The sequence below is a fragment of the Lycium barbarum genome, chromosome 3 (assembly GCF_019175385.1).
Source record: "Lycium barbarum isolate Lr01 chromosome 3, ASM1917538v2, whole genome shotgun sequence".
NCBI lineage: Eukaryota > Viridiplantae > Streptophyta > Magnoliopsida > Solanales > Solanaceae > Lycium > Lycium barbarum.
The window spans coordinates 100,374,211-100,446,299 of NC_083339.1; the positions used below are offsets into that span (position 1 = coordinate 100,374,211).

The window sequence follows — 72,089 nt, forward strand, 5'->3', positions numbered from 1 at the left end:
TCGAGCTGTATATGCATTGATAGACCCAGGTTCTACTTTATCATATATTTCTCCCCTCGTCGCTAGTAAAATTGGGATAACACCTGAACCTATAGAGCCGTTCGAGGTAGCTACACCGGTCGGGGATTTTATTATAGCAAGGCAGGTATCTAAGGATTGTTCTGTGATTATATGTGGTCGTTGCACCAAGGCCGATTTGGTAGAATTAGATATGATGGAATTCGATGTTATTATGGGCATGGATTGGTTAGCCTCTTGTTATGCTAATGTCGATTGTCAGAAAAAGGTAGTTCGCTTCCAGTTTCCAGGGGAACCAGTTATAGAGTGGGCAGGAAATACAACATCGCCGAGGGGTAAGTGTCATACCCCATTTTAACTTGGTTAAATTAGGAGTACAACATATTGGTGATTCCTATTTATTTGTTTATTTTAAGGAGTCGCCACCTAATTATTTATGGTGAATTAGGACACCTAAAGTTTATTAAAGTTATTTTCTAAAGTTAACTCTGTTTAAGGTCTGCGAAACTTAAGATTCTAGGTAAGGGTTCAATTAGTCTAAAGGAAAGGTATTAGGCATCCTTTAAGACCCATTAACAATGGTTAACCGACCGGACTTATGATTAGTTAGGCTAAGTGTAAATACAGTATTATAGAAAAGAGCATAGCTTTGTAAATATACTAAAGTGGTAAATAGCCATGTAAGGATGCTATTTGAAATAGGACTTGTAGAAAATAATAATTTGTATAAAAGAGTACTTCTAATGTTATTTTGTTAAGGCTTTAATACTTGTAGAGGAGATTCAATAAACATGAACTTTAGATAAAAAAGTATTGTATGAATATTGCGATGTAGAAAAATCTAGACTTGTTTTTGTAAATAGGACGCAAAAGGAAATGAGTTTTCTTTCTCTTTTATTAACTTTATTTAACTAAAATATGCATAATTCTTGAAAATGTATTCATAAAATATATTTGGATTTATATTTACATATATCTGAAAAAATATATTACATTACAATATGAGTTCTAGAAAATTGTTTGTAACGTGAACTGTAGAGCAAGAACGGACATGGAACATACATTTTAATTTTTTCTTGAAATGTTATAAAGAAGTGTTCTTGAAAATCAATAACAAGAAAACAAATGAATCTTATGGAATGGATTGATTTTCCTTAAATTAACTACTCATTATTAAACTAAACCCCACTAATTTGCTAAAGTTCATCTAAGTTAGGAAAATAAAAAAAGATAAGATGTTAGTCATACAAAGCAAATAAAAATACACAACAATAAAAATAAGGAAGAGAGTAAAAGAGTGAATGGGTTCGGCCCATTTATTAAGGCCCAGCTGAACTGTTCACGTTTATTGGGCTTAGGCCCAATAAATTCCTCTATATTGCTGCTGTGGGCTGTCTTGTCTATTGGGCTTTGGCCCAGATTTTGTTTTCTTGTTTGGCTGCGGATTGGACTGACAGGAGGGGAAGATTCCGTTGGGCTTTAGCCCAACATCAAATGCGGAAGATGTCGAGTCCCGAATTAGGACTCCATTTTTTCTCCGAGGTGTACATGTAAAAAGATCAAGAGGATTAGAGTCGTACATAATTGCTAAATAAGGCAAAACATATATAACGTTAAACTTCCAAATACACATGTTGATAATAGGCATAAAGAAAGCCGCAGCAAATCTTGAAGATTAGTCGAACACCAAATTTTATGTTAAAGTTAAAATCTGTAAGATCCCAATAGCGTTTCGCTTTGTAAAAGACTCAACGTGTTGCCAGCAAAACTTGAATTCGATTATTAAAGATAGGCAGTCAACAAACCAAACATAAAGATAAATGTCGTGCTAGACATTTCAGGTACTAAAAGTTCACACTATTCGTATATGTGCTTCACCAGTGTTACACCGATCAACGTTTTAACTAACTTTTTTTTTTATTAATATTCCAAGTAGCAAAATATTTCTTTTGTATGCTTTTGGTGAAATGATATTTCATTGGCATGATAGCTAGCTATGAGAATAATGGTTTAGTTCTCTGAACATTTTGTGGTGCTAAGATTCGGAACTGAAAGAGCATACTTTGCAACCTTTTTGGACTCAGAAAAGAAAACTTTGAAAGAAAGAATATTACTGTACATATTTCTGTATATATATGACTATTTGGGGTACGACGGGGCCCTGTCCCGTCATATGTTTCTGTTATGGTTTGTAGAGGCCTGTAGACATATATGTGGGTCATGGGCCGTGTTTGTTCGATTATGTCCGTGACTTTTGCCATAAGCGGTTCCGTTTGCTATTATGGCCGAAACGGCCCATATGTTTGTATATGCATGTGTATTCGGGCGATGTGTATTCCGCCAGCCTGCCGGCTTTTGTATGATGTTTCTGTTGCAGGTGGCCGCTTAAGATGACGTCTGTTCTCAGTATCTGTGCAAAATAACGTATGTTAAATCTGAATAAGTCTTTGATATGTCGATTTGTTAAGCGAATGGGTTTGGGTGTCCAATTAGGACACTAGTCACGGCCCACGGGGCTGGGTCGTGACTGCTTTTCCATTCTTCAGGCGGGTCATGACCTTCTTCCTCTTTCCTATTTTTCAGGTGGGTCCTTACTTGCTTTCCCATTCTTCAGGCGGGTCCTGACTTTCTTCCTCTTTCTTATTTTTCAAGTCGGTCCTGACTTTCTTCCATTCTTCAGGCGGGTCCTGACTTGCTTCCCATTCTTCAGGCGGGTCCTGACTTGCTTCCCATTCTTTAGGCTGGTCCTGACTTGTTTCCCATTCTTCAGGCGGGTCCTGACTTGCTTCCCATTCTTCAGGCGGGTCCTGCAAATCATCAAAGACAAACAACACTAATAATTTTTTTTTGCCCCAGTTTTCACTAGCGGTGTCAATGGTTTTCTGAAAGCCGACTTAACCGACCGAGCCATACCATACCGAACAAATTTTTAGGTTTCTTTTAATAAAACCGACAGTTTTTATATAAATTTAAAACCGTACCGAATAATTTGGTTGGTTTTTAATTTTATAAAAATAAACCGGAAAAAACTCGTACCGCACCGAAAATGTTATATGTGTAAAATATATTTTATATTAAATTTATATTTAATAAAATATCAAAATTTTGGCCTTGGGTTGGGGATGATGAAAACGACTATAAGCCGGCAACATAATTAACACCTAAAGTTCCAACACTTAACCTTTTTTTTACTACTTCTTGCGAAATTAAAGTAGTTCTAGCATCTCGAGTACTAACTAGCTTGTAAGATACAAGGTATTCCAATGATCTTGGATAGAATCCTACAAAGTATTAGATATCTTTCCTATCGTATGATTTTAAATATCTCTTAGTGGATACTTAATCTTAGTAGATATAGCTCTTGAGTCTCATCTTGATTGATTTTCCCCCTCGTGTGATCTAATCTGTACTTCTGGTCTTTGTTCAACATTGTTTTACACTACCGTAAAATAGTGGAAACAATTTTTATTCTTGTCGTCTTTCATGTATTCTTATCGTATCTAAACTTTCATTAGTGAATATAAAATAATGTTCTTTTTTAAATAAAAAAACCCAAAAATTACTCGAACCGTACCGATACCGAGATGATGGGACGGTTTCAAAAAGTCTAATTTTGGTTCTACAAAATGAAATAACCGAAAAATTGGTATGATATAAATTTTATAAAATAACCGTCCGAACCGTACCATTGACACCCCTAGTTTTTACCATAAATTTTTTTGTGAGTGTTAGCAAAATCGTAAACTATATGTAAAATAATTCAATGATGAAAGTAAAACCAAATGCTCTAACTAGGAAGTGCGTCTCCTAGGAGAAAAATTTAAGGAGTCAAACTAGGAAGTGCATCTCCTAGGGGTGAAGCTGAAAAAACTCTGACTAGGAAATGTGTCTCCTAGAAGTAGATGTTTGCATTAGGAAGTGCATCTCCTAAAAGCGAAACCTGAAACCCAAACTAGGAAGTGCGTCTCCTATGGGTGAACCTAACAAAACTTTAACTAGGAAGTGCGTCTCCTAGGAGTAAAGGTAGATCCCATTATCCAGGAGGGTCCTAATGAACTATTCCCATTTTTTAGAAGGGTCCTGATAAACTCTTAAAGACAAATAACATGAACAAAATTTTTTGCCCCAGTTTGCACAAGGAATTTTTTTGAGTGTTAGAAAAATCATAGACTATTTGGAGGTAGTCAACTAAAGCTAAAAACATGATTGTATTTGGAGGTAGTCAACCTAACAACATGAAAACATTGTTGACACCTAGTTTTTGACCTCCCGTAATTTATTTTAATCACTCAAGTCCTTGAAAAATAAATAAAATGAGCTATGCACCTTGAAGGGTTTAAATAAGTTTTATAAATTGTTCAGATCAATATTTTGCTCCTTTAAATTAATGAAAGGATTTTATGACATCACAAATTATTTAGAAATTAATTGGTACTTTTTATGACATTTATGACGTATTTGTTAGATTAAATCAAAAGAAAAATGGCATTTTTGTTGAAAAATAATAATCATTTATTTGATTGTTTAAATTGTCAAAAATCAAAATTAGCAAATACTTTATTCCCTTCAATCTAAGGGGTTTGAGTAATTGAAATAATTAGCCATTTCACCCTCAATCTTTAGTTTGTATAATTGTGTAATTTTTCAAAATTATTTTTAATTATCTATAAATGTTTTAATTAATCAATTAGGTGGTCATTATTGCAAATTGATTTTTAAATTATTTAATTATTTTGTTATGGCCACAATTGATTTAACCAATTCATGCTTTAAGGAAATTGGGGTCATTTTTGTAAAATTAGCCTCTTAATGGCCTTAATTGAAATGACCAAATTCATTGGCTCAATTTAATTAAGGTCATTAATGCAATTTCATTTTAAAGTCTGCTAATGTTACACCTCGAAAAAATTTTCCGTTCATGCACAATGAATAGACTGACGAAGGGTACGACGTATGTGATGATTTGATAAGTAAGAAATAACATTTGATGATTCTAAATGAGATTTCAAAGACATTCGAAATAAGAGAAGAAAGTTTGCCAAGAAAGACAAGGTATACGTTATGTATTGAGAAGGATTTATGAATAACGAATTAATGATGTTTTGGAGAAGAGTTATAACGTCCCTTAGATTGTTAATGAGGTGATAAACAAGTGCTAAGAAGGTTTCCTAAGGATTGGAGATCAAATGAAGTGACAAGAAAAAGATCAGTGAAAAGATGAGTTATACGGTCGATTATACGGTCCGTATAATGTTATACGGTCCGTATAATAGTCCGCAGAATGGTCACAGTGAAGTCCCTCATTGGTGAGATTATACGGTCATTTATACGGACCGTATAAAGTTATACGGCCCGTATAATGTGCCGTATAATGGTCACAGAGGCAAGTTGTTGAAGAGGTGATTTTACAGTCACTTATACGGACCGTATAAAATTATACGGCCCGCATAAAGTACCGTATAATGGACACAAAATTGATATGTTGTTGGGACGATTTCACGGTCACTTATACGGACCGTATAAGTTTATATGGACCGTATAAGTGTCCGTAGAATGCACGACGGGTCAGATTTTTTTTACAACTATAAATACAAGACCCCACGTTATTATTTTCATTTTTCTCACTTCTCCACTTCTCTCCAAGTCTCTAGAACATTCTACACCCTTCATCCACAAGAATTCTAAGGAAATCAAAGATCAATATCATAAATCCAAGTGAATCAAGTGTAAGAAACCTATTAAAGTTCATCCAAGGCAAGGAATCCAAGTGAAGGTGAAACTAGGGTTTTGCTCAAGTGAGGTGTTTCCACCCAAGGTTTATTCCTACATCATCTAAGGTAAGATTTATGGTATTTCCATGTTGTTTAAGGTATTTGAAAGTTGAAACACTTGGATTGTAGAAGGAAATAGAAGATGGGTTATAAATATGAGAATGGTGACATTTTTGAATAGTTGCTTAATATGAACTATGATTCTTCGTATATTACGGGTGTAGATATGTTACAAATGATATTAAGAACATAGGGGAAACATTATATGAGGATGAAGGTAATGTTGTATTATGACCATGGTTATAGATGCCATTGAAATGGAAGTAGGAGAATTGAATAATGTATGGTTGATGAAGATTATTGAGTATGATATTATGGGTATTGTTATTGACGTTTGGGAGTTGATATGTACTATGAGAAAAATTGAATAAATAAAGGAAACGCTGCCCAATTTTCTCTAGCTTTAGTAAGCACGTTCATATAATCGATTAGCTAATATGAATGCGAATTCTCTTGAAGGTAGAAATGTGAGCATTAAAGGAGAACGATCAAGCGATGGAAATGGTTAAACGAAAGGGGTATGAAAGGCTAGTCCCTTCTTTCTAAGTCATGACTCCTATAGCATGAATCCTTCTATCTTTCCATGATTTTCCTACATATCGGAAATTATGAGTCTACGATTATAAAGAGCTTCATACAAGATAAAGAAAAGAGACGTTACGAGCATGACAATACCGATGATGAATCTAAGTCTAGAAGTTCTAAAGCTCATGATACGATATTCCTACGAAGCTAATGATCCTTATATGGTTCCTATGATATTATTTCCCTATCTCTCCATGACTTTCTTACATTCCGGGAACTATGAGACAATATTGATAAAGGGCTTCTTATGAGATAAAGATGAGAAATATGTCATGAATACGAAAATAATGATGGTAAGTTTAAGCCTAGAGATCCTAAAGCAAGATATGATGTCTATGAAGATAAAGATCCTACTTACGATCTCTTGATGTTGTTCATGGTGTACACTCACCTTAAAATGTTAGTTCCTTCAAGGTGAGATATGATGAATATGATTACTCCATAATGTAATCGGGGGTTCTCGAACTTATGTCACCCCGATATTGTTATAGATTGTCTATAAGCTCTAATGGATGTCCTATGACCAATGTTCCGAAAAATTACGAGTCTATATTCATAGAGGATTTCATATGAGATAAAGGTAAGAGATATGCCATAGATGCGATGATGGTAATGATGAGCCTAAGTATAGAGATTATAAAGTCTATCATACGATATTTATACAAAGTTCATGCTACGAATATGATATGATTTTCATAGATTGTCTTTAAATTCAAATGCATGCTCTATGAAAAGTTATGATAAGCTTATGAGATGTATGTGATGGCAATGATGATGATGAGTTATACCGAGCCTTGTTATGGCCGGGTACGGAAGACATGTATGTGATATTGTCGAGCCACTACGTGGCCGAATACGGATAATGCTTTATGTGTATGAGCAGATACGGTATTACGATATATATATGATACGATGATGTATGCGCTATGACGATACATGTACTATGACTATATATGATATAGGCATGAAAGGTATCCACCCTTGAAAGTTATGCAGGTTATATCTTCATCTTATGTCTTATGATTTCTCCATTATGTTCATTTCATTCATGCCTTACATACTCAGCACAATATTCGTACTGAAGTCTGTTTTCTTTGGACGCTGTGTTCATGCCCACAGGTAGACGGGGAGGCGACCCAGATTTATAGAAGCCGATAAGCAGACTTTTGAGAGCACTCCATTATTCCGGAGGTGCCATTGATTTACGGTTTGTGTACATATATGTTTGGGCACGACGGGGTCCTGTTCTGTCCATATGTCTAATGTTCTAGTACAGGCTCGTAGATACGTATGTGTGGGTAGCATGGTCTCACGATGTTACTATTGTATGTATATTATTTTTATAGCCGAAGGGCTTATGTGTATAAAAGTATTTATGTTTCCAAATGAAAAAAATGGTTTTCCTATGTTTTGAGCATTAGCCTAATGAATGTACGCTTAACGAGTATGATGAGTAATAGAATGAGCGGTGCTCGGTGGTTAGCCCCGAGTACCCGTCATGATCCCTAGTCAGGTCGTGACAGCTAATTTTGTCAAATATGGCCATAATTGAAATAATCAGTTGGATTAGAATCAATTAAGGCCATATTAGTAATTAAGCCCATTAACACAATTGGCTGTTGTAAAATTATTTTAATAGGTTAATTATGTCCTAATTTGTTTATAATTAAAATATTATTACCAATAATCAAAATCAATTTTTTTAATCTAATTATTAAATTACCTATTTTTACTCTATATATACACATGTATACACTAGATATACATATATGTGTATACATTACAAACAAAGGGGCCAGCCTTATAAAAAAAAAGAATTGGACCGAGTCCAGCCCATAACAGGCCAAGACCCGGCCCAACCCCCTCAATACAGATAAAGGGGCAATACCCTCAACAACACGGATATGCTCCACTACCTCATGGAATGAAGCCCCAGTGGATACAAGCTGAAGAGTTGAGAACTGAAGCCCAGTGTTCAACCCCTTCACGAATCGTCGTATCCTCTCCCTCTTAGTGGGCAGCAACTGAAGAGCATATCGGAATAGGGAGTGGAAACGGGACTCATACACAGCAACAGACGAGTTTCACTGATCAATAATAGTGAACTCATCCTTTCTTTAGTCCCTCAGAGTACGCAAAACGTACTTATCCAAAAACACAGAATAAAACTGAACCCAAGTCAACGGAGGAGACCCAGCTGGCCTACACTCCACATATGCCCTCCACCATAGATTGGCATCATCCAAGAAATGGAAGGTCACAAATTCTACCCCGTACTTATCCACGACCCCCATCTTATGGTGCCACTCGTGACGGTCGATGAAGAACTCATAAGCGTCCTCTGACTCAGTACCATAGACACAAGAGGCTTCATTTTAGTGAACCTCCAAAACAGATCATGCTCTTTGCCAGTCATCACCGGCCCTGCAACTGGCCTCGAAAAGGCCTTAAAACCCGAAACTTCCTCAAAACGAGGTGCCACTGCTGAACCCCCGGAGCTTGTGTTCTGTCTGGACCTGGGGATCGTCCTACGCCCCTACCTGCTGGACCGGCAGGTATAGCTCCGGCCTGTGCTAACCCATGCAACCAATTTAGCACCTGTGCCATAGCATCTGGTATACCCTGACCAGCTGCAGCTCCTGGCGGAACTGGCACTGCTACTGGCTGGGCTGGTGCGACTGTATCTCCCGCTACCTCGTTAGGAACCACTGGAGGCATAGGGTCAACCACAGGGACGCCGCCCCCAGCTGGGGCCGCCCCTCTGCTAGCTCCTCTGCCTATACCTCTACCTCTAGCTGCTACCGCTTGTGTTCTCGCCATTTGCGAGAGAATGAAGGATAGTCAGATACCAATTTGAATCAGCAGATACCAATTGGAATCAAGTAGCACGAAAGAAAGAAAGGAAAGGGAGTTTTTCCTAGTGTCCGGTAGCCTCTTGAAGATAAGTACAGACGTCTCCATACCGATCCGAAAAACTCTACTAGACATGTCCTTGTACGACGAGATCGACGAACCTAAAGCTCTGATACCAACTCTGTCACGACTCAACCTGCCATGACTGGCACCTAACTAAATTCTAATGGGCGAACCAAGACACAAGTCATCTATTTAACCTAGTCCGATTTTATATTAACCAAGTTAATCAGTTATTACTCATTCAAGCATCAAATAAGCAAAATAAGTCATGCCATAAAATACTAAAATAAGTGCAGAAGTGCTAACTATTACAAAATCCCCAAAATCCAAAAGTCATCGTACAAGACTCTAATCTAAAACATGTCTAAGGAATGAAATCTGACTAATAAATATCCATAATGTCCAGAATAAGAAAACAAATCATAAGAAGAAGATCTTCGGGCGGCCTAGCATGGGAAAAAGCTCACCCTAAATCTGTCAGCAAACGTCCTCCACGCTAAATGTGAGGGCGGGTAGCAGTCTCTGTATCACAATATGCACTCAAAAGAATGCAGCAAGGTAGTATCAGTACAAACACTACGTACCGGTAGATATCATAGGCCGACTAAGATTAGTATCATGCACATTTCATAAAATCAATAGAATAAGCAAGTCAGCCAACAGACATGAATATCAATAAACCACACAAGTCAACCAAGGATAATCACAATCAAATCACCAAGATATCAAGGGTCATAATCCACAGAAGCCACAACAGAATTAAGTTACCACAATAACCACGCTCACTGTACACACATGCTAACTGATGTCATTGCTCAGTAGTCATGACCTGCAGGGGACCCATGGTTTCCATGTACCACTCGTTCTTGATTCACTCCTCGGACCTGAGCATAAACCTCCGCTCCAGAATGAACCTCGGACGCGGGACATATCAACGTACCTCTTATTTTCGGAACTAACCTCGGACCTCGAGCCCATAATCTAGGTCACATGTGTGCCTTTCCATACCTCTTTACAGAACAACGTTTCTTACCTGCTTATTATCAATACTCAAATCATCATTTCATGTCACATTATCGTCGAGAAGATCATATTAGCTACTCATCACAATACATCCACTGTAGAGTTAACACGCAGGAATAGTGGCACGAAGCCTACACAATCACTCAATCACATTCACATAGGAGTTTAGCCACACAATATCATGCATGAAAACTAGACATCCTTTCTCCTAAAGAATTCACAAAACATACAATCAACTAACCAAAGTCTAACTCAAGTAGACCATAACCTACCTCAATGTAGAGCTGGAACAACGCAAGTCACTCCGCTACAACTTTTCCTTTCCTTACAGCCTCAGAATGCTCAAAGTCTAGAAATAGAGGGCTCAATGAGTCACAATTACTCAAATCACAAGTACCAATTCAAGAATACCCCTCCCTTTACCCCATTCCAAGGGGTGGATGATTTTATAGATGTTAAGAAACCTATATAGGGACTTAGTAATCATTAATCATAAAATTATAACAATATTTTATCAACATTTCCTACTACAAGCAGTTTTCATGGTCAAGACACCATTTTTATAGAACCCTATGTCTCAATTCACTTAGTTTATGGCTCTAAATGTTCAATTCATGATTAAGAGAAACTAACCCAAGATTTTAGATGATACTAAGTGATAATAACCATAACCCATCAAGGTTAGAAGGTTTATTAATTTCTAGAATTTCTATTTCAATTTCACCATTAAAGACCCACAAAGGGGATGGCAATCATGAAGGGGAACAAAATGATCGAAAGGAATAGATGAAACTTATCTCTCAAGAGTTTCTTGCCCTAGCTTGGAATTTTGACCCTAGGTGCTTGTTGGCAACTGTGTTGGGGTTTTATGAATAAAGAATGGGAGACTAAGTGTTTAAAACTCGGGTAACTATTTTTTATCGACCGCTACAATGGTCATTTCATCGCTCCCGCCATAGTGGTCAAGTGACCGTTATAGCGGACCAATAGGATCGGCTTCACCGCTATGACTGTTATATCCCGTGTTTTTGCACATTTGAAAATTTTGAAATAACCTTGTCTTGTAGGAAATAAGGCTATGTTTTTATTTTATTTAACATATGTGTGATATTCATGAAAATTATCGAAGCGAAAGTGCGGAATAAGGCCAAGGGAAAAATTGGAATTGTGGAAATTGATTCCGTAAATTATAAAATAAGATCCTCAATGAATTGGGCTCAAAAAAATGAAGAAAAATTGAGGCCCAAATCTAAGAGAGTGGCCAGCCATGGAAGGGTAAAATAGGCCCAAGCCCATGTTATTATAATCATGTGCAAAATATACTTAAAAAGGGACCCTTAGTCATCTTCAAATAGAAGATTCAAGAAACAAAAAATAAAACCATTGAGAGCTCACAAAGAGACCCTCGGTCGAAGCTAAGAAAAAGAAAAAAAAATTCCTAGCCCTTTGATCTTGATCCAAAAAAATCTCTTCCTCCTTGAATTCTTGTTAAGTTTAAGACGCTCTTCGACGTGGTACAATTAGTTTAGTGGGAGGACTACGTTTGCGACAAGTTGGAAATTAAAGAAAAAGGTAAGAATTTTATTCTCTTATGCTATGGAATATGTATGTATGTTAAAATGATTAGAATCGCATAAAAATCATGAAGTTGGTATGAGTGTGTGCATGGCCGTGTGGTGTGTGTAAGGCCGTGTGGTGTGGGGGTGAAGGGGAGATGAATTAGATTTTTATTTGATTTGCTAATTGTGTCGTTGCGACATTTATGACGGAAATAAAGGTTTAACGCGTTGAGTTGGCATTGAAATTGGTTATAAGACATTATGGGAATTTATGTGATGTTTATATAGTTTATATGTAATTACGAAAGTAAGATTCTAGAATGTGAATTATTGTTATTGTTATTGAATTTGGAAGAAGACAATGCGATTTAGTAGTTTTGTCGCATTTGTAGAAGTTTCGGATGGAATATGGAATTGGCGGGAATACTTGAATCCATGAATATTGTTTGGATTGCTATTGAAATATGTTTGAAAAATCTGGAATTAGTTAATGGATATGGAAAATGTTGATATTAGTTCGATAGTGTGAAGTTGGGATGGAAGTTATTGAACTATGTAGAAAAGAAGACTATTTATGTTCTAATGTATTTTGTGATGATTGTTGACGTTGTTGGTATTGTTGGGTTGTTGTTGTTGATATTTTGGGCCGAGATAATTCTCGGGGACGTTGAATTTATAGGGGAAATGCTGCCGAAATTTCAGTAGACGATATGAATTTAAGATTTAAATTCTAAAAGCTTGAACTCATATTTGGCAACTATGACCAATTGTAGCTTTTGAACGAAACGGGGATTGAGTTTGGGCGAGCGTAAGACGCAAGTAAGGTATGTAAAGCTATCCCTTTCTTTCTTTTGGCATGTCCTAGATATACTAGGTTGAGATTTGAGCCTCGGAGGTTATTCTGCTCATAGAAATTCGAGTCTGAGTTTGGGTACTATTCATTCAATATAATTGAACTATAAACCTTATGTCTTGTTGGAAAACTGTTCAAACATCCATAACTTGTGCAGACGTGATAGAATCGTTTTGAAACCTTCGTGGATGACTCGATAGAGTCTAATGTTTGTAATTTATGTTCGCCACCTCGACTTGACCCGAGGTGGGTCCACTAGTCCCGAGACTTCCTTCGTTTGTCTTACTTGAGCTAATTTTGGTATGATATAAAAAGAGGACCTTTATCTATGAATCTAAGGCTCCGTTGAATTACTCCATAAGTTATGTGAAAGCTCCTTAATGTGAATGATGCTAAATTTTCAGAAAACGGCTTATAAGGTATTTTTCGAAAGTTTTATAAATTAAAGGGTCATATCTTTTGTATACTAATTCCGACGGACTCGATGCTTACTTTAAGCTTTCTGATCTATATATATACATATATATATATATATGTATATTTATTTATTAGTCGAGTCTTGGAAGTTAATTGTGTATATGCATATGATTTTCCGCACTACTCTGCTCGTGCCTATTACTATGATATCGTTCGCCGGTTCCCGGGCCAATTTTGTGATCGTGCGCATTATGACATATTCGGCAGCATGATGTGTTACGGTTCCCGAGACCTGGCCATAGGGCCGGGTACCGTTTATGGAGTTATGCTGTGATATGGCTTATGATATGCTTTGATGATGTGATATGTGTGATGATATGTTATGTTCGGGGTTGTACGGAGATTTGAAACTTCCCGGAGTATGCTGTGTTATGGCGCCAGCGTCGGAGTGGCGACAACGTTCCTGAGCCTTATGCATGATTTCTTTTATTTGCATTATGTACATATGATATCCGTACCGGTTTGATATACTGATTCGGTATTCTCTTTCTGTACCTTTACTACAGTTATGGTTTGGATTTCTGTACTCTATGCTTTACATACTCAGTACATCTTTCGTACTGACCCCCTTTCTTCGGGGGCTGCGTTTCATGCTCGCAGGTGCTGAGGTTCGTGACCCGCCAGTGTAGGCCATACTTTCTGCTATTACAGAGCGCTCCTCTTGATCCGGAGCCTACATCTTGGTACATATCGTTTGTCATGTATCTGTTTCTGTATATATTTGGACTATTTGGGGTACGGCGGGGCCCTGTCCCGCCATATGTTTCCGTTTTGGTTTGTACAGGCATGTAGTCATATATGTGGGTCGAGGGTCCTACGTGTGTTTGTTCTGTTTATGATTTGTGTCTTAATGCGATCCTACCTGTTATGGCGACCATGGTGGCCCATATGTTTGTATATATGCATATGTTCGGCGATGTGTATTCCGCCGCCTCTTTTGGCTTGATATGATATCTTTGCACGCGCGACCGCTTAAGATAATATTTGACTTCAAATCTGTTTAAAATAATTGACACGAGATCTGAGTTAAATTAGAATATGACGAGTTAGCATGTGAGTTTGTTTGGGGTGCCCAAATAGGGCACCAGTCGCGGCCCCCGGAGCTGGGTCGTGACAAAAGTGGTATCAGAGCGGTTTGTCCTCGGAATGTCTACAGGTCGTGTCTTGTAGAGTCTTGTTTATCGGTGTGTTGTGCACCACATCTATAAACAGGAGGCTACAGGACATTTAGGGTGTTACCTTTCTTTGAATCTTTAGATCGTGCGATAGAGCTGTGCCGTTAGGATGACTCTTTTCTGATCAGTTGTTGTGTTTTTCAGTGATGCCTCCGAAGAAGGCAACGGCTGCCCAGAAGGGCAAGGCGGTGATGGGAGAGACTAGTCAGATGCCGAGAGTTACACGGGCTTGTGCTCAGGATTTGCCCGAGGTTGTGCCGCAGTCAGAGGGTTCAGCTACACCACCACCGGCGGAGCCGGGAGCAGGTCCATCATTAGCTCCAGACGCTCCAGCGCCCGAGCCTCCAGCTCCTCAGCCAGGGGCGGAGGATAGGATTTTGAGGGAGGCCGTACAGTTGTTGACGACTTTGGTGGCGGGACAGGCTCGCAGACGTGGGCTGAGAGGTGATGATGATGATGATAGGCGTGATAGCCTGAGGGTTCGTATTTTTCTAACATTTAGTCCCCCAGGGTTTTTCGGGTCTAAGCCCGAGAAGGACCCCCACGACTTCATTCGGGGGATGAGGCGCTCATTGGGACTGGTCAGGGCTTCAGAGACCGAGTCCGTTAAGTTAGCCTCGCACAGATTACGAGATGTTGCAGCTAATTGGTATGAGTCATGGCAGCTGTCCAGAGGTGAGGGTGCTCCCCCAGCTACATGGGACGAGTTTGTGGCCGCTTTTCTCCGCCACTTTTTGCCCCCGGAGTTGCGGAGGGCGAGGGTTGATAGGTTTTTGTAGTTGCGGCAGAGGGGTCGGAGTGTTCGTGAGTATAATTTGGAGTTTGATTCTTTGGCTCGATATGCACCTGCTATAGTGGCTGATATGGCTGACCGGATGCACCGGTACGTGATAGGGATGGACCGTTACTTAGTTGACAGCTGCATGACGATGGCATCGCAGACTGATATGGACATCGCCCGGTTACAGGCCTACGCGCTGGGTATGGAGGACCGGCACAGAGAGGACCGGTCGGGCAGAGATCGTGACAGGAGGCCGCCCAAGAGGGCCAGATCCGCGGGATATTCTGGAGATTTTCGAGGCGGGCAGCCTCAGTCACAGCAGTTAGGCAGATATCCTCCTCCGTCAGGCCGGGGTACACAGTCTGCCGGTAGACGATTTGACAGTGCAGGACCATCTGGGGCCGGTCAGAGTTCCAGAGCATCAGGTTCGCAGATGACCAGGGGTTCCAGCCAGTCCAGACCACCCAGGCTCCGTTGTTCTTATTGTGGGAGATCGCACCCAGGGGAGTGCTACCAAGCCACAGGAGCTTGTTTTTCCTGTGGCCATCAGGGCCATGTTATGCGAGATTGTCCGATGGCGAGTGGTTCTGGTAGTACAGTTCAGCCGACAGGATCAGCCGCTGGTTCATCTTCTACTCCCTCAGCTATGCGTGCTGCAGGGCGGGGTTTGCCGGCACCGGCGGGCCGCGGTCAAGGCCGTGGCGGTGTTTTAGATTCTAGCGGTCCTTCGAACCGCATATATGCATTGGATAGCCGCCAGGATCAGGAGGCTTCGCCAAATGTTGTTACAGGTACATTACTGGTTTTCTCCCGATCTGTATATGCATTGATTGATCCTGGTTCTACTTTGTCGTATATCTCCCTGCTTGTTGCTGGAAAAATTGGAATAATACCCGAACCTATAGAGCCATTCGAAGTAGCTACACCGGTTGGGGATTATATTGTAGCGAGGCAGGTATATAAAGATTGTTCTGTGATTGTATATGATCGTTGCACTAAAGCTGATTTGGTAGAGTTAGATATGCTGGAATTTGATGTTATTATGGGCATGGACTGGTTAGCTTCCTGTTATGCTAATGTTGACTGCCAGAAAAAGGTACTTCGCTTCCAGTTTCCAGGGGAACCAGTCATAGAGTGGTCAGGGAGTACAGCGTCGCCGAGGGGTAAGTTTATTTCATACCTCAAGGCTAAGAAAATGATTCAGAAAGGTTATATCTATCATTTGGTCCGGGTGCACGATACTAAGGCCGAGACACCTACTCTTCAGTCAGTTCCGGTTGTTAATGAATTCTCAGATGTATTCCCAGATGAGCTTCTAGGCCTCCCGCCTGAGCGGGAGATAGACTTCACTATAGATTTGTTGGCAGATACGCAGCCCATATCTATTCCTCCGTACAGAATGGCACCTGCAGAATTGAAGGAATTAAAGGAGCAGCTGAAAGATCTATTGGATAAAGGCTTCATCAGACCCAGTACATCGCCCTGGGGAGCGCCGGTATTATTTGTTAGAAAGAAAGATGGGTCACTGCGAATGTGTATTGATTATCGACAGCTGAATAAGGTGAGACTATAAAGAATAAATATCCCCTCCCCCGGATTGATGATTTACTTGATCAGTTGCAGGGTGCCAAATATTTCTCGAAGATAGATTTGCGTTCAGGCTACCACCAGGTACGAGAGGCTGATATTCCGAAGACTGCTTTCAGGACCCGGTACGGGGATTATGAATTCAGAGTGATGTCTTTTGGGCTGACTAATGCTCCAGCGGTATTCATGGATTTGATGAATCGGGTATTCCAACCGTTTCTTGATATGTTCATGATTGTGTTTATTGATGATATCTTGGTTTATTCACGATCAGCAGAGGAGCATTCAGATCATTTGAGGACAGTACTTGGCACACTGCGGCAACAGAAATTATATGCTAAATTTTCCAAATGTGAATTCTGGTTAACCTCTGTGGCTTTCTTGGGGCATATTGTCGGAGCAGATGGCATTCGGGTCGATACACAGAAGATTGAAGCTGTACAGAATTGGCCTAGGCCTACCACACCGACAGAGGCACGCAGTTTTCTAGGTTTGGCCGGGTATTATAGAATATTCGTGGAAAATTTTGCTTCTATTGCGGCACCATTAACGAAGCTCACTCAGAAAGCAGCAAAATTTCAGTGGACTGATGCCTGTGAGCGCAGCTTTCTGATGTTGAAGGAACAATTAATTACAGCTCCAGTTTTGGCTCTTCCAGAAGGGTCAGACGGGTACGTCGTTTATTGTGATGCCTCTGGTATTGGGATAGGTTGTGTGTTAATGCAGCACGGTCGAGTCATAGCCTATGCTTCCCGGCAGCTCAGACCGCATGAAAGAAATTATCCCACTCATGATCTGGAATTGGCCGCGGTGATTCATGCTTTGAAGATATGGCGGCATTATTTATATGGGGTCCACGTTGATATTTATACGGACCATAAGAGCCTCCAGTATATTTTTAAACAAAAAGAATTGAATTTGTGGTAGAGAAGATGGCTTGAATTATTGAAGGATTACGACGTCGGCATTTTGTATCATCCTGGGAAAGCTAATGTGGTAGCTGATGCACTGAGCCGCAAGTCCATGGGCAGTTTGACTGATGTGCAGCCTGATAAGAAAGAGTTGGTTCGTGAAATTCATCAGTTAGCCAGCCTTGGAGTTCGTTTGACAGATTCTGGAGATGCTGGGGTTTTTGTTCGAAAGGTTGCTGAGTCATCCATTATAGAAGAGGTAAAGCAGCGTCAGTTCGAAGATCCTGTTTTGGCACAGTACAGGAATGTGGCCCTCAATAAAGAAAAGACTCCATTCGAAATTTCGCCTGACGGGTTATTATTATATAGAGGCCGATTATGCGTACCAGACGTTGCAGGGCTACGGCGGCAAATTATGGGTGAAGCACATAATGCTCGGTATTCTGTTCATCCTGGTTCCACTAAAATGTACCATGATCTCAAATGTTTATACTGGTGGGACGGTATGAAAAGAGATGTCGCAGAGTTCGTTGGCCAGTGCCCAAATTGTCAGCAGGTCAAGATCGAGCATCAGAAGCCCGGTGGGTTATTACAGGAAATGGAAATTCCAGCTTGGAAATGGGAAATGATTAACATGGATTTCATTGTGGGTTTGCCGCGCACTCCATGCAGGTATGATTCTATTTGGGTTATTGTTGACAGATTGACGAAATCAGCCCATTTCCTTCCGGTCAGGACTACTTATTCGGCTAAGGACTATGCCAGATTGTATCTTAAAGAGACAGTAAGACTTCACGGGGTCCCTGTATCTATTATCACTGACAGAGGTGCCCAGTTCACAACGAATTTCTAGAGATCATTCCAGGAAGGATTGGGGACTCAGGTGAGTCTTAGTACAACATTTCATCCTCAGTCCGACGGACAGGCCGAGCGCACTATTCAGACATTGGAAGATATGTTGTGGGCCTGTACTATTGATTTCAGAGGTAGCTGGGACGATCATTTGCCGCTTATTGAATTTGCTTATAATAATAGCTACCATTCCAGCATCCAGATGGCACCGTACGAAGCCCTATATGGTAGAAAATGCAGGTCTCCGATTGGTTGGTTCGATGTGGGCGAAACTAAATTAATTGGGCAAGATGTGATTCAGGAAGCAGTTGATAAGGTGAAACTTATTCGAGAATGGTTATTGGCTGCCCAGAGTCGACAGAAGTCATATGCCGATAAACGACGTCGACCGTTAGAATTCCAGATTGGCGACTGGGTATTTCTGAAAGTGTCGCCCATGAAGGGCGTGATGAGATTCGGCAGAAAGGGAAAGCTCAGTCCGCGATATATTGGGCCTTACCAGATTGTCCGGAAGATTGGGAATGTCGCTTATGAGCTAGACTTGCCATCCGAATTGGAAGCAGTGCACCCAGTATTCCATGTATCCATGCTCCAAAAATGTATTGGTGATCCTGACAGAATATTTCCAGTAAATGATATTCAGGTAATGGAGGACTTGTCTTATGAAGAGCAACCTGTAGCTGTTCTGGATCGTCAAGTGAGGAGACTGCGCACCAAAGATGTGCCTTCTGTTAAAGTCCTGTGGCAGAACAACAACCGGGAAGAAATGACCTGGGAGGCGGAGGATGAGATGAAAAAGAAGTACCCTCACTTGTTCCCTGCACTTACAGGGAATTTGAAACTCTAAATCTATTATATTGATTGACAAATGATCTATGTGTGCTATTCATAAAGAGAAACTCCCCCGCCATGCTTATAAGACCTATGAGGCTAATTTAACATTCGGGGACGAATGTTCTAAAGGGGGGGAGAATGTTATATCCCGTGTTTTTGCGCATTTAAAAAATTTGGAATAACCTTGTCTTGTAGGAAATAAGGCTATGTTTTTATTTTATTTAACATATGTGTGATATTCATGAAAATTATCGAAGCGAAAGTGCGGAATAAGGCCAAGGGCAAAATTGAAATTTTGGAAATTGGTTCCGTAAATTATAAAATAAGATCCTCAATGAATTGGGCTCAAAAAAATGAAGAAAAATTGAGGCCCAAATCTAAGAGAGTGGCCGGCCATGGAAGGGTAAAATAGGCCCAAGCCCATGTTATTATAATCATGTGCTAAATATACTTAAAAAGGGACCCTTAGTCATCTTCTAATAGAAGATTCAAGAAACAAAAAATAAACCCATTGAGAGCTCACAAAGAGACCCTTGGCCGAAACTAAGAAAAAGAAAAAAAAAATTCCTAGCCCTTTGATCTTGATCCAAAAAAATCTCTTCCTCCTTGAATTCTTGTTAAGTTTAAGACGCTCTTCGACGTGGTACAATTAGTTTAGTGGGAGGACTACGTTTGCGGCAAGTTGGAAATTAAAGAAAAATGTATGAATTTTATTCTCTTATGCTATGGAATATGTATGTATGTTAAAATGATTAGAATCGCATAAAAATCATGAAGTTGGTATGAGTGTGTGCATGGCCGTGTGGTGTGTGTAAGGCTGTGTGGTGTGGGGGTGAAGGGGAGATGAATTAGATTTTTATTTGGTTTGCTAATTGTGTCGTTGCGACATTTATGACGGAAATAAAGGTTTAACGCGTTGAGTTGGCATTGAAATTGGTTATAAGACGTTATGGGAATTTATGTGATTTTTATATAGTTTATATGTAATTACGAAAGTAAGATTCTAGAATGTGAATTATTGTTATTGTTATTGAATTTGGAAGAAGACAATGTGATTTAGTAGTTTTGTCGCATTTGTAGAAGTTTCGGATGGAATATGGAATTGGCGGGAATACTTGAATCCATGAATATTGTTTGGAATGCTATTGAAATATGTTTGAATAATCTGGAATTAGTTAATGGATATGGAAAATGTTGATATTAGTTCGATAGTGTGAAGTTGGGATGGAAGTTATTGAACTATGTAGAAAAGAAGACTATTTATGTTCTAATGTATTTTGTGATGATTGTTGACGTTGTTGGTATTGTTGGGTTGTTGTTGTTGATATTTTGGGCCGAGATAATTCTCGGGGACGTTGAATTTATAGGGGAAATGCTGCCGAAATTTCGGTAGACGATATGAATTTAAGATTTAAATTCTAAAAGCTTGAACTCATATTTGGCAACTATGACCAATTGTAGATTTTGAACGAAACGGGGATTGAGTTTGGGCGAGCGTAAGACGCAAGTAAGGTATGTAAAGCTATCTCTTTCTTTCTTTTAGCATGTCCTAGATATACTAGGTTGAGATTTGAGCCTCGGAGGTTATTCTGCTCATAGAAATTCGAGTCTGAGTTTGGGTACTATTCATTCAATATAATTGAACTATAAACCTTATGTCTTGTTGGAAAACTGTTCAAACATCCATAACTTGTGCAGACGTGATAGAATCGTTTTGAAACCTTCGTGGATGACTCGATAGAGTCTAATGTTTGTAATTTATGTCCGCCACCTCGACTTGACCCGAGGTGGGCCCACTAGTCCCGAGACTTCCTTCGTTTGTCTTACTTGAGCTATTTTTGGTATGATATAAAAAGAGGACTTTTATCTATGAATCTAAGGCTCCGTTGAATTACTCCATAAGTTATGTGAAAGCTCCTTAATGTGAATGATGCTAAATTTTCAGAAAATGGCTTATAAGGTATTTTTCGAAAGTTTTATAAATTAAAGGCTCATATCTTTTGTATACTAATTCCGACGGACTCGATGCTTACTTTAAGCTTTCTGCCCGTGTTTTCACACCTTTGGAAAATTGGAAATAATTTGGACTTGTATGAAATAAGGTCATAATTAAATTTATGTAACCCTTGAGTTGTTATGAAAGAATATTAATATGGAAGTGTCGAGGAACGCTAATGGCAAATTTGGGATTTCGAAAATTAGTTTCGGGAATTACAAAACGGGAATTATAATCCATTGGGCCAAGAAAGATTGAAGAAAAATTTGGGCCCAATTCTAAGGGGTGGCCGGCCACATAGTGGCCCAAACCCATGGTTAGAAATTAAATTGCCATGTGTTTAATTGACTTAAGAGACTATATTATATATAGTCATCCCTATCCATTAGAAGACTCAAGAAAACAAGCAAAGTAAGAGCACAAGACCAAGAACCATTCGGCCCTAGCTAAGCAAAAATCAATTCCAAAAATATTGCTCCTAAAATTTTTCTCTTGGTGAATTTCTACTAAGTTGAGTACCCTCTATAACTTGGTGTAGTTGCTTTGGAAGAAAGAACACTTGGTGCCTCAATTTGATCACTTATTCAAGTGAAGAAGACTTGAAGAAAAGGTAAGAATTCCTACCTTTTTATTGTGTTGTTGAGTTTTGTTTGTGTTGTAGTATATAGAAATGTGTTCATTGTATGGAAAAATGGAAGTTTGCAAGGTGGGTGTGTGGTATGTACATGTAGCCGTGGGTATGGGTGTATTGTATACCTATAATGTATTGAATCCATGTTATATTCTAGTTGTGATTGTGATGAAATGCATATTGGGATTGAAAGTTGAATGATTTAGTTGAAGTTGGCAAAGAGGGTTCTTGGCCGTGTGGTATGTTGGCTATGGAATGGAATTGATTAAGTTTGTTTAATGTGTTAGAGTGTTGTTGTGATGTTTGTATCGTAAATGAAGTTAGAATGATATAATTTGTATCGAAATGGAATATTGAAGCTTATGTCGTTTTAGTACGATTTTACGACATTATGAAAATGAAGTTATTAGGTTGCTAATTATGACAAGTATTGATGAACTTGGAAGAAGGAAACATGATATGAATACGTATGCCAAAGATTAGGAGTTTTGGATAAATTATGACTTTGGCGGAAAGTTTGTATATTATGTATATCGTGTGTATAATTTAAGGAAAACCATATGAAATGCTTTTAAACTATGTTGTGGTGATCTAGATTGTTAATGAATGTGAAATCATTGATATTAGTTTGAAAGTTAAGGTTAAAGTAAAGGTTATGGCATTATGTCGGCAAGTAGAACTAGTTGTGCCATATTGTGTTTCTAGTGTTTGTTGTTGATGTTGATGTTGTTGTTTGGGTTGTTGTTGATGATTGTGAGCCGAGTTGAATTCTCGGGGGTGCTATATGTATAGGGGAAGTGCTGCCGAAATTTCGGTAGACAAATGTGAGCTTAAGTGAATTCGTAGAATCCATAATTTACAATTGGTAATGTGACCATTTGCAGATTTCTGACGAAACGGGAACTGAGTTTGGAAAGGTATAAAAAGCTCAAAAGGTATGTAAAGCTATCCCGATTCTTCTCTTGGCATGTCCTAGATGTACTAGGCTTGGATTTACGCCTCGGGAATTATTCTGTTCATCGGAATCCGCGATTGAAATTGTCGCATTTTCATTCAATGGAATTGAACACCTTAAGAGTCCTTTTTGGAGAATTATGCATATTTTCCCCAAATGGTCTAGGAAACTACGGAATGTCCTAGAGTCTTTCTAGGTGACCTCATAAGCATAAAAACAAATGCGTAATTTGAGCCCACCGCCTTGCTTGTCCCGAGGTGGGCCCACTATTCCCGGTTTTACCCTTATTGTACTTAAGGCTTGTTTTCGAGCAGTTTTTGAAAGAAATGTCCTAACTACTCTTTTAATTACTAAACAAAAACTGTTTTAAATATTCCATTAAGTCTTATAAATTGTTTTGGCACCCGGAACGATTTCAGAAAGATTATACTTCTGTAATTCTTCATGACATCCGAACCCCATGTATTATGACTCCGTCTGACTTCATTGGATTTGTTTGTCATTAATATGCCTCATCGAGTCTCTGAAAATATTTATGATATTTTGACTGCATTTAGTTTCTCACTACTCTATTCGTGGATGCCCCAATGTTTCTCACACTGAGCCCGGGCCAGGATATGTTGTCAAGCGTAATCCCCTGCATTGTTCGCCGTGCCTCGATGTGAGGGGGAAGGTATATGCGTACATGGGTTTGTGGAGTATGTTGTGCCATGTACGTTTGTTCTGATATGATTTACTATGGCCATCTGATATGACATATTATGTTACGGAGTTATGCCCCTATTCTGATTCTTCTGTGTTGTGGCACCAGCGTCGGGAGGGTGGCCACGTTCTGTCTGCCGAGTCCCTTGGCAGGGGCCGGATTTGATATGACATATGTTCTGTACACACTCTGCATGTTTTGGAAATATGTATCTGATACTTTGGATTTTCCTTTTACTTTCTGTATGTTCTGCACCAGTTATGATTTTGTTTCTGCAACTCAGGCTTTACATATTCAGTACATATTTCGTACTGACCCCCTTTCTTCGGGGGCTGCGTTTTCATGCCGCGCAGGTACCAACGACAGGTTTGCTGATCCATCCGCTTAGGACCTCATTCTGCTATTTTGGGGCGCTCTCTTCTTCAGAGCCCACTTTTGGTACAGCCTGTCACTACTATCTGGATATGTACATTGTTCTGGGTATGACGGGGCCCTGTCCCGTCTTGTGATTCTGTCGGTCTGTTGGAGGTCTGTGGACATGTTTGTGGGTTGGGATCTTTCTGTACAGATACGTGTATGTGTTGTGTTTGGGCGATCCCCTTCGCCGCGGCGACCGGTCCGCATATATTTAGATGTTGCTTTGTTGGCCCTGTGAGGCCTTTGTTGGTATTTTCTGCGTGCAGGGTATTTGGGATAGTCCGTAAAACAAAGGAAACTCTGCCGAAACTTTTCTGGAAATTATCTAAATTTAGAATAAAGCCTTGTCGGCTTCCGCCATATACTAGAATGCGTTTGAGTGCCCAGATCGGGCACTAGTCACGGCCTACGGGGTTGGGTCGTGACATATATATATATATATATATATATATATATATATATATATATATATATATATATGTATATGTATTAATTAGTCGAGTCTTGGAAGTTAATTGTGTATATGCATGTGATTTTCCGCACTACTCTGCTCGTGCCTATTACTATGATATCGTTCGCCGGTTCCCGGGCCGGTTTTGTGATCGTGCGCATTATGACATATTCGGCAGTATGATGTGTTACGATTCCCGAGACCTCGCCATAGGGCCGGGTACCGTTTATGGAGTTATGCTGTGATATGTCTTATGATATGCTTTGATGATGTGATATGTGTGATGATATGTTATGTTCGGGGTTGTACGGAGATTTGAAACTTCCCGGAGTATGCTGTGTTGTGGCGCCAGCGTCGGAGTGGCGACCACGTTCCTGAGCCTTATGCATGATTTCTTTTATTTGCATTATGTACATATGATTTCCGTACCGGTTTGATATACTGATTCGGTATTCTCTTTCTGTACCTTTACTACAGTTATGGTTTGGATTTCTGTACTCTATGCTTTACATACTCAGTACATCTTTCGTACTGACCCCCTTTCTTCGGGGGCTGCGTTTCATGCCCGCAGGTGCTGAGGTTCGTGACCCGCCAGTGTAGGCCATACTTTCTGCTATTACAGAGCGCTCCTCTTGATCCGGAGCCTACATCTTGGTACATATCGTTTGTCATGTATCTGTTTCTGTATATATTTGGACTATTTGGGGTACGGCGGGGCCCTGTCCCGCCATATGTTTCCGTTTTGGTTTGTAGAGGCCTGTAGTCATATATGTGGGTCGAGGGTCCTACGTGTGTTTGTTCTGTTTATGATTTGTGTCTTAATGCGGTCCTACCTGTTATGGCGACCATGGTGGCCCATATGTTTGTATATATGCATATGTTCGACGATGTGTATTCCGCCGCCTCTTTTGGCTTGATATGATATCTTTGCACGCGCGACCACTTAAGATAATATTTGACTTCAAATCTGTTTAAAATAATTGACACGAGATCTGAGTTAAATTAGAATATGACGAGTTAGCATGTGAGTTTGTTTGGGGTGCCCAAATAGGGCACCAGTCGCGGTCCCCGGAGCTGGGTCGTGACAATGGCGGTCTATCCACCGCTATAGAGGTACCGCCATAGCGGTAAACTGCCCGCCACAGCTGCCCTTTTTGGGCAGTCTGCTCGACTTTTGTCCAGTTTTTCCCCCTATCACTCAACATTTCATCCAGGGCCTCAAAAACACAAAACAAACATGCACATATACATAAAGACGTCCTACGAATCCACCTGTGGCCTTGGAATTCCTAACGGAGTTCTAATTTTCTACTTCACCCCCCGATGGTCTCAAGAAAATCAAGCAACAACCACAAACTAGTAAAATTTCAGCTCATAAGCTCACACGATTGAGTTTCTACTGGCTCGTTCTACCCTTGGAAAGGTTCTATTTTGTGGGGTGATCCTACATCTCCCATAACGACCGGAAGGGTCGTTACAGTGACCGCATCCTTGAGTTTTTTTAGTGTCTCAAAATAAGATGCGTAACCGCATGCTTGATCGAGACGAACATTTTAAAACGTGCCTAAAGCTTGTCTATAGTTAAAAGCATTTATTTGTCTCTTAAATCCGAGACTATTATTATTTTTTGGTTAAGCTTTCACTCTTTTGACAATAGGCTTTGAAACGTGTTCGCAACCCATCTCGCTCCCTCACAATTGGTTTTTTCGCTCTTTTCTTTATACTAGACAACACGGTTTGAAATAATTCGCACCCCATCTCGCTCAACTCACATTTATTCAACTCACATTTATTAATTAATTAGGACTTAAATTTGGCTTAGGCCGAATTGATACTCGGTCCAATTGCTCGACATTGAACCAGCAAAGCAAGAACAGAATGAATTCCACCGATTAAGACGATATGTTATTCACATTAAACCCAAACAAACATATTAGATTAGGTAAACTAAATAACAATTTGCTTATGTAATTAAACTTCTCTTACCTACAAGTTAATATATGAAATCAAGTATAGTCACTGCAATATGCATGTGTTCATCCCTTATTAAAATAAGCAACAGAGAAACATCTTCCTCTCATATCAATTCAATATAAAAACCAACAATACATTTGACATTCAATAATTTAAGCAAAACTTTCAGTGAACATGGTATAAACCCATTTATTGTTTTAAAATCAATTGGAGCCCTAATCATCTTATTTCCAGCACCACAATCTTTCTTAAACATAACCTTTGACTTAAGCACTTTGTTTATCAACATTGAATTCCTAATTTTCTAACAATAAAACAACTACAATGTCTAAATTCACTACTAAAACATTCCCCTTTTCATAATGAAACATTTATTGACCCAAAACAAGAAATACGATTAAAAATACGGATGAAATTAATACTAAGAAATAAACTTCTTCAACATTTGTTTACGACCATGAGCCAACTACCCAATTCTTGAATCATGTGGCATTTGGTGTTTTCCATTTCACGTGACCAAACAACCCCTAATCAATGCTTTTACCCATTAACAAAAAACTCTTTAATTTTATCAATCTAATCCCAAATGTTACAACCCATTAATAAGTAGTTCAAATCTGTTTGGTCCATTCTTATTAACGTCATAGCCGTTAAAGGAATTCAAGAGCAAAATTATCATAATCACTCATCCAAGAACATGATATCAATTATCACAAGCATTTCAAAAATGGTTAATCATTGATTAAAGAGTAGTTAAAGGGAAAGATGGACCTTAAAATACCAATATATTCAATTGTAATTTGTATCTACTTCAACATCCTTCTAATAGACTTCAAAACAAATTGTTGTGAACCTCGACTAGAACCAAAAATGCCGGAACCACGAGCCGGACTCCGACCAGTGACCTTGACCTCTTCAAACCCAACCCAAGAATGAGATACAGGACCCAAAATCGTATTGGAGTTAAGGTGCTATGTTTTACGCAAGTGTTGGTTGTTTAAGGGCGATTTGCAGGTGGAGATGGAGGTTTTGGGGTATTTTCGTGGTTGAAAACAGTGGGGTTCATGTTTTTTTTTAATCAAAAACCAGGAAAAATGAAAAAGAAGACTCAAATCTCCCTCTTTTCTCCTCTACGGCTGCTAGGTTTTGTAGTGGTATTAGGTTGATTTGTCTTTTTAGTCTCTAGGTATTGAGTCTAGGTCCCAATAAATTAGGTCTAGGTTTCTATTTATAGTGTGCCACTTTTAGCTAACTTTTTCCAAAATGTCCTTTTGAATAAAAATATCTTGGGAAGGAGAATGGAATATTCTCTTTCCAAATGGAATGCGTTTTTTTGGTATGGATAAGATGGAATTTTGCCAAGTGGCAATACACTATTTGTTTTCCTATTATTTTGTTTTCGTTAAACGGATAAATATATTAATCTACTAATTTTAAACCAAAAATAAGAAAAACCTAGATAATTATACTGATTAAAACTCAAAAGTAATTAACTAAAAATACTTGAATAAAAGAAACCTATTTTTGTAATTTTTCTTTCTTTGAGACACAAAACGTGTATTTTAAAAATTAGTGAATATTTTTTTGTCTGTTTTTTCATTTTCACAAACAAACCTACTAAAAATGAAATAAAAGTTAAAATCTCAAGATTAGACTATAAAGAAAAATTAGATACTAATTAAGACGGTGAAACACCCCGGAGAAGGTAAAAAATCACGTGTCTACAACAAATCCATAATTTTGAGCCAACAAATTGATGTGATAACCATGCTGACCACTCATTTGAAATACATTATTTTGATTTGTTGGTTTTGTCTTTAAATAAATCTCCAAAATATTTATATCAATCTTATCCTCAAATTTTTGAGGTATGACAAAAAGTTGTAGCAAAGACTGGTCATTCTCACTACTAAACTCAATGAACCTTGTATTGTTACCTTGAAATGAGAATGGGTATATTCCAGAAATATCGATTTGAATATTTTCACTAGTTGTCCCCATTTTCTCATGTAATAATCCAACCAATTCAGCATAGTTCATTGAAATAGACAGGCTAACTATCATTCTGGCACCTTCAGTATATTTAATCCATTCATTTCAATAATTATTCCATTCTGGCACCTTCAGTATACTTGATCCATTCATTTTAGTAATTATTTTCCCACCCCAGTATAAAGCAAGCATCATATTATGTTCAAAATTGGCTATCTTTACTCCTACACGCTAAAATAAGACACTTATTATGATTTTAACATATCGCGATATATTTGACTTAATTAACTCATACCTGTTGATTTTTTATAAATGTTGTTCCGACAATAGGCCATGAAAGTAGAAGCTTTGTTGAAAATTGTTCGAATGGGTTGAGCATTCATTTCATACATTATATTTTATAATGATCCGTGGTCAGTTCAAAAAGTATGAGGAAGAGACTTTTGAAGTGTGTCGTTGCAATGTGTCACATTTTACAGTTAAACGTAATTGTCGGTAACATTTTATAGGCAAATCAATTAGAAGTATTCCCAATTTTTAGGATTCTCTGCAAGATTCGATTGCTCGTACCTGGTTTATGTAGAAATGTTACTCTCAGATACGTTTTATGTTACGACATAAGGATCAATCAATTTCAGACTTCGTACAAGGATTGCCTGGGATTCATTAAAGTCGTTACTGTCGATTACGTATTAACCATAAAACGTTACTCATAGTAAAGAATTATAATTTACTGCTGTTAACCACTAGAATTTTTGCCCGTTGGATTTTTTGACTAAAATAATGCCTAATACGTTACTGAGGAATATGTTGATTTTAATTCTGTAAATTTGAATTTTTTTTTTGGTGAATTGGCTTAAATAATGGCTTACTTCGGTAAAAAATTCAATTGATTTTGTCAGAAAGAAAAAAAAAAGCATATGAGTATGACTCTGTTTACAATAAACCATATTCAAGACTTGATACTTGAGACAACTGATTTCAGTGTCCATGTTATTCGTGCATACGATTTCAATCCTAAGTTCTACGCATAACATCTGTGTTAATATTCACGGCTAGAGATGAGGGAGGTAGACTCGCGAAAGATTATGCTAGGCAGGTTAAGTACGACTATGAGAGTCATTATTCATCATTCGAGGATGAATGATCTCAGGAAGGAAAATTTGTAACACTATCACAACCCAATTTTGCTAAGTCATGCGGGCACCTACCTTTCTCATCTCGGTAGGCGAACCCTCAACCCAACATTCACAAAATACAGAAAATTGCAGAAGAAAGTTGTTATATCCCGTATTTTTGAACCTCGGAGTATCTGCTGGGGTGGGGCCCACACACCGAGATTTTTATTGGAACATCTGAAAAGTCATATGAATCACATATGTAAAGTTAAACACAACTCATGAAGTACCCTTGGACCAAATCAAAGTGGAAACCCTCCAAACGAATATTTTTAAGAAAACGTTTTCGGGTGACCTGACTTTGGGGGGGCAAAAACTGTATTATAAGTTTGGAATTTCGAAAATACCTTGAAATAGAAGTTGTAGATAATTGAATTAGCTTTCCATCCATAGTTCGTGGGTTCCCAGGTGACGTCGGTACAAGGAGTTATGAACGTTTTAAGGTCGAAAGGTCAGTGGGCTAGGCCCAACTCGGGACCAACCGAGTTGGCCCAAAAAAAAAAAATATTTAGGCCCAATGTTTAAGGGGTGGCCGGCCAAGTGAGGCCCAACCCATGGCTTTAATGAGTATTTCCATGTGCTAATTAATTATAAAGGGATCAATATCCCTTAGAAGGTTCAAGAGACTTAGAAGAGAAAGAAGAGCAAAACAAGAGCAAAAAAAAGAAGACCATTTCGGGTTTGAGGTGCAAAAATTCACCACCAAAAATCTTGCTCCTAAAATTTTTCTTTTGTGGTTTTCCTACTAAGTTAAGGTTCCTTTGTAACTTGGTATAGTTGGATTGGAGTGGGGAGCATTAGAATCACCAAAGTGATCACATCTCCAAGTGAAGAAGACTTGAAGAAAAGGTAAGAATTTCTACCTTTTTATTGTGTTATGAAGTTTTGATTGTGTTGTAGTATATAGAAATGTGTTGATTGTATGGAAAAATAGAAGTTTGCAAAGTGGGTGTGTGTTGTAGGTGTGTAGCCGTGGGTATGCACAATTGTATAGCCACAATGTGTTGAATTTATGTTATATTCTAGTTGTGATTGTGATGAAATGCATATGGGAATTGAAAGTTGGATGAATTTAGTTGATATTGGAAAAAATAGACATATGGCCGTAGGGTGTATATGGTTTGGGATAGAAAGGAATTGAGTTGTTTAGTGTGTTAAAGTGTTGTTGTGATGTTTGTAATGTAAATGAAGTTAGAATGATATAAGTTTGTATTGAATTGGAATGTAGAAACTTATGTCGTTTTAGTATGATTTTCCGACATTAAGGAAATGAAGTTGTTTGGTTGCTAATAGTGATGATCATTGATGAATTTGGAAGTTGGAAACTTGTTATGAAGTTGTATGCCAAAGATTTGATGTTTTGCATAAGTTATGACTTTGGCGGAAAGTTGTATATTATGTATATCGAGTGTATATCTTGAGGAAAACGATATGAAATGTTTCTAGAACTATATGGTGATGATCATGATTGTTGTTGAATGTGAAATTATTGATCTTAGTTGAAAGTTGGGTTGAATTGAAGATTATGTCAACTTGTGAGAAAAATGACTAGTTGAAGGATATTTATGTTTTTAATGTTCATTGTTGATATTGATGTTGTCGTTTGGGTTGTTGTTGATGATTTCTAGCCGAGTTGAATTCTCGGGGTGCTATATGTATAGGGGAAGTGCTGCCGAAATTTCGGTAGCAAAATATGCATTAAGTTGAAACTTTGGTATTCATAGCTTACAATTGGTAAACTTGACCAATTGCAGTTTTTCGACGAAACGGGAAGTGAGTTTGGAAAGGCTTAAGGAGCGTGAAAGGTATGTAAAGCAAACCCAATTCTTCCCTTGGCATGCCCTTAGTGTATTAGGGTCGGATCCGGGCCTCGAAGGACCTCTTGGCCCTCGGAATCCGCAAGACAAAATTTCAGTTTTTCCTTCAGTAGAATTGAACCATTTTGATACGTTTTTTTTTTCTGAAATTATGCAATTGTGCTCTAAGTTACTCAGAAAGTCATAGAATGTCTGTATAACCTTCGTAGATGATATTATATGTCATAGAAAGTCATAGAGGATTACTGAAGGGACTCAAATCAGTAATCCTCAAATATTAGCCCCGAGGGGTAGAAGAAGATCCAACCTAGTACTCTGCATTCATAAAAGTATACATCAAGTGCATGTCAGTACAAACAACAAGTACTGGTAGGTATCATAGGAAGAGTCTTGGGGCAGCGAATGTTATCATGCCTATCTAACGTATATAAAGACAACAAAGCAAGATAAACACGTAAAACAACAAGGTACAAGTCAACACAAATCCATATCCACAGTACAAGTCATCACCTATGTTATAGAATCTAAGCCGAACTGTGCCAAGTATCAGTCCAACCATTCTGAACCCGTACATCCTAATCATATCACAACAAGTCATCACCTATGTTATAACAGCTAAAACCAACTGTGCCAAGTATCAACAATAATCAATCCAAACTAGTACATCACAATTATATCACAACCATATCACAGGAAACCAAAAGGTATAATGCAATGCAATAATGTATGTATGATGAATGCAATGCATATGCACTGTACACATGTACTCCGACTGATGGAACATCACATCTCGACAGCACAACCCATAGGGGACCCGTGAAGTCCATATACCACTCATCCCGGCAACGACCTCGGGCATCGAGCACTCATTCATTCCCGGTAAGAGACCTCGGGTAACGTACACTCATTATGTTCCGATAAATGACCTCAGATCATGAACTCTCATCTCTCTTTTACGCTCTCTGACAAAGACCTCGGAGGCTACACTCTCTCACTTATCATCATCAGTACCATAACAATGCAATATCAAAGTATCATGGAAATGAGTATGGATACAATGCAATGTAATATCAACAACCAATTCGATCCCAAACAGTACCACACATGGCACACAAGTAATGTTATACCTCTCGTTTTCATCATAGCAGAACCTATGATTTTCTAGTCGGGTATGCCTTTGGAATAGAGACCCGAGCCCGAGTTTGGAGGTAGAAAGTGTCTTACCCCGTGTACAAGGGTACCAGCAGGTGTTCCTGGCAATTTATAGAGTTAGAAGTTGAACAAATTGGATCGACGCGATCTGAGCTGAATTTGAGAAAATCTGCAGACACCAGTCATCGTCGACGGACCGTCGATGCGCGGAGTTGCAGGGTTTCACAACCTTACATCTACAGGCGAAGGTCAACGGAGCAAGTCGTCGGACAGTCGATGGGTCGTCGACTCGCTCGTCGAACGGGACCGCTGTAGCATTTTGGCTTCCAAGTATAAATATGTGGTTTATGACCTTATTTCTTATTTTCCTCCATTCTAAATCAGAAAACCCTAATATTTTCTCTCCCAATATTTTCCATCATTATTAATGGAGATTTGGTAAGATCTGAGCCCGTGAACCCATGCTTTTCAAGAAGAAGGTTGTTCCTAGGATTTCTTCAGGTTGTGAAGCTTAGGGAATTGGAGTTAAAGTTGGTCTTTGGAATCTTAGACCCATTAAGGTATGTAAATGATTTCTACCCTTGTATTTGAGTTTATTATCAAGAGTTTTAGTGATTTTAAGTAAAGAGAAAGTATTTGTGGATGTGGTAAGTTGATGAAGGGCAAGGTAGTGACTTGAGGCTATTTTAAGAGATGATTGGGGATAAATTTGAGTATATATTTATATATAAGTGTTGTTATTTTTGTTGTGGTTGATGTTGGATTGAATGAGAAGTTAAAGGGCTGCTGAGCTTACAAGGGAAGTGTTGTTCATAATTCGTTAAGCCCTATATGTATTCAAAGATGGTTAGTAAGCGAGGCAAATAGTCTAATTAAGGCCTATGTTATCTCAATTGTAGATTTACAAGTTCAAGAGGTAGAGGTTGGGCGATTTGATATACGTCAAGGTATGTTAAGGCTATCCTTTCCTTCTTTTGGCATGATCCTATAATATGAGCCAACAAGCGAGTAAGCGAGCTTCCATATTACTCTACTCTTAGAAGCATTAGAAGTACTTCAGTCTTTGATGTTCATGTACCTCGTTTATGAGTGTTCCTTCTGTTCATGGGTCCAGTCTTATGTAGCCAGTTATATGTATACAGTTTACTCATGCATTACATTCATCATATATTTATGTACATTGACCCGTGACCAGAAGGTGTTATGTACGCGAATATTAGATATATGTGAAGTATGAGAAGAGATATAGGCGTTATACATGCATTACCACCATGATAATCATATGAGAATCAGGCTGCACGTACCACATTAATGTATATAATGATGGCCGCAGAGAGGCTAATATGATATGAGAAAAGAGACAGGCGTTATACACGCAAATATATCAGGCGTTATACACGCGCGCGCACACACACACACATATATGTGTATATATACATATATCTATATATCTATATATATATATATATATATTTATATATAGATGTATGACTTTCATTGATAGGCATGAGAATTCATATTATGCGCCCACAGTGGCATTGTCAGTTACACAGATTTATGCAGATACATACAGATACTAGTTCATAATAGTACATGCAGATAGTCCTTTCAGCTTATGAGTTCAGATCTTATTCATGATTCTTGTATATATATATATATATATATATATATATATATATATATATATACTCAGTACATTATCTGTACTGACTCCCAGTTGTTCGGGGGGTTGCGTTCATGCCGGCAGGTACAGGTAGACAGACAGGTGGTCCAGCTCAGTAGGACCTCTAGATCTTGCAGTGGTTAGTGCGCTCCATTTGATCCAGAGCTGCAGTCAGTTTTGGTATGCCACCCTTTTGATATGTATATGCATATGGGTATGACGTGGCCCTGTCCCGTTCTTTCTATAGCTTTTATCTCAGTAGAGGTCTGTAGACAGTTGTATGTATTAGTCAGATGATGTAGCCTTGTCGTTTTCTATTCTTTTGTGTACATTATATGTAGTAGTCTAGCTAGCTCTCACTGTTCTTTCAGCATGTTATGTATATACAAATTGTTTAGTGTTCATGATGTCGCCTATTTATAAGATCAGTTTAAGTCATGTATGGGCTCTTGATGCTTAGTATGGTTCAGATAGGTGTTTAGGGGTGTTTGGTCGCTAGAGGTCTGACACTTGTCACGACTCATCGGTTTGGGTCGAGACAAAAGTGGTATCAGAGCAGTTCCGTCCTAGGGTTGTCTACAGACCGTGTCTAGTAGAGTCTTGTTTATGAGCGTGTTGTACACCACACTTATAAACAGGAGGATACAAGATATTTAGGATGATGTCATTCCTTCTCTCTTAGATTGTGCAATAGAGCCATGTGGTAAGTGTTCATTTCTGATGAATTGTTCTGATTTTAGTGATGCCCCGCAAGAAAGCTACAACTGCTCATAATGGCAAAAGAGCGGGCGGTGACGCCACTAACCGTACTCGGCCGGCCACGAGGGCCCAGGATAAGGTCCAGTATGAGGGGCCGTCTGAGACATTTCATACCCTGCCTCCAGCACCTGCCCCAGTTCTTCAGCTAGATGCACCGGCCCAGGATGTGCGGGATGCTATACAGTTATTGACCAGATTAGTAGCTGCCCAGGCTCAGTGGCAGGGAGTTGGTGTTGACCAGGCAGATAGGACTGGTAGTTAGAGGGTTAAGACCTTCCTTAGGTTAGGTCCTCTAGAGTTTTCTGTGATAAAGCAAAATATGGACCCCCAGAATTTTATTGATCGCATGCAGAGGACCTTGAGGGTTATGCATGCGGATGAGGTCGAGTCTGTAGAGTTGGCTTCGTATAGGCTCCGTGATATTGCAGTACAATGGTATCGGACTTGAGAGTTATCTAAGGGAGAGAATGCCCCTCCAGCTGTGTGGCGAGAGTTTTCAGATGCCTTTATTCGCCATTATCTACCTCCTGAGGTCAGGCGAGCCCGAGCAGATAGATTCCTATGTATTGAGTAGGGCAGTATGAGTGTCCATGAGTATTGCGTGTATTTTGATTCCATCGCCAGATATACTACAGCCATGGTGGCTGAGATGGAGGACAAAGTTCATTGCTTTGTGGATGGTCTCGGGCCACATTTGATAGACGCTTGTACGACTACTGCGTTACAGCCAGGCATGGATATCTCCCGTATATAAGCATCTGCACAGAATTTGGAGGACCGTAAGCGTCAGCAAAGGACAAACCATGACCGGGGCCATGGCAAGAGGGCCAGATATTTAGATATTGGGGGTAAGTCTTGGGGAGGACAGAGACAACAGTATCCCCGATATCCTTTCTATTCAGTAGGGAGTGCATCTCCGCGGTTTTCAGGTCCGAGGTTTGATCGGTCTTCGTATTCCAAAACGGGTCAGAGTTCCAGGGTATCAGGTTCTTCGTACCGACCAGAGTCAGTCCAGGCGAGGCCACCCTTGCCGCTGTGTGCTCAGTGTGGTAGACTATACGCTGGGCAGTGTCGATTAGGGTTGGATGGTTGCTATGCTTGTGGTCAGTCAGGCCACAGGGTAAGGGAGTGCCCGATGAGGGTTGGTACAGGTATGGTTCAGCCTACAGGGTCTGTGGCTGGCTCTTTGTCACGACCCAACTAAGGGCAGCGACGGGTAGCCGATACTTGTACCGAGCACCCCTTATCTCGTATCGTACTCTTACTACTAGGTGGGCCGTATAAATGCGTACTATCATTTCTTTAATTAACTCCGTCATTAATAACATTAGTATAAACGCGTATTAATAAACTTTACTAACATACTATACAGCGACGAGAATAAACAAGTTATGAAACATCTGACTGTACATATCTGTCTACGAGCCTTTAAACAAAATACATATGATAACAAGGAGGGCCGGGTGCTGCCGTGCCCGAATATGTACACAAAAATAGTACCAAGAAACTGAGGCTCCGGAACAACTGGAGCGCTGCCAATGTGTTGCCGATAGAGCTCCTAGGAACCGAGCCTGTCTGCCTGCTCACCTGCGTTGCATGAAACGCAGCGTCCACAAGAAGGGACGTCAGTACGAGTAATGTACCGAGTATGTAAGGTATAAATAATAACATACGGAAAATATAGAACAGGGATAATGACATAAAAGAAATATAGAGCATGTCATGAGGTAGAAAAATAACCTGTACATATAAGTGCCCTTTGGCGGATACCATGCATGATTAGCGCTGCGGAACGTGCAGCCCGATCCATATGTACATATACTATAACATATTGCTGCGGAACGTGCAGCCCGATCCATATGTGCATATAATACTTTACTTTCTTGGAAAATATCTCTTTTCATATATATAGAAAATAGAACATATCATATTGCCGAGGCGTCGGCTCCGATCCATTTAACCATATATCCCGCGTCTGGGCATCCCGCGTCCGGGACGATATCATGTATCATACTCCAACTGATCAGGTGGGTATGCGTCTATAGCGCCTTCCCTTTCCCCATCTTCCCCATATACGTATACATATACTTTTAACATATAAATAGCATGCATGAGAGCCCAGAGAAAGTCATCTATCCATCGGAGTGACGTAAGGTCGGTAACCTCCGATTACATTATGGAATAACCATGGCCGCTTGTCTCACCTTGAAGAAACGATAGTTATAAGATGAGACTATCAACGAAGGATAGCACTAAGAGAAAAACATAAAAATAAGATTATAAGCCTCCTGAAACACCAACTCTTAGACCTTGGAGTTTTTAGAAAATAAAGTCATAATAAAGGAATGGAATTAAAATCAAGAACTAGCTCACTATTCGTATATTCGTATTGAATCTTTAACTCAAGACTTTTTGACATGAAACCGTTCTTATCATAATCATTCTAGACTCATTCTCTTCTTTGACATCATCGTTATCATTACAAAAGCATGTTCATCATTATAGTCATAAAAGCTTACAAACTCATACACCTTTGTTTTGGAAAAGAATAGACGTTTTGGAAAACATTACGAATTATTAGAAAGAAAATTATGGCTTAGAATCCTAGACTTGATGGAGTTACCTACAAAAGTTTTAGGACATTCCGGTTCCGTTTGTGGAAGTAGCATATATTCAAACTACTTTTCCAATTGAACATAGAGTATCTAATTCAATTCTATTGAATGAATAAGGGTCAAATTCAAACTCGGATTTCTAGAAATAGAGTGGTCCCCGAGGCTCGTATCCAAACCTATTATGTCTAAGACATGCCAAAGAAGGGAGGGTGAAGCCTTACATACCTTTTCCGCTTCTTATGCTACTCCAAATTCAAGTCCCAAATTCTCCAAAATCTACAATTGGTCACATTTACCAAACATTAATTAGAGCATTTTAGAAGTTGAGTCTTAAAGTAACACTTGTCTACCGAAATTTCGGCAGCATTTCCCCTGTAAATACACCATCCCCAAGAATCTATCTTGGTCAATTCTTAACCAACAACAATCCGGGAATGCAACCCGGCCAAACTATCAACAATAATGCCAACAATCATACTAACAATTTCAATAATCAACCCAAGATACATTCTAACAACTCAATCAATATACTACTTCCTTCAAGACCTTCCAACTCCAATAAGAACAATAACAACCTAATAATTTACGCACTAACAACATCATACTAACAACATTATATTCCTTACATGCAAGAACATCATATTCAATTTACATAAACTTCCACAACAAGCCTCCAACTACTAAAACTTCACTAAGCTCATTAAGCTTTTATTTGCAACATAAAATCCACAACACAACAACCAAAATACTAAATAAAACTTGCTCACCATTCCTTCACAATTCAACATATATACACGGCCATACACACCGTATACACGGCCACAACTTACATCTCTATTTTCCTGATTTTTATTCACTTTTGCATACTACAACATACATAAACATCCATACCATATAAAAGAGGATAAATTCTTACCTTTTCTCCTTGACTTCCCACTTAGCTATGCCTTGTAACTGCAAGAATATGGATTTTTCTTGCTCCAAAGACCACCCTACCTTGCTAAGGACCCTTCAATTAGTAGGAAATAATTTTTGAAGAGAATATTTCCCAAGGTTGTTGTTGAAGTAGCTATGGCCGAATGGCCTATAGATTTTCTCCTTCTTTTTTTGTTCTTCCAAGTCTTGAAATTTCTAGAGGAAAATGTGAATAAGATGACTAATTAGTCATCTTTTGAACTCATTTATTTTATTCCCGTATGGGCTTGGCCCATCAAGAAGGGGGATGGACGGCCAACCTTCGCCCAAAATGATCTAGCCCATTTTTTTTTTTTTGTGTTTTGTTTTGTACTTCATGACAAATTTTAATTTTTTCAAATTCCAAATTTGCCCTACGCCTTCCTCTATATTTCCACGAGTCATATTGCGAATTTACCTTTTTGCCCCTAGCCTTTCTTAATATTTTCACTTCAAGATTTTCATAAGCAACTTGTATGCCAAACAAAATAAAAACATGGCCTTACTTATTATCTTCCCGCGATTATCGTGAATTATCCGAACGCACAAAAATGCGGGATATAAGATCCTCCCCCCCTTTTGAACATTCGTCCTCGAATGTTAAATTTGCCTCATAGTGTATTATAATACTTTGGGGAGGTCCCCTTTGTAGTTATCTCACACGTCGTTTAACATATCCATTTTAGAGGCTTAGGTTGCCTGTAGGCCGTAGGCCAATTTACTTAGCTTCGGGCTCTGGCCCTGAGTTAATAAGCCCCCCCCCCCCCCCCCCCCCCTTATTGGAATTTGAATCGTCATAGTTCATTTTAGGTCTAACACGTTCTCCCCCCCTTTATTAAGAGGGTCTATGCACGCCTATGCCCTTTAAGCAATCATCGCCTTCCGCGATCTTCTTACAATTGTAGTTCCTTCTTCGTGGGGTCTATTACGTCCTCTAACTATGTTTTGTGTACTACTGTGTTAGGAATTTCTAGCCTTAACTAGTGTGGATTCAGTATCGGTCTTACCCTGTGATATCTGTACTTACATCTTTCACTACGTCTCTTGCGTTTCGTCCGATTAGTATTTTCTATATATATCGCAACACTATTTCTGGGACTCTACAGTCACAATGATATGTTACATGCATATATATATATCACTACTATTTTTATTTACTACATTTCCCATTGCTAATCGAACTTACTTTAATCCTGAAACTCTGTCGTGTTTTCTTCCTTTCCGCTAATCTAGTCCGTCTCAGCCTACGCGACCTCTATAAAGTTTCTAACCATTCCACACACTCCAATTTACTTTAGGTTACCTAATTTTTACATTCGTCTCTTATTCCTACATTTATAAATTTTTTAGCATATTTCCCAGGGGGTCACCCATCCTGAAATTGCTCTCACCCTAGCACGCTTAACCTCGAAACTTTAGTGCATTTCAGTGTCTTAATGCTAGTATGTTTGCCTCCACTCCTCCGCATTACCTTTATCACATAATCTGGGGTAAGCTGGGGTCTTGACAATTTTCGAAACGCCCTCGTAACGCATCTTTTTCTTTTAATTACTATTTTAGCCTCCGCAATCCCTAATATTCACCTTTTACCTATGTGTACGGCTACTTTTCGTCCTAAATTTCCGAATTCCTAATACGTTCAGCAATACAAGGAACGGTGTATGATAAGGTAGAATCCAGATCAATTAACACACACATATCATAGAAAATGTCGAAAGTGTACCTGTGGCCGCGTCTGTGGAAGGTTCAGGATCCTGCCGTCCTGTCAATGCATATACACGGTGCGGAGGACCGGCTGAACTGGGTGTCCCTCCTCCTCTGCCTCGGCTACGGCCTGCTGGAGCCTGGGAAGTCTGTCCAGGAGGGCGCACGGTCGACGATGAACCAATTGCTGATCCGGCGGGCTGGGTTTGGTCTCCCTCATTCTTCAGTGGGCAGTCACGCATCAAATGGCCAACCCGCCCACAAGTATAACATGCACCTGTACTTGCGCGACACTCTCCAGAGTGTGGCCTACCACACCGAGGACACCGTGGCGGGGGTGGCATTATCCTGCTAGAATCAGCTCTATACTGGGACCCTGAAGCTCTAGCACCCTGATCTGGTCCTGAATAAGTAGAACGGTCAAATCCCCTATCCGCAAATCGAGGAGGTGCACTGGCCGCTGATTGGCCTGAATACCTGGATTGCTCCTGTGCCTGTCCCCCTCTATACTCGCTCCTAGTCCCGAAAGATCTGCCCCTTTTTCTGGAACCCCTATCCGAATAGCGCTCCTCTCTTCGTAACTGATACTGTTCCTCCAGGTTTTGGGCATGGGCCTGAATACGAGCAATAGTCATTCCATCCTGGAGCGAAGCTGTCAGACACTCCTTAATTAAATGTGGCCCCAACCCACTCACAAACCGATGTACACGATCTCCCATATCAGCTACCATGGCTGGGGCATACTTGGCTAAAGAATTAAAGCGAAGACTGTATTCTCGAACGCTCATATTTCCCTGTCTGAGATTCAAGAACATATCGGCCTGAGCCCGTCGAATCTCCGGTGGTAAGTAATGACGCAGGAATGCTTCAGTAAACTCTTGCCAAACCGGGGGAGGTGCATTTGCTCCCCTGGAAGATATCCAATTATTATACCATTGAACTGCTACATCCCGCAACCTATATGAAGCCAGCTCTACGGACTCTGTATCCGAAACATGTATTATCCTCAGGGTCCTCAGCATCTCATCTATGAAACTTTGGGGGTCTTCTTCTGGTTTCGACCCATAGAACTCCGGAGGTTTCAGGGTGATAAAATCGCGGGCCCTTGCACTCACCGCCCTGTCTCCCTGGTCTGCATCTTGCCGCTGAGCCTGCGCGGCAACTAGCTGGGTCAATAATTGAATGGCCTCTGCCATTTGCTGGCCCGAAGCTGCTGAAGGTGGAACTGGAGGTACTGGGGCTGGAGCTCTTTCCTGCTCTGCTGATACAGGGGAAGCAGGATAAGTCTGAGGGGGAGCTTCATTGTAAGACTCGCCTTCTTCTAGCTCCCGTTCAACTCTGCTTCCAGCCGCCCTCTCACCCTTCTGGGCCGCCGTAGCCTTTCTCTTCATCGGCATTACTGAAACCATAACACAGGATTAGGAAAAGAATATGGAAACCTGGTAGCATAGCTCTAGCGCACGATCTAGAATACAAAGAAGGTCAGATTTCCTAAATGCCCTGCAGCCTCCTGTTTATAAGTGTGTCGCGCTACACACCCATAAACAGGACTCTACTGGACACGGCTCGTAGACAAACCCCTAGGACCGCCTACTCTGATACCACTTCTGTCACGACCCAACTAGGGGCCGCAACGGGTACCCGATACTTGCACTGAGCACCCCTTATCTCGTATCGTACTCTTACTACTAGGTGGACCGTATAAATGCGTACTATCATTTCTTTAATTAACTCCGTCATTAATAACATTAGTATAAACGTGTATTAATAAACTTTACTAACATACTATACAACGACGAGAATAAACAAGTTATGAAACATCTGACTGTACATATTTGTCTACGAGCCTCTAAACAAAATACATATGATAACAAGGAGGGCCGGGTGCTGCCGTGCCCGAATATGTACACAAAAATAGTACCAAGAAACTGAGGCTCCGGAACAACTGGAACGCTGCCAATGTGTCGCCGATAGAGCTCCTAGGAACCGAGCCTGTCTGCCTGCTCACCTGCGTTGCATGAAACGCAGCGTCCACAAGAAGGGACGTCAGTACGAGTAATGTACCGAGTATGTAAGGCATAAATAATAACATACGGAAAATATAGAACAGGGATAATGACATAAAAGAAATATAGAGCATGTCATGAGGTAGAAAAATAACCTGTACATATAAGTGCCCTTTGGCGGATACCATGCATGATTAGCGTTGCGGAACGTGCAGCCCGATCCATATGTACATATACTATAACATATTGCTGCGGAACGTGCAGCCCGATCCATATGTGCATATAATACTTTACTTTCTTGGAAAATATCTCTTTTCATATATATAGAAAATAGAACATATCATATTGCCGAGGCGTCGGCTCCGATCCATTTAACCATATATCCCGCGTCTGGGCATCCCGCGTCCAGGACGATATCATGTATCATACTCCAACTGATCAGGTGGGTATGCGTCTATAGCGCCTTCCCTTTCCCCATCTTCCCCATATACGTATACATATACTTTTAACATATAAATAGCATGCATGAGAGCCCAGAGAAAGTCATCTATCCATCGGAGTGACGTAAGGTCGGTAACCTCCGATTACATTATGGAATAACCATGGCCGCTTGTCTCACCTTGAAGAAACGATAGTTATAAGATGAGACTATCAACGAAGGATAGCACTAAGAGAAAAACATAAAAATAAGATTATAAGCCTCCTGAAACACCAACTCTTAGACCTTGGAGTTTTTAGAAAATAAAGTCATAATAAAGGAATGGAATTAAAATCAAGAACTAGCTCATTATTCTTATATTCGTATTGAATCTTTAACTCAAGATTTTTTGACATGAAACCGTTCTTATCATAATCATTCTAGACTCATTCTCTTCTTTGACATCATCGTTATCATTACAAAAGCATGTTCATCATTATAGTCATAAAAGCTTACAAACTCATACACCTTTGTTTTGGAAAAGAATAGACGTTTTGGAAAACATTACGAATTATTAGAAAGAAAATTATGCCTTAGAATCCTAGACTTGATGGAGTTACCTACAAAAGTTTTAGGACATTCCGGTTCCGTTTGTGGAAGTTGCATATATTCAAACTACTTTTCCAATTGAACATAGAGTATCTAATTCAATTCTATTGAATGAATAAGGGTCGAATTCAAACTCGGATTTCTAGAAATAGAGTGGTCCCCGAGGCTCGTATCCAAACCTATTATGTCTAAGACATGCCAAAGAAGGGAGGGTGAAGCCTTACATACCTTTTCCGCTTCTTATGCTACTCCAAATTCAAGTCCCAAATTCTCCAAAATCTACAATTGGTCACATTTACCAAACATCAATTAGAGCATTTTAGAAGTTGAGTCTTAAAGTAACACTTGTCTACTGAAATTTCTGCAGCATTTCCCCTGTAAATACACCATCCCCAAGAATCTATCTTGGTCAATTCTTAACCAACAACAATCCGGGAATGCAACCCGGCCAAACTATCAACAATAATGCCAACAATCATACTAACAATTTCAATAATCAACCCAAGATACATTCTAACAACTCAATCAATATACTACTTCCTTCAAGACCTTCCAACTCCAATAAGAACAATAACAACCTAATAATTTACGCACTAACAACATCATACTAACAACATTATATTCCTTACATGCAAGAACATCATATTCAATTTACATAAACTTCCACAACAAGCCTCCAACTACTAAAACTTCACTAAGCTCATTAAGCTTTTATTTGCAACATAAAATCCACAACACAACAACCAAAATACTAAATAAAACTTGCTCACCATTCCTTCACAATTCAACATATATACACGGCCATACACACCATATACACGGCCACACCCTACATCTCTATTTTCTTGATTTTTATTCACTTTTGCATACTACAACATACATAAACATCCATAACATATAAAAGAGGATAAATTCTTACCTTTTCTCCTTGACTTCCCACTTAGCTATGCCTTGTAACTTGCAAGAATATGGATTTTTCTTGCTCCAAAGACCACCCTACCTTGCTAAGGACCCTTCAATTAGTAGGAAATAATTTTTGAAGAGAATTTTTCCGAAGGTTGTTGTTGAAGTAGTTATGGCCGAATGGCCTATAGATTTTCTCCTTTTTTTTTTGTTATTCCAAATCTTGAAATTTCTAGAGGAAAATGTGAATAAGATGACTAATTAGTCATCTTTTGAACTCATTTATTTTATTCCCATATGGGCTTGGCCCATCAAGAAGGGGGATGGACGGCCAACCTTGGCCCAAAATGATCTAGCCCTTTTTTTTGTGTGTTTTGTTTTTTACTTCATGACAAATTTTAATTTTTCCAAATTCCAAATTTGCCTTTCGCCTTCCTCCATATTTCCACGAGTCCTATTACGAATTTACCTTTTGGCCCCTAGCCTTTCTTAATATTTTCACTTCAAGATTTTCATAAGCAACTTGTATGCCAAACAAAATAAAAACATGGCCTTACTTATAACACTCTTCTTCTACAGTGCGCCCTTCAGGGCAAGTTTTTCAGACTCCAGCAGGGTGAGGTAGAGGGAGGAGTGGAACATCCAGCTCGAGCGGTCCTCAGTACCGCGTGTATGCATTCGCTGGTAGACAGGACCGCGAGACATCTCTTGATGTTGTTATAGGTATATTATCAGTTTCCTCCCATGTGTTTATGCACTGATTGATCCAGGTTTCACCTTATCCTATGTTACACCCTTTGTTGCCAGCAAGTTTAGGATAGAGCCCGAGTTGATTAAGCCCTTTGAGGTGTCTACGCCAGTTGGTGATCCGGTTATGGCTAAGCGAGTATGTCGGGGCTGTGTTGTTTTAGTTTGTGACCACCACACCGTACCAGATTTGATTGAGTTAGATATGATTGATTTTGATATTATTATGGGCATGGATTGGTTGGTTTCTTGTTATGTTAATGTTGATTGTAGAGCAAAGATCGTTCGATTTTAGTTCCCAGGCGAGCCAACCCTAGAGTGGAAGGGCAATGCTTCTTCGCCTAGGGGTAGGTTTATTTCCTACCTTAAGGCAGAGAAGATGATCAGAAAAAGGTATATTTTTCACCTAGTTTGAGTTCAAGATGTGCGGGCAAAGTCGCCGACTCTTCAGTCTGTTCCTGTGGTTAATGAGTTTCTAGAGGTGTTTCTAGATGAGCTTCTAGGCATCCCCCAGAGAGGGAGATTGATTTTACCATTGACCTATTGCCAAATACTCAGCCGATATCTATTCCTCCTTATAGAATGGCACCTGCGGAGTTGAAAGAATTGAAGGATCAATTAAAAGATTTGCTTGAGAAGGGCTTTATTAGGCCTAGTACATCACCTTCGGGAGCATCGGTATTATTCGTAAGGAAGAAGGATGGCTCTTTGCGAATGTGTATTGATTATAGGCAGTTGAATAAGGTGACTGTAAAGAATAAGTATCCACTCCCAAGGATCGATGATTTATTAGATCAGTTGCAAGGTGCCAAATATTTCTCAAAGATAGACTTGAGGTCAGGATACCACCAGGTTAGGGTGAAGGAGGAAGACATTCCAAAGACGACATTCCGGACTAGATATGGCCACTATGAGTTTCATGTTATGTCATTCGGGATAACTAATGCCCTAACCGTATTCATGGATTTGAGGAATCGTGTATTCAGACCCTTCCTAGATTTGTTCGTGATTGTGTTTATAGATGATATTCTGGTTTATTCGCCGTCAGAGGCTGACCATGCAGAACATCTACGAACAGTGCTTGGAATTTTTCGAGGTAGAGAGTGGTATGCCAAGTTTTCCAAGTGTGAGTTCTGGTTGAACTCTGTGGCTTTTTTGGGCCACATTATTTCAGAGGAAGACGTTAGAGTGGATGCCCAAAAGATTAAGGCTATGAAGAATTGGCCAAGGCCCATGGCACCAACAGAGATACGTAGCTTCTTAGGCGTGGCAGGATATTATAGAAGGTTCGTAGCAGGATTTTCCTCTCTTTCATCCCCATTGACTAAGTTGACTCAGAAATCAGTTAAGTTCCAATGGACAGATGCTTGTGCGCAGAGTTTTCAGACGTTGAAGGATAAGCTGACTGAAGTACAAAATGCATAGACAGGACAGGGCCCCGTCGAGCCCAACACATACAAATATACACAAAAGAATAACCAAGCACCTTCGGAACAAAGGAGTGCTTTCAATCAGCTAACAGCTACTACGAATCTGGCTCAAGCTCGCCTCACTGTCTACCGGTGGGCATGAACACAGCGTCCAAAGAAAACGAATGTCAGTACGAATATTGTACTGAGTATGTAAGACAAGAATGAAATAAATATATTAGGCGGACCGTGAGCCATAAGAGAGAGATATAGCCTGCAAGAGTGTCATAAACAAATACATTTCGTACATATATCATACTTTACATTATCATAGTACACATGTCATCACATCAAATATCTCGTCACATCACATGTCTCGTCACATCACTATCCTCATCGTTATCCCGCGTCCGGGTAACCATCATACGCCGCCCACTAGTGGTGATCATGCCCGGCCCTCTAGGCTCGGTGTAACATCGCAGCCCGCCTTAGCGGTGGCATGCCCGGCCGTCTAGGCTCGGTGTAACATCGCAGCCCGCCTTAGCGGTGACATGCCCATCCATCCTGGCGCGGTGGAATTTCATCATCACATAGTCAATCATAACCCATCACTATTGCACATGTCATGAACGTATCACAATCTTATCATAGCTTGGCAATTTCATACATAACATAAGCATATTATAAGCTAGCATCATTAATCGTCTTATAGACATATCATGATTTAGCATTATTTCACATTTAGCATTAGGAGCACACATTAGACTTTGAAGCAACCATGGCTATGTCGGGGTGACGTAAGGTCGTAAACCCCCGATTATATTATGAACATTTACGAGTACTTTGCCTCACCTTGAAGGAAATAGTGCATAATGTGAGTGTTACCAATAATGACATCATCAGCGTTATGGGATCATCATTATCATGCTCGTATGTAATTTAGTATATTCAAGGACTCATAAGTTCCATCATATAGGAGGATCATGAAAAGCTCGAAAGATTCATGCCTTTGAAGGAAGGGATAAGCCTTACATACCTTTGACGTTTAACTAAGCTATCGCTTGCTTGTTCTCCTTCGATATCACGTTTCTACCATCAAGAGAGAATTCGCACTAACGTTAGTTAATTCGACTATAAGGACGCGCTACTATTTCTAGGGAAAATTGGATAGTGCTTCCTTTTTTTATACTACTTTTCCCATATTCTATATCAACTCCCACACGTTCACAACAACATTCACAATATCGCAATCAACAATCATCATTCATATACATTGACCAAAATCCACCATTTCTCTTCAATTCCTCCACATTTATGGTTAAATCGTACTATCGCGTTTCCTCATATATAATGCTTGTTTCATGGTCTAAATGTCATTTATAACACATTCATAATCACAACACCCCAACATTCATAATTCAACCCAACTACCATCCAACCATGACACTATTCACTCATGAATGACCCATTTCCTATGTCTTTTTACAATTCAAGTATCTTAACCTTCCAATACCTTAGACAACATTGTTTAGTCATGAAACTTACCTTAGATGATGGTTGAACAAGCCTTGAATGGAATTACTCCTTTAGCATCAAAACCCTACTTCACTTCCTTTGGGTTTTCTTGAGAGAGATGAACTTTAGCTAGGTTTCATACACTTTATTTCATGGATTTGGTGTTATTGATCATGGATTTCCTTTGGTTTTCTTGTGATGAAGAGTAGGGAGCATTCTAGAGAGATATATCGTGGAAATGAAATGAATTGAATGAGCTTAGGTCTCCTTTTAATGACTTAAAATCTAATCCGGAATGAACAGTGACTGAAGTGCACAGTGGTCGTAAACCCAATTTACAGTCTGTATTCCAGTTTACGGGCCGTATATCGTGGTCGTATTTAAGCATATCAAAACCAGAAAGGTATGCTGGGGATCATGGTGATTTACGATCGCAGTTTACGGGCCGTATTTCAATTTACGGTCCGTATTCCAAGTCGTATTTAATCATTTAAACATTTGACAGAAAGTTGAAGTTTTGTGAGTTGAAATACGACATGGTGGTTTACGGGCTCTTTACGGTTCGTATTTCACTTTACGGTCGACTGGGCCAAAGTGCAAATCTGCGGCTTTCAAGTCTTCAAAACCTATAATTTAGTCATTGCGGAGCATAAACTATCTTTTGTTCCCATTACCTCTGAAATCTTACTTAAGGTCGTCAAACGTCGTTCCCTTATCCTTAAAACATCATATACCCGTATTCTCCGTTAGTCCATTCGTTGTACGTTCACGGGGAAATTTCTGAGGTGTAACAGGTATATTGTGATGCTTCAGGTGTTGGATTGGGCTGTGTGTTGATGCAACACGATAAGGTTGTCGCTTATGCTTCTAGACAGTTGAAGAAGCACTAGAAGAATTATCCAACCCATGATCTTGAGCTAGCGGCAGTGATTCATGCTTTGAAAATATGGAGGCACTACTTATACGGTGTCCATGTTGACATCTATACTGATCATAAGAGTCTCCAATATATCTTTAAGTAGAAGGACTTGAACTTGCGTCAAAGGCGCTGGCTAGAGTTACTAAAGGATTATGATATGGATATTTTGTACCATCCTGGGAAAGCTAATGTAGTAGCCGATGCCCTTTGTCATAAATCCATGGGTAGCTTGTCATATGTGCCGCCACAGAAAAGAGAAATGGTCCGTGAAGTTCATCAATTAGCTAGCCTCAGAGTTCGATTGATAGATTCTGGTGATGCAGGAGTTACTGTTCAAGACACAGCGGTGTCATTTTTGGCAGTAGGGATAAAAGAGCGTCAGTATGAGGATCCTGTTTTAGTTCACTACCGATACACGGCACCTCAAAAAGTAAAGACACCCTTTGTGATTACAGGTGATGGAGTACTCAGGTATTGAGGTAGGTTATGTGTTCCTAATGTTGCAAGACTCCGTCAGCAGATTATGGGGGAGGCGTATTACTCCCGCTATTCTATTCACCCAGGCTCAACAAAGATGTACCATGATCTCAAGGAAGTTAATTGGTGGGATGGTATGAAAAGAGATATAGCAAAATTTGTTGCTCAGTGTCCAAATTGTCAGCAGGTCAAAATAGAGCACCAGAAGCCCGGAGGTCTATTGCAGGCTATGAAGATTTCGACATGGAAGTGGGAGGTAATTAATATGGACTTTATCACAGGCTTGCCCCGCACTCCGCGGAAGTATGATTCCATATGGGTTGTAGTTGATAGGCTCACAAAGTCAGCCCACTTTCTGCCTGTCAGAACTACTTATGCAGCCGAGGATTATGCGAAGCTTTACCTCAAGGAAATTGTACGGCTTCATGGTGTTCCTACGGCCATTATTTCAGATAAGGGAGCACATTTCATAGCTAAATTCTGGAAGTCTTTTCAGCAGGGATTGGGGACTTAGGTGAGTCTTAGCACTGCATTTCACCCACAGACAGACGGACAAGCGGAGCGTATTATACAGACACTTGAGGATATGTTGAGAGCTTGTGTGATTGACTTCCAAGGTAGCTGGGATGATCATTTGCCTCTTATCTATTTTGCCTACAATAACAGTTATCTTTCCAGTATTCAGATGGATCCGTATGAGGCCTTATATGGGCGGAGATGTAGATCGCCCATAGGATGGTTTGATGTTAGAGAAAATCAGTTAGTAGGCCCAGACCTAATTCAGCAAGCAGTTGATAAGATGAAAGTGATTAGAGAGAGATTGCAAACAGCTTAGAGTCGACAGAAATCCTATGTGGATAATCAACGACGTAAGCTAGAGTTTGAGATAGGCGATTGGGTGTTCCTGAAAGTTTCGCCTATGAAGGGAGTGATGAGATTTGGCAAGAAGGATAAGTTGAGTCCTCGATATATTGGGCCATATAAGATTATTCGTACTATAGGCACTGTGGCATATGAGCTAGAATTTCCTTCTGAGTTAGAGTCGGTACATCCGGTATTTCATATATCTATGCATCGTAAATACATCGGAGATCCATCAAGAATTGTACCAGTAGATGTTATCTAGGTGACCGAACAATTATCATACGAAGAAGTTCAAGTGGCTATATTGGACAGACAAGTCCGTCGGTTGTGAACCAAGGATGTAGCCTCCGTTAAAGTCTTGTGGAGGAATTAGCACGTTGAGGAAGTGACTTGGGAAGCAGAAGAAGCGATGAAGATTAAGTACCCTCATTTGTTCCCAGCAGTATATGGAGGTGCAGTCTGAGGCACCATCTTCCCCAGGTATTATTTCATTTCAGTTATCGTGATTTGGTCGTGTGAAGCCCTAGTATCGTATGTTATAGTAGGTGGCCCCGTGTGGCATTATTTTGGGTTGCTTTGTGCAGGACGGATTGGTATAAGTACAGGGAAAACTCTGCCAAAATTTTTATAACCTATGACTGTTCGAACATTCGACGATGAATGTCTAAGGGGGGAAGAATGTTACACCTCTCGTTTTCATCATAGTAGAACCTATGGTTTTCTAGTCGGGTATGCCTTTGGAATAGAGAACGGAGCCCGACTTTGGAGGTAGAAAGTGTCTTTCCCCGTGTACAAGCTTACCAGTAGGTGTTCCTGGCAATTTATAGAGTTAAAAGTTGAACGAATCGAATCGATGCGATCTGAGCTGAATCTGAGAAATTCTACAGACACCAGTCATCGTCGACGGGTCTTCAACATGGTCGACGGACCATCGATGCACGGTGTCGATAGGGTTTCATAGTATTGCATCTGCAAGCGCAGGTAGACGGAGCAAGTCGACGGACCGTCGACACGTCGTCGTCGACCCGCTTGTCGAACCGGACCGCTGTAGCTTTTTGGCTTCCAATTATAAATATGTGGTTCACGACCTTATTCTTATTTTCCTTCATTCCAAATCAGAAAAACCGTAATATTTTCTCTCCCAATATTTTCCATCATTATTAGTGGAGATTTGGTAAGATCCGAGCCCCTGAACCCGTGCTTGTCAAGAAGAAGGTTGTTCCTAGGGTTTCATCAAGTTGTGAGGCTTAAGGGGTTTGAGTTGAATTTGATCTTTGGAATCTTAGACCCCTCAAGGTATGTAAATGATTTCTACCCTTGTATTTGAGTTTATTATCAAGAGTTTTAGTGATTTTAAGTAAAGAGAAGGTATTTGTGGAAGTGGTAAGTTGATGAAGGGCAAGGTAGTGACTTGAGGCTATTTTAAGAGATGATTGGGGAAAATTTTGAGTATATATTTATATATATGTGTTGTTATTTTTGTTGTGGTTGATGTTGGATTTATTGTGAAATTGAAGGGTTGTTGAGCTTACAAGGGAAGTGTTGTCCACAATTCGTTAAGCTCTATATGTATTCAAAGATGGTTAGTAAGAGAGGCAAATAGTCTAATTAAGGCCTATGTTATCTCAATTGTAGATTTACAAGTTCAAGAGGTAGAGGTTGGGCGATTTGATATACGTCAAGGTATGTTAAGGCTATCCTTTCCTTCTTTTGGAAATGATATTATGATATGAGCCTACAAGCTTGTAAGCGAGCTTCCATATTACTCTACTCTTAGAAGCATTAGAAGTACTTCAGTCTTTGATGTTCATGTACCTCGTTTATGAGTGTTCCTTCTGTTCATGGGTCCAGTCTTATATGGCCTGTTATATGTATACAGTTTACTCATGCATTACATTCATCATATATTTATGTACATTGACCCGTGACCAGAAGGCGTTATATACGCGAATATTAGATATATGTGAAGTATGAGAAGAGATATAGGCGTTATACACGCATTACCACCATGATGATGATATGAGAATCAGGCTGCACGTACCGCAGTAATGTATATAATGATGGCCGCAGAGAGGCCGATATGATATGAGAAACGAGACAGGCGTTATATACGCGCGCGCGCACACACACACACACACACACACACACACACATATATATATATATATATATATATATATATAGATGTATGACTTTCATTGATAGGCATGGGCATGCATATTATGCGCCTACAGTCATTGTCAGTTACACAGATTTATGCAGATATATATAGATACTACTTCATACAAGTACATGTAGATAGTCCTTTCAGCTTATGAGTTCAGATCTTATTCATGATTCTTGTATATATATATGTTGTTCTTATGCCTTACATACTCAGTACATTATCCGTACTGACTCCCCGTTACTCGGGGGGCTGCGTTCATGCCCGTAGGTACAGTGTTACACTTCGAAAAATTTCATGTTGTTTCTCAGTAAATAGACTAATGGAAGGCAAGAAGTATATGGTGTTTCTACAAGTAAGAAGTAGTACTTAACAGTTCTAATTAAGATTCCAAAGACGTTTGAGGCAAGAGAAGAAAGTTCGTTGAAGAATGTCAAGCATAAGTCGTGTTTTGAAGAAGGGTTGCAAAGTACCGAGCTAATATGGATTTAATGATGTCTTGAGGAAGAGTTATAACGCTCCTTAGGTTGTTAATGAAGTGCTAAGAAGGTTCCATAAGGATTGGAGATAAAACGAAATGACGAGATGAACTTCGGAAAATTTGTGTTATACGACCACTTATACGATCCTTATCAGGGTCCGTATAACCCCCAGCAGGAAAGCAAAATCCCTGATGGTGAAATACGGTCACTTATACGGACCGTATAAGGGTCCATATAACACCCGATGGGCTGAGTATTTTCCAAGTATAAAAGTGTGATCCCACTTTTAATTTTTCATTTTTCCAACTTCTCCACTTCTCTCTAACTCTCTAGAATATTCCACTCACTCCATTTGCAAGAACTCAAGGGAAATCAAAGATCAATATCATCAATTCAAGAAAATCAAGTGCAAGAGAGTTCTTTAGGGTTGTTGGAAGTCAAAAAATTCTTTGGAAGTGGAGCTAGGGTTTTCTCCAAGTGAAGTATCTTCATCAAAAGCCCGTCCCTACACAATCAAAGGTGAGTTTTATGATCATTTCATGGTATTAAGAAAAGTAAAATATGGAGCTCAAATGTGGAAATAATGGTATTCTTGAATAGTAGTTTAACATGAATCATGACCCTTGATATATTTTGAGTAAAACCTTGTTGTAGATGATACAAACGACGTTAAGGAACTATAATATGAGAATGCATACGGTGTTATGCCATAGTTATGGTCATGAATAATTTTGGTAAGGAATTGTGGGAATTGAATAAAGTTGAATGTGAAGAAGTTGTTGATTACGATATTATGAATGTTGTATGGATGTTTGAGAGTTGTTATATCATATGGAGAAAGTCATAGAAACAAAGGAGATGCTGCCCAATTTTCGTTAGCTTTAGCTTAAACTTAAGTATACTTTCGATTATCTAATTCTAGCACGAATTCTCTTGAATGTAGAATTACAAACTTGGAAGGAAGATTTTAGTTGGAAAGTTAGAAAGGCGAAAAGGTATGTAAGGCTAGTCCCTTCTTTTCTAAGGCATGATTCCCTTTATTTTTCCATGACCTTCTTACATTCTAGAAACTATGAGTCTATGTTTATAAAGAGTTTCTCCTGAGATAATGATAAGAGATATGTTATGAATATGATAATGATGATGATGAGTTTACATCTAAAGATTCTAAAGCTAATGATTCCTTGACGTTATTCATTGTTGTTACACTCACCTTATAATGCTAGTTCCTTCAAGGTGGGGGCATGATGAGTATGACTACTCCATAATGGAATCGGGGGTTCTCAACCTTACGTCACCCCGATAGAGTTATAGCTTATCCTTGAGTTTTTATGCATGCTTTATGATAAGTAGATGATGATGAAATTACACCGCGCCTATATGGCCGGGCAGACACCGCTAAGGTAGGCGACATATACACCATGTCTAGAGGGCATGGGCAGACACCACTAATGGGCGACATGAGATGTTTTCCCCAGACGCGGGAGGCCTAGAAGCGGGCTAATGATGATCACACCATACCTATATGGTCGAGCAACTTATATACTTGATATGATGTTATTTATGATGTCAGTCAGCATGCATTATTCTGTCTTAAGTGACATTCAGCTACAGGTTGATTCCTTACTTGATATGTTATTATTGTTCATGCCTTACATACTCAGTACAATGTTCATACTGACGTCTCTTCTTTTTGGACGCTGTGTTCATGCCCACAGGTAGACAAGGAGGTGGCCCAGATTCCTAGGAGTTACTCAGACGATTTACAGGAGCACTTCATTATTCCGGAGGTGCCATTTTTGGAGATATTATTTTCTGTACATATATTTGGGCACGACGGGGTCCTGTCCCGTCCTTATATCTTAGTACTCTAGTAGAGGCTCATAGATGCGTATGTGTAGGTAGTAGATGCTCCATGATGACTACATTGTACATTTGTATATCAGTTTTGCAGCCGTGAGGGCTTATATACATACATGTGTTGCCTTCGAGATTATATATGTCCAGGATGAGTATGACGATTAACATAATGGGTGGTGCTCGGTAGTCAGCTCCGAGTACCCGTCATGGCCCCTTAGTCGGGTCGTGACATACAGATAGACAGATAGGTGATCCAGCTCTGTAGGACCTCTAGATCTAGCAGTGGTCAGTGCACTCCATTTGATCTGGAGCTGAAGTCAGTTTTGGTATGCCACCCTTTTGAGATGTATATGCATATGGGTATGACGGGGCCCTGTCCCGTCCTTTCTACAGTTTTTATCTCAGTAGAGGTCTGCAGACAGTTGTATGTATTAGTCAGATGATGTAGCCTTGTTGGCTTCTATTCTTTTGTGTACAACATATGTAGCAGCCTAGCTGGCTTGCATTGTTATTTTAGCTTGCTATGTATATACAGATTGTTCAGTGTTTATGATGTCGCCTATTTATGAGATCAGTTTAAGTCATGCATAGGCCCTTGATGCTTAATATAGTTCAAATAGGTGTTTAGGGGTGTTTGGTCGCTAGAGGTCAGACACTCGTCACGACTCATCGGTTTGGGCCGTGATAAGTAATATCAATAATAAGGCTACACAATAAGCCACAATGGAATCACAATTCTCATCTCAATATCAATCAAGTAAAGTACCGCAATATCATAGCCTTGATATATCACTAATCACCAATATTCAATGTCTCAACGTGTTAATGACCCAATAAGTAAATAGAACAAGATAAGACAACAATGCAATAGGGTGGCTAACCCCCAAATCACACAACAAGGCCCAACCTAAGACAATATCCAACCCAACTTCATACCCGAAGGTTTACACGTGTTCTCCAACAATATCATCTAAGCATACGCTTCGCTAATTAAAGTCTCACAATAAGGAAAACCGTAACCTACCTGGAGAGCCGAACAACAAAGTCTCCAATAGTCAAACCTTAATATTTCCCTTCCTTTGAGCCTCAAGATAATGGAAGTCTAATCATATATGAATTATGAAATTAGAATCAAGAAGAAACATCATTCAAACCTTACTTCTATTCAAGACCCAAATCCCAACCTATGGAATGGAGTTTATGAAATAAAAAGACGAAATAAGGAATCTATAGGTCTCAACATGAAATTAATGTTCTAGGTGATCAATTCCAATCAATTATAGGCTAGAAGAACTAACAAATCACTTAAGTTCAGATTCTAGGGAAAACCCCCAAATTTGGGTATAAACCCTAACTTCCAATGTCATAAATTACACACTAATAAGGAAGGAATCATGTAATAATAGTTTCTAATCATCAATTCCATGCTTAATGAAGCTAACCCAATCAATAAATCAATATTTAATATCCTAGAATGAAGAACCCATTGAACCCTCTTTTAATCCTTATTTCTTAAAGAAATTAGCATGCTTAATGGATTCCTAAGGTGAATAATGTAACATGGAATGAAAAAGAAGGTGAAAGAACTTACCATAGTGATTTTCTATGAAGAACATCCTTGAATGCTCCCTAAAAGCTCTAAAGTCGGAGTGGTATTGAATGAAAGAGTTAGGGCTTTTAACACACATTTAATGAATCTAACTGCTCGTCACCCGCTTCTGTGCTCACATTAGCGCTTCAGCGGTCTCGCTTCCGCGGTCCCATGACCGTTTCTGCGGTCCTGCCCAAATACACAAGATGCTATAGCGGCAGGGTAACCGCTAAAGTGATACCGCTGCCGCTATAGCGGGACACTAGAAACTTCTCAAGTTTCATCAACTCAACCCGAAATTCGGACTATCACCCGAGACCATCTGCTCACAAACCATATATGCAGACATACATAAAAGCATGCTACAAACACACTAGTGGCCTCGGAATTCCCAACAGAGGTCTCGTTGACCGAGTCAACCCCCGATACCTCAAAACCAACTTCCCAACCCAAGTCCCAAAATGTACCCGAGTGTATTAGGAATCCAACTGAAGATACACACAAGTTCTAAAAGACCATCCAAACCTCTCGGAATCGACAGATTCCCGAAAAATGTCTATTTATCCAAAAGTCAACTTTGAGTCAACTTTTTTTTGCTTTAAGCCCAAATTTCCCACAAAGTCACCCAAATCAAATCCAAAGACGTCAGAAAGCATTTCAACGGTCCTTTCGGGTCAAATGTGAGCTAAACAAGCTCGGGAATGGGTCAAAAGCACCAAAAAGGCTAAAATGAACAAACGGGTCATTACAAACACCTTGTATTCTGGATTAAGGGTTGACCCTATGAGTGTACGTTAAATCGAGTCTAGAAGATGTGTATTTGAATTTAGGGCCCAACGCTTTAGACCGTTTGTTAATCCGAACCCCATACAAGAAGTTAAGTACATTTTACCGAAAAGACCCGAAATTATTCCAAGTGTTGGATGTTATGCCATGCATGTCATGACCCCAAAACTGGGGAGCATGGCCGGAACCCGGTGCCTTACTTGACCCTGAGCGTACCACTCTGTAGCTTTATGAAACCTAAATATAGTCGACAATCTAGGCTGACAAGGCCTACCTGCAAAGCAAACAATACCAATCTAGGCCGACAAGGCCATACACAGAATCATCTGTAACCAATGTCTATCTCAACTGAAAGGGGAACATCCCAAAACATATATGTACAATTCTGTGGGCCAACACGGCCCCCATTAACGTCTACAAACAGCAAAGCCAAATAAATATATACAAGGGCCAGCAAGGCCGTCGTACTGGTATACAGAATATACAGGACTCGTCTACAAGCCTCTAAAGATAACATACTGAACTGTGGATGGGACTGGGCCTTGGCCTACCCATCAAGTCTAAATATACACAACTACTCCCAAAATCTGGACCTGGTAACTTCGGATGAAATGGAGCTTACCAATCAAGTTGAAGCTCGGCTCTGGCTACTGGGGAGGTCTGTCTAGCTGTCTATAAGGACCTACAGGCATGAAATGCAATGCCCCCGATAAAAAGGGCATTAGTACGAAATAATGTACCGAGTATGTAAGGCAACTGAATAACAACTGAAACTGAATCTGTCTGATATAACTAAATAACATGAAACAAGAAAACTCTGAGAACACACTTACCTGCTCTGACTCATTTCTTATATAAAATAATGTAATAATATAGCTAGCCGGCCACATATAGGGCTCGGTGTATCTCTGCATATCTCTGTCCGGCCAAGTAAGTCTCGGTATATAAGAGATGATGGATCTTGCCTCAAGCAACAATAATCACCTCAAATTTGAGGTTACTTCACCTCAAAGGATCCTCTCAATTCAGCACAACCAAAGAAAGAACAAGCTAGCGACTACCACGAGATTTTCGATGCTTGATTCATGTTAAAACCCCTTGATTTTACCTTGGGGTGTTATGGGAACCTTGGGAGAGGGTTTTTGGGTGTTAGGGATCTAGAGAAGATGATGAATGACATAACAAAAAAGCTCTACCATTCATATATCAAAAAAAAAAAAAAAGTGCACCGCCTCAAATATATAGGACCATAAATGAATATACGGTCCATATTCTTGGACCATGAAATCTCAAAATCCTCCCAACTCACTTTTTCAATTATACGGTGGAGTACACCCAATATACGATCCGTATTCCATTATACAACCCGTAAAACACCAAAAAAATCCCAACTTTCGACGAAACGTATTCTCTTCGATTTGTTTAACCTCTAAACCTTCCAATAACCATGAAACATGATCTAAACCCTCTGTACTCTTGGGATTAACATGGAAAACCACTTATAACCCCAAAGATAATCTCTGTAACGACCCGTTTAGTCATTATTGCTTTTTTAAAGCTTTTGACCCTTTTCCGAGCTTGTTTAACTCAAATTTGAGCTGAGGGGACTGTTGACATGCTTCCCAAGGTCTTTGGATATGATTTGGGTAATTTTGTGGGAAATTTGGGCGTAAAGCGAAAAAGAGTTGACTCAAAGTTGACTTTTGGGTAAACGGACCTTTTTCGAGAATCTATCAATTTCGAGAGGTCCGGATGGTATTATAGAACTTGATTTGGGACTTGGGTTGGGAAGTTGATTTTGAGGTATCGGGGGTTGACTCGGTCAACGAGACCTCCGTTGGGAATTCCGAGGTGACTATTGCGTTCGTAGCATGTTTTTATATATGTCTACATATATGGTTTGTGAGCAGATAGTCTCGGGGATAGTCAAAATTTCGGGTTGAGTTGATGAAACTTGAGAATTTTCTGGTGTCCCGCTATAGCGGCACCAGGACCGCAGCAGCGGTGCTGGTCACCGCTATAGTGGCCTTGTGCATTTGGGCATGGACCGCGGAAGATGGACAACTAAAGCGTTAGAGTGCGCGCGGAAGCAGGACCGCCGAAGCGTTCGAGTGAGCGCGGAAGCGGGTGACGAGCAGTGAAGTTCATTAAATGTGCGTTAAAATCCCTAAGTCTTTCATTCAATACCACTCATAAAATAGAGCTATTGGGAGCATTTCAAGGCATTTCTTGGGGAAAAATCATTGTGGTAAATCCTTCCATCTTCATTGCTATTCCATATCCCATTAATCATCATAGGAAATCTCTAAAATCATGCTTGTTTCATTAAGAACTTGAGGATTGAAAGAGGGTTTTGTGGGTTCTTCATTATAGGCTATTAAATCTCGAATTAATGGTTGGGTTAGCTCCTTTAAGCATGGGATTGATGATTAGAGTCTACTATTTCATGATTTCTTCATAATTACTGTGTAATTTAGGGAATTGGTAGTTAGGGTTCATACCCAAATTTAGGGATTTTTCCTAGAATCCGAATTTAAGTGATTTGTTAGTTCTTCTAGCTTATAATTGATGGGAATTAATGACCTAGAGCATTAATTTCATGTTGAGACCTATAGATTCCTATTTTCATCTTTTTAGTTTATAAACCCCATTCCATGGGTTGAGATTTGGGTCTTGAATAGAAGTAAGGTTTGAATAATGATTCTTCTTGATTCTAATTTCCTAATCCGGATATGACTAGACTTTCATTTTCATGAGGCATAATGAAGGGAACGACTAAGGTTTGACTGCTAGAGATTTGTTGTTCGACTTTCCAGGTAGGTTACGATTTACCTTATGGTGAGACTTTGATTAGCGAAGCGTATGTTTAGATGATATTGTCGGAGAACGCATGTAAACCTTCGGGTATGAAGTTGGGTTGGATATTGCCTTAGGTTGGGGCATGTTGAATGATTTGGGGGCTAGCCACCCCATTGCATTGTTGACTTATCTTATTCTATTTACTTATTGGCCCATTGTCACGTTGAGACATTTGATATTGGTGATTAGTGATATATCATGATTATGATATTGCAGTACCTTACTTTGATTTGATATTGAGATGAGAATTGTGATTCCATTGCGGCTTGTTATGTAGCCTTATTATTTGATATTACTTGTATGCCATGAGTGGCACTGTTTGGGATTGAATTGGTTATTTGATATTACATTGCATCGTATTCATAATCATTTTCATGATACATTGATATTGCCTTGTTATGGTACTGAGGATGGAAAATGAGAAGGAAAATACAGATGCATTGAGACACATTTGAAACGAGTCATCTCTGGGCTGTGTGCGTAGTGACCGCTACTATTCTGAGACTTATTGTATATCGAGTCATCTTTGGGTTGTGTGCGAAATGAATGATATGAGGCGTACTTGTTGGATATGGAGTCATCTTTGGGCTATGTGCGGAGTGACTAGTACATGGACTTCGCGAGTCCCCCATGGGTTGTGCTGTCGAGATGCGATGTTCCATCGTCGGAGTACATGTGTATGGTGCATATGCATTGTAGTCATCATTCATACATTATTGCATTGGATTGTACCGCTTGGTTTTCTGTGATATGGTTGTGATATGATTGTGATATGCTGGTTCAGATTTGTTATACTGAGACTTGGCACAGTTGGGTTTAGATGCTATAACATAGGCGATGACTTGTACCGTGGTTATTGATTCGTGTTGACTTGTACCTTGTTGTTTTACTTGTTTATCTTGCTTTATTGTCTTTATATACGTTAGCTAGTCTTAGTCGGCCTATGATACCTATCAGTACTTCTTGTTTGTAGTGACCTACACTTGCTGCATTCTTTTATGAATGCAGAGTATCAGGTTGGATTTGCTTCTACCCCTCGTGGCTAATTATCGAGGTTGCTGCCGAGTCTATTCTGGGTGAGCATGAGGACGTTCGATGCCCGAAGACTCTTCTTACTATTTATGTCCTATTTCTATTTCGAGACATCATTTGAGATTTTTTGTATATTCAGACTTGTAGTATTGGTAGAGCTCTTGTATGACCAAACCAGATACTAGGGTTTGATTTTCACTACTTCCACACTTCTTTATATTTTATCGTGAGACTTACGTTGTTCTATTTCTTCCGCTTTACTTATGTTTTACGATTGTTGGGATGCGGGTTCGCTACCGAGGTGGGAAAGGTAGGTGACCGCACGACTTTGTGAAATTGGGTCGTGACAATCTCACTCTCCAAGCTTATATCGATTAACTCACGACAAAACTTAACGTACAAATGTACGAGTTGTAACAGTGCGGCGCATGACTCAAAGCATGCAAGGGTCACGTGATGGAGCGTGCAGTGCTTGCTCTCCTGATTTCCTATCCCGACCTATATATATGACACTTACACAAATTTTCAGAATTATTTCATTCTAGCTTCTTTCTCAAGCCTTAAGAAGCGATTTCTTCTCCTCTCAACCTCCCACGTCAAGGTAAGATCATTCTAATGACTCCTAATCAATTCTAGTACTCATGACATGCTTAGTAACATCATTCTTCAACCATAACATAGGATTTTCAAGGTAAATCCTTCCCAATAGCTCAAACCAAGGGTTTTAATGTTCTTCGTCAGAAAGTTCGTATTTGCCCGAAGACTCTTCTTACTATTTATGTAACACCCCGTAAATTTGAGTTAGGTGTCAAAGTGTAAAACTAGTAATAAGATGATATTTTAGCTATATTAATTCATTCGGGATGAATTTGGGTGATAAGCAGTCGTTTTGAAGTTAACCCAAATAGTGAAGTTCGTAAGAGTTCTCAAACTCGTCTAAATTACAGTAGTTCTAACTTCTAAGCCAGTTTCGTAAAAATAGGTTGGGAATTTGGGAAACCTTCCTCATTGAAAGTTTTAGGTCTTTGAAATACCTTAACAACGGTGGGTCGCCTAGCTCCAACAGAGCTCTGTGGTAGGAGTTATGCCCATTTTACTAACCATCATCTGTACAGTGTAAAAATTAGGCGTACGCCGCGCCCTGGGCGGCGCCCCAGGATAATTTTCAGGAAATTAAAAATTTTGATGCCATCGACATAGATACACTGTGTGCGCTGCCTTGGGCGACGCCCCAGGCGACGCACCAGGCCATTTTATGGTTGAAGCGATTTTTCCCGAATATTATAAAAGCCTAACTTCATTATATTCATTCACACTTCGTTTTGGCCGACTTTTTGAGAGGAAACAACCCTACGGTTTCCCCAAAACATATAAGGTAAGTTCTTGATCAATTACCATCATTACTTCATCAATCTAACATCAAATTAACATTAGTTCATCTTCCAAAAACCCTAGATTCATGAAACCCAAGAAAGAGAAGAAAAAATGGACATTTGGAGACGTTGAGATTCCTTCAATAAGGTATGATCCTTGACTTTTCTGATGTTATTGAAAGGTTTAGACTAGTGTAGGTTATCCTATGGGATTAGAATCCATGATTGATTCATGAAGTGTTTAAGAACAAGTTCTAGACATGAAAACCCTAATTTTTCTGTAAAGGGGGTATATGGGTAGAATTAGATTAAAGCTCTAATCTTTCTCATCTAAAACCATTGTAGTGTGACTGTAGAACCTTGGGAATCACGTTTGAGCGGGATTTGAGGTATGTCTATATTTCAAAAATCGTCTTTTCAAGTATGTCTACTTTTGAAGTACGTTTATATTGTGAAAGCATGATTTGTATTTGAGAATCCTTCCTTAATTATTTTTATAAGTTATAACTCTTGTTTGGTGGAAGTTCTTTTGGAATTTAAGATGATTTCTTTTAGACAAGGTCATGTGTGTGTAGGGTCAAGCCCGCATCGAACCTTATACGAACTATACTACTTTGTGAAACTCATTTTTCCCATTATTAGATGATTGAACTTATTTTTCTAAAGGTTGGACCTTAAAATTGTTTTGTTGTTGAATAGGTTTCTTGAACTTGAAATTGAATAAGATTTCTAAATCAGTTATGACTTGAAATGCCTCTATCTTGAGATGATCACTTAAGAAGTGAAATTTGGCTCTAAGCCATGATTGTTAATTCAGTTAATATACCATGATCTATATTTTTTGTTTGTGTTTGGGCCTGTATGGGCAAGCTGTGCTAGTCCAGAGGACGATTAGCCATTATGGATCCTAACGTATCACTACGAGTATTACTGTGTCAGTCCAGAGGATGATTGAACTCCGTTGCTTCCTAGCCCAGAGTATCTATTGCTGTGTCCGTCTAGAGGATGATTGACTTCCGTTGCTTCCTATCCTGGAGTATCTATTGCTGTGTCAGTCCAGAGGACGATTGATCTCTGAGGCATGTAGCCCGGTGCATCTATTATTGATCTAGTCCAGAGGATGATTAGCCTCCGTAGTTTCCTAGCCCAGAGTATCGACTGATTGATTTTCATGTGAATGGATTGTTTCGTATTTTGGTTGCCTGTGAGTGTCTTGTTTTGTATCTTTGTTGCCTGTGAGTGGCTTGTGGAAACCTTGAGTTCGTAAATAAAACACAGAATGATGTGAATGGTAACATAAGTGGAACTTGATATATTCCTGTATGTTGACTCTTATTGGTGATTTCCCTAGTTTACTAGCTTACTTATTCTCTGGAGTTCGAACTGTTTCTTTTGATACCATTTTATTGATTTTACTACCTTACTTTTGTTTTATTAATTATTGGCCCTTAGACACTCACTGAGTACCCAATATTCAGGCATACCATTGTTGTTTTTGATGGTACGTTAGGTATCATTGAGGAGCATGTTCGTGATACGCCTACGACTTAAGAGAACTCTCTGCTTTTGAGACTATTCGGTGAGCCCACATAGTTGTTCGTGGGGCACCATTCTATCTTTACTTTTTGTATTTTAGTTTCGGGCTGCGTCCCGATGTTTTTAGACACTCTTTATTATCTTAGAAGCTCCATAGACCGTTGTCAGATTGTGGGTAGTGTATTGGAGTCTTGTGTGATTCGTTGGGTATTTTGCCACATTTATTTACTAAGTTTCTGATTTGACTTCCGCTGGATTATATCAAAGTATGATCGTTCTTTTATCCAATTTATTAATTACTGGTTTTCATATATATTAAAAGATTTTCGAAAGAGATTAGACATTTATTAATTTTATAAGGTGCTTCCGGTGTTGTTCATAGCATCAGATGCCTGTTACGCCTAGGGTGGTTTTTAGGGCGTGCCAATTTATGTCTTATTTCTATTTCGGGACATCATTTGAGATTTTATGTATTATTCAGACTTGTAGTATTGGTAGAGCTCTTGTATTACCAGACCAGGTACTGGGGTTGGATTTTCACTACTTTCGCACTTCTTTATATTTTATCGTGAGATTTACGTTATTCTATTTTCTTCCGCTTTACTTATGTGTTATGATTATTGGGATAAGGGTTCGCCTACCGAGGTGGAAAAGGTAGGTGCCCACACGACTTAGTGAAATTGGGTCATGACAAGTTGGTATCAGACCCCTAGGTTACCTGGTCTATAATATAAGGGCGTATCTAGTAGAGTTTCGCGGTTCGGTATGATGACCTCCGTATCTATCTGCGAGAGGCTATAAGAAATTTAAGAAACTTCTAATTCTTTAATTCTCTCGTGCGACCTCATTCAAATTGGTATCTAGTCGATTCCAATTGGTATCTAAACTGTCTTAACTTAATCATCCTCGTAAGAAGGAAATCCGTCCTTAAATTCTTATGTGAATGGTTGATCTATGATGCATTGTGGTATGGTATGAGATGTGTTATTCTGATTCGGACACGTGATCAAGTTCAGTCTCTAGTTATGGCCCAAGGATTCGATTGTGTGGAGTTGCGATTAGACTCGGTTGTCGTGTGACTCGCGATTAGACTCGTTTATTGGGGGAGTTCGTGAGAAATGGGAAAGATAGTTCAGAGGGTTACATGATCTTCATACTTCAGTGTTAGGTGGTCGGGAGTGACAAAGTCCATTGATGGCTTAACAATAGTAGTTTCCTCGATGATATGATCAGTTTAGGAAAGCAAAAATTGGTATCTACCATGTTCGTCAGGATAGCGTTTTGGGATGTACGAGGGCAGATTTTGTATTCGGTTGTGGAAAGGTAAGTGGGTTTTGGTGTGACAGAATGGTATTGATGGGAGTGCTCATCTGCTATAGTTACTGTGGAGGATTGAATCTCGTGGGAATAATTAGGCAGGGTTTGGTAGCGACTGTACTTGCAGGTTCACACAATATCTCGGGGATATGGTGCTAAGGAGTCATTCTTGTTATTAACTTATAAATGTTAAAGGTAGTTAAGTGAATGCTATGGGTACATCGTTTGATTGCGTAAATTTGACTGAGTTGTAGGCTTCTGAGGAGCTAGTAATCGACTGATGGAAACGACTTCAATTATGGGCGAATGCGAAGAGGTAATGACTTGAGGAGTTACTGGTTGTTTCACTTAGATTTGAAGGGAAATATTGATATTGTTAGTGGTTCATTCCGCTTAGAGAGATGATTAGTTTAGAGGATCGAGTGGATTTGAGTGTTTGTTGATTGATAGTGATAAAAGTGATTTGAAATGAAATACTAGAACTGAAGGATTATAATGAGGCATCTTGCTATTTGGTTCAGGGGATCAAGGTTCGTAAGACTTGAGGTGAGGTAGTATGGATACTTGAGACATGTTTGGATTGTAGGGGCATTATATTATAACCTTCAGTGAAAGGTGTGACCGATGAGGTTGATTGGTGTCTTCGAGGTTAATGACAGAAAGGAAATTGTTGAAACAAGAATTAGTGATGTGAGAGCTTGGTTGGGATTGTTTAGTGTAGAGTGGGCTTGATAGTTTAAGGATGAGTTGTAATTTTCAATTATGTCGTGAGCTAATAGAGCCAGTGATTGACTAATGGAACGATTATCAGTGTTGGCCCAGTTTAAAAAGTTAGTACTCAGGAGAGTTAGTCAGGTGTTGCACCTAATGTTGGACTAAGGTTGGAGGCCTTGTATTCATTGTGTAAATTTGACTAGATCTCGCTACTAGTGGTGTTATTACTCGGCTTATGTGAAATAAATAGGATAGTCGTGCGAATGGTTAGAGGTGTTCAGATTCGATAAATGAGGTAAGAGGTGATTCTTTGAGGGTTAGCAACGTCAAGGATTTTGAGTAAGGGGTTACTAAACAAGGATGTTTGAAATGGTAGATCAATGATGGGTTAACTGAGTTAAGTTCGGGATAACATTTCTGAGATTGAGTAAGACAATTAGGGCAAGGATGATTTAGTGGGGTACATGAGGATATTAGTAAGACTGTTATGTGATACGCTGGATTTCAAAAGTGTTTAGTTTAGAGTTGTAAGCGTTAAGGAAACTCTAATGTGCCGAGTGTGTGGTATGATCCTATCTCCAGGATTGATTCGGCTAGCTTGCAAGACTTATGATTATGCAGTATTCAATTGAGTGGATTCGAGGATTGATTACGGTATCGATGATCGTGAATTGATTAGAAATTGACGAGTCGATAAAAGGTATAGTTTATCGAGAGTCGGCAAGAATGAGGTACATCTTGGGATTACTTGAGTCTATTTAGATTGTGGCATCGTTATCTTGCATATTCAGATGAGGCGTGATTGTTGCGTGAGCTTAAGGAAGAAATTCTACAGAAATGGACTAAGTGATAAGAGAAACATTCTGTGAGGTTCGTGATCGGCAACTAGTGATAAGCATATTTCAGTGAACCGACATGTTGAGGTTTATAAGAAGTGGCTTGGTGGTACACCGTTGGATAAGTTTCGTAACATTCTACAGTGGATGAGTTAGCATGCTTTAAGAGAAAAGATTTGTGGAATCCCTATTATGTGAGGGCTAGAGTTGTATTCTCGAGATGGGACTGTATTCGTGGTAAGTGTCATATGTACGAGTTATATTGACTGGGTGTCTTGGATGAATGTATTTGGATACCAAGGACTTGGAGATTTGTCACGACCCGGCTAAGGGCCGTGACGGGTACCCGGGGCTAGCCACCGAGCACCACTCTTTCTACTACTCATCATACTCATTAAACGTTTTTTTATTAAATTCATACTTAAGGCATAAGAAAATCATTTTTCTTTTGAGAACATAAACACTTTTATAAACATAAGCCTTCCGGCCATCAAAATAATATTTATATACATACATAATGGCAACCTCGTGAGACCATATAACCCACACTGCGTATCTACGAGCCTCTGCTGGAGTACTAGACATAAGGACGGGACAGGACCCCGTCGTGCCCAAAATACTTATATGTACACAAAAGAATAATCAAGGCACCTCCGAAACAATGGAGTGCTCTCAAATCAGCTACTAGCTCCTACGAGTCTGGATCAAGATCACCTCCCTATCTACCTGTGGGCATGAACGCAGCGTCCAAAGAAAACGGACGTCAATACGAACATTGTACTGAGTATGAGAGGCGTAAACAATAATGATACGTCAATGAGATAAAGAAAGTATCAGTGAGGAGCAACTGTATATGACTGTCACTTATAAAAGAAATAACACATGCTGTCTTATTCATAATCATCATCATATCATATATGCATAAATGTATAAGGTGCCCGTCCATATCGGATCAGTGTGATAATCATTAGCCTGCGTCCAGGCCTCTCGCGTCCAGGGTACCATCTCATGCCGCCCACTAGTGGTGTCTGCCCATGTCATCTGGACATGGTGTATACATATAGCTGCCCGCCTTAACGGTGTCTGCCCGGCCATATATGCGCCGTGTGATAGCATCATGTACATATCATAGACTCATCATATTCTCATCACGTTATTATCATAATGCATGACTGAAACTTAAAACAATTATACTCTATCGGGGTGACATAAGGTCGTGAAACCCCGACTCCATTACGGAACGTTTTTAAGTATTCTGCCTCACCTTGAAGGAAATAGTATATAAGGTGAGTGTATGCAATAAATGACATCGTTAACTTTATAGGAACATCATGTCATAAACTCTAGAATCTTTAGACTCAAGCTCATCATCATCATCATTTTTAGGCTCATAATATATCTCTTATCTTATATACCTATTTATGAACATAGACTCATCGTTTTCCGGAATGTAGGAGATTCATGGAGTGGTAGGAGAAGTCATGCTATAGGATTCATGCCATAGAAAGAAAGGACTAGCCTCACATACCTTTTCCGCTTAACTAATATATTGCTTGCTTGTTCTCCTTCAATGCCCTCGTTTCTACCTTCAAGAGAAGTCACATGAACATTAGTTAATCGGCAATAAGAACGTGTTACTATTTCTAGGGAAAATTGGGCAGCATTTCCTCTGTTTCTACTACTTTTCCCATATTCTATATCAACTCCCAAACGTTCATAACAATATCCACAATATCGCAAACAACAATCATCATTCATCTACATTTCCCACAATTCACCATTTCCCTTCAATTTCTCCACAACTATGGTTATAGCTCACTATCGCGTCATCTCATATATAATACTTATTCCATGATCTAAATGTCATTCATAACATATTTACAATCACAATTCATCAATGATCATGACTCAATCCCAACTACTACTCAACAATGACACTATTCACTCATTTATGACCCATTTTCTATGTCTTTCTACAATCCATGTGTTTTTAGCTTTCAACATCTTAAACAATCAAGGATGATCATAAAACTCACCTTAGATAATGGATGAACAACACTTGAGTGAAGCTTCTCTTCTTGCACCCAAACCCTAACTCACTTCCTTTGAGTTTTCTTGGTGTAGATGAACTTTTATTAGGTTTCATACACTTGTTTTCATGGATTTGGTGTAGTTGATCATGGATTTCTTTTGGTTTCTTGTGGATGAATATTAGAGAGTGTTCTAGAGGTTTCTTGAAGAGAGGAGAGTGGAAATGAAATGAAGGAATGATCTTTATATGATTTTAATTTCTGTCCCGACCAAGATATACGGACCAACATACGGTCCGTACATTTTACATGGGCCATATGTGTGGCCGTATGTTTGGTCCAGTAGGTGATGCCCCTCTTTGCTAATTATACGGCCTAACATACGGCCAGTATAATTTATACGGCCATTATGTTGGGCCGTATAATGCCAGTTGTCCCGATTTCGTTCTCGTCGACTCGTTTGATCTCCAATCATTATGGAACCTTCTTGACACTTGTTTAGCACCTCAATACCTATCTAAGGGACGTTATCACTCTTCTCTAAGACATCATTACGCCATCATTAATTCGTCGCTCATAATTCTTACCCGACGCACAACACATCCTTTGCCTTCCTTGATAATCCTTTTCCCTTTTCCTTAAATGTCTTTGAATCTCGATTAAGATCCTCAAATGCCATTTCTTACTTATCGAAACATCGCATACATCGTGCTATCTGCTAGCCTATTCATTGTACGTTAACAAGGAATTTTCCAAGGTGTAACATTCTTCCCCCTTTTGGAACATTCGTCCTCGAATGTTAAACACTCGGGAATTCTGCGAAAATTTCGCTAGAGTTTCCCCTGTAATATGGAATTACCATCCTGTCACAATAACCCATAATTATATTGCCTCACAGGGCCACAACACAATAGAACTATAAATTGGCCACACACGAGCAAAAGCATGAAAAGTAAAAAACATACCTCATATTGTTGGCGTTTCATCTTGAACCTCTCTTGGGGGTTGGAATAAGTGCGGGTACTTGAAATTCATACTCTCTTCTGCTTCCCAAGTCATTTCTTCTCTGTTTTTGTTTCGCCACAAGACCTTGACTGAAGCTACTTCCTTATTTCGAAGTCTTCGTACTTGCCTGTCTAAGATGGCAATAGGCACTTCTTCATATACTAGCTTTTCTGTCACTTGTACATCACCAATCGGAACAATCCTCATAGGATCTCCAACACACTTGTGGAGCATTGAGACGTGGAAAACTGGATGAACCGATTCAAGCCTTGAAGGCAAGTCCAATTCATAGGCTACAGGACCCACCTTGCGGATAAATTTATAGGGTCCAATGTATCGAGGACTTAATTTCCCTTTCTTGCCAAATATCATCACCCCTTTCATTGGCGACACTTTCAAAAATATCCAGTCATCAACCTGAAATTCCAAGTCTCGCCGGCGGTTATCCCCATAAGATTTTTGGCGACTTTGGGCTGTTAACAATTGATCTCGAATCACCTTGACTTTTTCTACCGCTTGCTGAATCAATTCAGGGCCTATTAGCTGTACTTCTCCTATTTCAAACCATCCAATTGGGGACCTGCATTTCCTTTCATATAAAGCTTCATACGGAGCCATTTGGATACTGGAATGGTAACTATTGTTGTATACAAACTCGATTAGAGGCAAATGATCATCGCAACTACCACCAAAATCTAGTATACATGCCCGTAGCATATCTTCCAAAGTCTGAATAGTACGTTCGGCTTGTCCATCGGTTTGCGGATGAAATGCCATGCTAAACTTCACTTGGGTACCTAGACCTTCTTGGAAGGATTTCCAAAACTTGGCTGTAAATTTTGCTCCTCTATCTGTGATAATGGATATTAGAATGCCATGGAGTCGCACAATCTCCTTGAGATACAACCTCGCATAGTCTTCAGCCGAATAAGTGGTTCTGACTGGAAGAAAATGAGCTGCTTTCGTTAATCTGTCCACAATCACCCATATAGAATCATGCTTGCCTCGGGAATGAGGTAACCCTACAATAAAATCCATGTTGATCACTTCCCATTTCTGTTACACCTTGGAAAATATTTCGTTAACGTACAGTGAATAGGTTAGCGAAGAGCACGAAGTATACGATGTTTCGATAAGTGAGAAATAGCATTTCATGATCTTAATCGAGATTCAAAGACATTTGACGTAATGGAAGAAAGTTGTTAAGGAAAGCGAAGGACATGTTGCGTGTCGGGTAAGGAATCATGGACGACAAGTTAACGATGGCATAATGATGTCATGGAGAAGAGTGATAACATCCCTTAGATTGGTATTGAGGTGTTAAACAAGTGCCAAGAAGGTTTGATAAGGATCGGAGATCAAACGAGTCGACGAGAACGAAATCGGAACAACTGGGCACTATATGGCCCAACATACGGACCGTATAAAATGTACTGGCCGTATGTTAGGTCGTATAATTATCCAAGAGGGACATAACATACTGGACCAAACATACGACCACACATACTGTCACGACCCAGCTAGGGGCCGCGACGGGTACCCGGGGCTAGCCACCGAGCACCATTCACTCTACTACTCATCTTACTCGCTCAAGGCCCCATTTATCAACTTTATACATGAATTATAGGAAAAACATATTTTAGATAGAAATATAAATGCTTTATATACATTTGCCTCTCGGCCATCAAAATAATATACACATATAATAACATCTTGTGAGACCATCTAACCTATATTGCGTATCTACGAGCCTCTACTGACAGACTGTATATATATAGACGGAACAAGACTCCGTCGTGCCCAAAATATGCATATATACCATAAGAGGAATCATAAGCACCTCCGAACAATGGAGTGCTCTCAATCAGCTAGCAGCTACTAAGGATCTGGATCAAGCTCACCTCCCTGTCTACCTGTGGGCATGAATACAGCGTCCAAAGAAAACGGACGTCAGTACGAATATTGTACTGACTATGAGAGGCATAAACAATGAAGAAAGGCAACAATAATATAATGAGAACATCAATATGGAAAATCTGGATCTGAATGACCATCATAAGAGAAGTAATGCATGCTATCTTACTCATACTCATCATCATATCACATATGCATAATATGTAAGTTGCCCATCCATGTCGGAACGGTGTAATAATCAATAACATTAGCCCGCGTCCAGGCCTCCCGCGTCCGAGGTACCATCTCATGCCGCCCACTAGTGGTGTCTGCCCATGCCAATTGGCCATGGTGTATCGTATAGCTACCCGCTTTCGCGGT

The 72,089-nt window shown here is 39.7% G+C and overlaps 1 long non-coding RNA gene across 1 annotated transcript; it reads right to left on the reverse strand.

Moving 5' to 3' along the window:
• Window positions 1-9,603: 9,603 nt before the first annotated feature.
• Window positions 9,604-27,714, reverse strand: LOC132631657 (uncharacterized). Its single transcript, XR_009578954.1, has 2 exons — window positions 27,301-27,714; window positions 9,604-10,383 (listed from the first exon to the last, which is right to left on the reverse strand). It is a non-coding gene; the product is annotated as an uncharacterized LOC132631657 (long non-coding RNA).
• Between the last annotated feature and the right edge of the window lie 44,375 nt (window positions 27,715-72,089).